The 72,089-nt window shown below is 35.0% G+C and overlaps 5 protein-coding genes across 7 annotated transcripts; 3 read left to right on the top strand and 2 right to left on the bottom strand.

The window, feature by feature from the left end:
• The first annotated feature begins 18,868 nt into the window (after positions 1-18,868).
• Positions 18,869-19,987, top strand: LOC124930143 (myosin heavy chain, clone 203-like). Its single transcript, XM_047470507.1, has one exon. It carries the CDS (start codon positions 18,869-18,871, stop codon positions 19,985-19,987), a length of 1,119 nt encoding a protein of 372 aa, XP_047326463.1.
• A 6,615-nt stretch (positions 19,988-26,602) lies between these two features.
• On the top strand, positions 26,603-31,744 carry LOC124929548 (ATP-dependent Clp protease ATP-binding subunit ClpA homolog CD4B, chloroplastic-like). Its single transcript, XM_047469942.1, has 10 exons — positions 26,603-26,761; positions 26,858-27,427; positions 27,500-27,615; positions 27,690-27,818; positions 27,882-28,067; positions 28,668-28,883; positions 29,020-29,237; positions 29,343-29,418; positions 30,061-30,150; positions 30,353-31,744. Exons 2-10 carry the CDS (start codon positions 26,860-26,862, stop codon positions 31,535-31,537), a joined length of 2,784 nt encoding a protein of 927 aa, XP_047325898.1. The 5' UTR covers positions 26,603-26,761; positions 26,858-26,859; the 3' UTR covers positions 31,538-31,744.
• A 4,179-nt stretch (positions 31,745-35,923) lies between these two features.
• On the bottom strand, positions 35,924-43,928 carry LOC124930011 (coiled-coil domain-containing protein SCD2). 3 transcript variants are annotated; one of them, XM_047470382.1, is made up of 17 exons: positions 43,259-43,925; positions 42,979-43,136; positions 42,119-42,194; positions 41,926-41,967; positions 41,768-41,830; positions 39,466-39,515; positions 39,350-39,377; positions 38,674-38,748; positions 38,469-38,579; positions 38,318-38,378; positions 37,979-38,095; positions 37,764-37,882; positions 37,588-37,654; positions 37,148-37,189; positions 36,732-36,772; positions 36,520-36,646; positions 35,924-36,426 (listed from the first exon to the last, which is right to left on the bottom strand). In XM_047470382.1, exons 1-17 carry the CDS (start codon positions 43,622-43,624, stop codon positions 36,293-36,295), a joined length of 1,677 nt encoding a protein of 558 aa, XP_047326338.1. In that variant the 5' UTR covers positions 43,625-43,925; the 3' UTR covers positions 35,924-36,292. The 3 variants fall into 3 exon arrangements, with proteins under 3 accessions (XP_047326338.1, XP_047326337.1, XP_047326339.1); XM_047470381.1 differs by having other exon boundaries at positions 37,764-38,095; positions 43,259-43,928; XM_047470383.1 differs by having other exon boundaries at positions 37,764-38,095; positions 42,979-43,132; positions 43,259-43,396.
• Positions 43,929-51,305: 7,377 nt separating this feature from the next.
• LOC124930141 lies at positions 51,306-52,210 on the bottom strand. The gene is made up of 2 exons (XM_047470501.1): positions 52,001-52,210; positions 51,306-51,950 (listed from the first exon to the last, which is right to left on the bottom strand). The coding sequence occupies exons 1-2, from the start codon at positions 52,208-52,210 to the stop codon at positions 51,306-51,308; spliced, it is 855 nt and encodes a 284-aa protein (XP_047326457.1).
• An 8,553-nt stretch (positions 52,211-60,763) lies between these two features.
• On the top strand, positions 60,764-61,950 carry LOC124932309 (ankyrin repeat and SAM domain-containing protein 6-like). Its single transcript, XM_047472927.1, has one exon. The coding sequence runs from the start codon at positions 60,932-60,934 to the stop codon at positions 61,799-61,801; it is 870 nt and encodes a 289-aa protein (XP_047328883.1). The 5' UTR covers positions 60,764-60,931; the 3' UTR covers positions 61,802-61,950.
• The last annotated feature ends 10,139 nt before the right edge of the window (positions 61,951-72,089 follow it).

Here is a 72,089-nt window from a genome sequence, read left to right as displayed (position 1 = left end):
TTTTATTTGACTTTATTTGCATTGGTTCATCTAGAATATCACATAAACACGTAAGATGAACATTTTTAAGTTTGATCACCAATATAGTCTCTAATCTCACTAAAATAAAATAAAATTCCCTTCTCTCGAACATAAATAAATGTTTTAAATCTAGAAAACTTTTAGTCTATTTCATTATAAAGTAAGTGAGTGTTAATGTTGGATTTCAGCATTTTAGAGTTGACATTTAATTTTAATTTTAATCATAAACTAAGAAAATGAAGATATTTCAAATAAGTGTTAGGTTATACCTAGAAAAATAAAATGACTTTACTACTAAGTTCGTCTACATGTGTAGTTCGGAGACGATCTCTACTCAATAAATTTATTTGATATAACATGTATAGTTTTGTTTTTTTAATATAATTCACAGGCAATAACTAATTCATATTTTTTTGGATGAGAAATGATAGGGGGCGATTGGAGAGTAAGTCAATTTTCATAAATTTTATTGTAAATGTGAGACTCCCCACGTGAAATGTTTTTTAAAATAAAATAAATTAAATTAACAAAACTAGTGTGCGTCTTTTCCTCTTCCTCTTCCTACCTACGATTTTGATCAAATCCAACAATGTCTCTCATCTCGCATCTTCCCCTTCCCCTTCCCATGTGCGATTTTGATTTAAATTTCTAAAAAGGTTTGATCGTAAGCTCCCGTTTTCATCATCTCAGCAAATCCATCTCCCGAGTTTTCTAGCTCTGTATTCACCATCTCTGTTGAAACGAAAAACACTACCCTTCCTTTAACCTTCAACAACATCGAGTTCCCTCGCTCTAGGGTTTTCGGGATCTAGTGCAGGAAGCAAACACTAAATACGCTAACATGTATGTCGGTATCTAATCATATTTTCTTCAAAAATTTTAAGAAATGTAGACATTTGATTTAGAAATTGACAATCTGTGTATTAAAAATGTTAGATGTCTTTCTAAAAATAATTTGAAAGTGTTTCTAAAAGTTGATAGGTTGCTTAAACTTGAAACGTGCATATCATGTTCTCAAAATAGTGTTATCATGTTAGCAAAACTAGCATGTCATGTTGAGAAAACTACAAACTATTATGATTTTGGAAGAGATTTCAATCATGCAAATATGTGTTAGGTAGGTTCAAGTGTCTTGCATTAAACGTACTGAAGTTATTTTGTAAGTTTTTTAAGTTTTATTAGATTAAGATGCTTATATCATGTTTTCAAAACTGAGTTGTCATGTTAGTATAAAATGTGTTGTCATGTTAGTAAAACTAGGTGTCATGTTGTGAAAACTACAAACTATTTTCATTTAGGAAGAGATTCAATCATGCAAATCCGTGTTAGGTATGTTCAAGCGTCTTGCATTAAACACATTGAATTTATTTTTGTAAGTTTTTAAGCTTCATTTTCTTAATACGCTAATGTCATGTTCTCAAAACTGCATTGTCATGTTAGCAAAACTAGCATGTCATGTTGTAAAAATTAGGATGTCATGTTAATAAAATTGACATGTCAAGCACTTTCATTCTTATTCTTTAGTTTCATAGATGAACTATCCTCATCCCCTCCCGATGTTCAAATCTCCACTATTGGAAAGATGTTTTGCTTCCGAAAATGAGCTTCATGAGTATTATAAGGCTTATGCCCAAACAAAGAGTTTTGACATTTGTAAGTTCGGAACAAGAAATGGACAAAGTACAAGAAAAAGTGGTTCTCCATTGCATTGCAAAAAGTGGTGTATTTACATCAAGGGGGGATTTTACAGCCTAGACCTTCTACCAAGACGAATTGTAAGGCTATGATTAATGTTGTTGTTAGGAATGAATGTGGGGTTAAGATTCCTAATGTCTTCTTTGAGCATAACCATATATTAAGTTCGGAAAATTCGAGACATCTTAGATCTCGCAAGGTTCTACCAAAGTGATCCCAAAACCAATTCATTTTATGGCTCGTCTTCCATGAGAGACTCAATACACGTGATCAAATCAAGAAGTACATGAGCATCTCATATCCTAATTACCTGATTTGCTTGGGAAATGAGGAGTCCATTGAACACCTCCTTGGGAACTGCCATTTCGCCTCTTGATTTGGCGCAAATTCTCTGCATTAATAGGAAACCTCAGCTTTTCAAACGAATGAACCGACATTAAGGACCTTACCATTACCAAGACCAGGGAAACAACTTCAGCTCCAACACATTCAAGTGTTTCTTCGCCAACATTGTTTATTATATTTGGATGGAGAAGAATGCTAGAGCCTTCTCAGGAGTCCGCAACAATGCAGATACAATCTGGAATAATATCATCACCGACGGCAACTCCCTTATCTGAACGTGGAGCTGTATTCCCATAGACGAGAAGAACTATTAATCTGTCAAAACTGGAATATCGCTTACGAAAAAGTCACTCTCACTACTAATTTCATTGCACTTTAATTCTTAATTCTCATTTGTCATTTGTTATCTCCAATTCTTCATTATTATCATTCATTCAGTTTGTTTTTACTCAAATTTCCTATGAACTTATGTAACTCATTTGATCTTTTGTGCCTTTTTATTTAATTGATGTTACGTCATCTTTCACAAAAAAAATTACTAATAGATGTTTCATAATTATTAAATATTATTGCAATGTAGTTTGTAATAATATGATATCATACAATTGCAAAACTCTATGTGAAAAGATTATATAATGGTTAATGCAAAACGGAATGCTAGTATATTACAAATATGTCAAACGATATTTTCAAAACTAATCAATATTAATGCAATGTAGTTTGCAATAATATCATATCATACCATTGTAGAATTAATTATGAAGAGATTATATATAAGACCTAATGCATCACTTAATGCTATTATATTACGAATATTTGGAAAAATATTTACAAAACTATTAAACATAATTGTAATATAGTTTGCAATAATACATTATAATAGAATTATAGTACTATTTGTGAATAGATTATTTATTTGTGTTAATATAATATATATTATAAATTTTATTATCAAAATTAACTCAGTTACTACATAATTTAGTTTGCAATAATCACATCCTTATTTATATAATATTTGTTACAATAGTTAATGGAAATATATTTTAATACAAAAGAATTTAAAAACATTGACGTTAATATATGTTAGTGATATTATCAGCATTATTCTTTGTCTTCTTTATTACTAGATTAACTACACAGAAATATTTATAGAAATTTAGAAAAAAATATATATTTTTCTATTTTTAGTGATATATTTTTGCAATATATATTTTCCAGATTATATTTTTCGTAAAAATATGTTTTGATTGAAAATATAGTTGAAAGATTTATAATATTTCAATTTTTTTATTACAATGTAGATTGCAGTTCTTAAAAACTTGCATTAAAAAAATGTTGCACATATATGTTGTGATTTGACAGTTTTAGTTTTGTTTTGTAATGAAAGGGACTATAGCTCAGTGGAGTGATTAGCACACTTCTTAAGTGTATTTTAAGGGACTAATTACATAAATGTTTGGTTAATTTTATTTTTAAGCTTTGGTAGGCCTAAGGGTTATGCACCTATGTACCATATCTATGACAAATGGAGTGGTGAATGCAATGTGATGAGTGTGTCAAAATATTTTTGTATTATTTGTTTGACAATTTTAATAAAAAAAATTAAGTGGATATGATATGTGATATATAATTCATAATTTGTTAAGAATTAAGTCTAATCAAATTCTAATGACTTAATTACTAATTTGTTATAATCAAGTGTTGTAACGGGATGCTTGAGATGTCGTAATCAATAAAGAACAATACAGATTTTAATGTGGTTCACAAAGACAAAACTTGACTACGTCCACCAGAAAGAAAGAATCTTATTAGGAGATCGGAACATAGATTACATCAGTATAGACTAGGGTTATGACACGAGTTTATATAACACTCAGTCCCCCGAAACCCTAACAGATACAAAACTGGGACTAGAAACGATGTGGCCCAGATGCATTAGTTAATGCTAGAGATGGCCCAAATGCATTAGTCAATGCTAAAGATGCCTCAAATACATAGTCAATGTCAGATGTGACCCAGATGCATTAAACAATGCTAGAGATGGCTCAGATGTATTAGTCAATGCTAGAGATGGCCCAAATACATTAGTCAATGTCAGATGTGTCTCAGATGCATTAGTCAATGCCATAGATGGCCTAGATTCATTGGTCAATGCTAGAGGTAGCCCAGATGCATTAGGCAATTCTAGTGGTGGCCTGGATGATCTATCGTCTCTCTCTTCTAGAATTAGAGTTGTCTTTAAGACAACTTAACAACTCCTTTCTTTACCAAAATATTCAAGTCTACTAAACAAATCTCCACCTTGACTTGAATACTCTCATTGCTGCAAACTATTGTGCAACTTTATAACCGAATAAAGTTTTTTCGTAGGTGAATGGTTCTGACGTATTCACCTCCTCCAGAATGACAATCTCACTGGTTGTTCTACTCCTAACGATAACTTTAGGAAACCCATAAGCCCTGTCGATTTAGTAGAGCCCGCATCTTGACCTTCCATATTATCTTCTCCTCAAGAATGACAATTTCAACAGTTGTTCTACTTCTACCGATAACTTCAGCAAGTCTATAAGCCATGTCGTTGTAGTAGAGCCCGCATCTTGATCTGCCACATTATCTTCTCCTCTAGGATGATAATCTCAACGGTTGTTCTACTTCTATCGATAACTTCAGCAACCCCATAAGTCATGTCCTTTTAGTAGAGCCCGCATTTTGATCTGCCATATTATCTTCTCCTCCAGAATGACAATCTCAACGGTTGTTCTTCTCTTACCAATAACTTCAACATCCACATAAGCCATGTCGTTTTAGTAGAGCCCGCATCTTGATCTGCCAAATTATCTTCTCCGTTAGAATGACAATCTTAACGGTTGTTCTACTCCTACTGATAACTTCAGCGACCCCCATAAACCCTATTGTTTCAGCAGAGCCCGCATCTTTATTTGCCACATTGCCTTCTCCTCATAAACTTGTTGTCTTGATTCTTACTACTACCATCTCAATTAAAAAACAATCGAATAACATGAAGCTCTGATAGCATTTTGTTGTAACGAAGCGCGTTATATGACGTAAGCAATAAAGAACAAACAATCGAATAACCTGAAGCTCTGATACCAGTTTGTTGTAACGGGATGCGTGAAATGACGTAAGCAATAAAGAACGACATAGATTTTAATGTGGTTCACCAAGACAAAACTTCGCTACGTCCACCAGAAAGAGAGAATCTTATTAGGAGATCAGAACATAGATCATCAGTGTAGACTAGGGTTATAACACGAGTTTATATAACACTCAGTTCCCCAAAACCCTAACAGATACAAAATTGGGACTGAAACAATGCTCTCAAGGCAAAGACTTCAACTTTCTGAAGTGTCCGACTACACCTTTAAATAGGCTTCAACTAGGTCAACACAATATTTTGGCAAATAATCTCCAAAACATTATCATAATACTTTCCTAGTTATATTACAATAACAAAAGATCACATTTCCTTTTGTGTTAATTTTATTTCCTTAAATCAAGATTACACACCAAAAATATATATTTTCCTTTTGTTCAATATTCTTTTTCCTCGCATCATCAATTCAAGACATCTTAACAAATCTTCACCTTGACTTGATTTATCTCAAATGCTCCAAATACATTAATCAATACCCAAATATTTTATCTCCTTTCTCTGATCCAGAGTTGTCATAAGACAACTTAACATATACATTTTTCAATGCTAAATGGCCAAGATCCACTCGTCAGTGCCGGATGGCCCTGATGTACTTTCCGGTGTCGGATGGCCCAGGTGTATTTGCCGGTGCCGGATGGTCCAGATGCACTTGCTGATGCTGGATTGCCCAGATGCACTCGTCGGTGCCGAATGGCCCAGATGCATTTGTCGGTGCCGGATGTGGCCCATATGCATTAGTCAATGTCAGATGTGGTCCCAAACGCATTAGTCAATGCTAGAGGTGGCCCAAATTCATTAGTCAATGTCAAGGATGGCCTAGACACATTAGTCAATACTAGAGGTGGCCTAGATGCATTAGTCAATACCAAAAGTTGGCCTAGATGCATTAGTCAATGCCACCCATACGCATTAGTCAATGCTAGAGGTGGCTCATATGCATTGGTCAATGCCAAGAGGTGCCCAGATACATTAGTCAATGACAAGGATGGCCCATATGCATTAGTCAATGCTAGAGGTGGCCAAGATGCATTAGTCAATGCCAAGATGACCTAGATGATATATCGTCTATGTAACACCTCTGACTCCTAAATTACTTAGATCGAGTGAGGGATGTTTTAAAATGTTAACATACATAAACGGAAAACGGTAATATATGCGGAAAAGTTATATATATTCAAGTGGTACTATAAAACTTCGGTCCTTTAAACAAGACACTGTCCTTTAAAACAAGACACAGTCCTTTACTATTAAATTATTTAAGATACGGTCCATTGTTACAAAAACTATGGTCTTTAAGTATCAGACCCTAAAAAGTACTTGATCTTCATTGGTCCCTCCTCCCACACACACACCTCCCCTGAACCTTGCCCACTCTCCAAGTCTCCCTTCATTATGTCCAAAGAAATCTATTGTTGTGTACCTACACTACACAAGCATAGTGAGTCTAAAGACCTAACAAGCATTTTTAAAGATCAAAGCTTTGTTGTGATAAAAGTACATGCATAAAAGGTTACATGAAGGACATTTAAAAACCCCCTTTGGTATCCATATATGATTTTATAAAATATAACATCATTTGTGAAGATAAAGTAACATTTTGAGCACATAATGACCCTTTACTTTTCAGAGCTAATCTTGAAAGTTAGGAATCCGGTTTGAGCACATATTTGGAAGGGCACTTTTCGGAGTCTATCCCTAAAGTCTACAACTTAGTTAGACACTTTTCTGTGTGGGTAGGATCTTTCAAAGCTCAACACATAATTTTGGAATCAGACTACTATAGCTCAACTTGGCTAGCCTTCCTCCTATATTAGTCAAGTCCATATATCATTGTTCACAAAAACATATCATACCTTTGGAAGCAGATTATACATTTGAAAATAGATTATACCTTTAAAAACATATTATACTTTGGAAACAGATTATACTTCGTAAAAACAGATTTATATAAAATCAGTGTGGGTTTTTAAAGATGGGTTGAGAGAAGAGCTTGCTTTAGATGATCTTACTAAAGTTGTATGATCTTGCTAAAGATGTTATGATCTTGCTCCTAAAGTATGCCTTCTATTTTTTTAGTAAAGAGGAAGAGGAAAAGGATAAAATGAATGAATGGGTGTAGTATATATATGAATCCTAAGGTCGGTTGAGGAAAAAAGGCTAATCACTTGCTAGTCATAGCATGGGCTGAATAATATTATAATGAAAAGGGTTGGTCATCAGCTTGTCATAGGCATGGGTTGGATAATATTATAATAAAAAAAGGTTGGTCATAGCATGAGTTAAATAGTATTTATAATAAAAAGGGTTTGTCATCAGCTTGTCATAGCATGGGTTATATAGTTGTTTAATAAAAAGAGTTGGCCATGGCTTTATCATAGGCATGGGCTGGACAAGTTGATAAAGAAAAGGAGTTGTCATAGGCATGGGTTGGATAAGTTGCTAATGAAAGAGTTTGTCATGGCTTTGTCATAGCATGGGTTAAATAATTGTTTATTATAAAGAGCTTGTCATCAACTAGTCATAGTATGGGTTGTATATTTTAATATATAAAGGGCTTGTCATGACATGGGGTGACATAGGCATGAGGTGGCAGAAGTATGGGTGGATGAAGTATGGGTTTGAAGAAGTATGGGTTTGAATAAGAATGACGTGGCATAAGTATGGTTTTGTAGAGTATGGGTTAGCTGAATTATGAGTAAGGCAATATCATCAGTAGGATCACTCGGTCCTGGGTTCCATCATCCATGGTCCTAGATCTCTGTCAGGACCGTAGATTTCTTGGTTTAAAAAAGCTGATTTTTGGATGTGACAAACTACCCAACTTATAAGGAATTTCGACCCCGAAATTCATATCTAATGGGACGTGCTACTAATGTGATTTTGAAAACAGTTTCATGCAAAACCTTATTTAAAATCATTTTGAAAACAGTGTCATGTCATGAAAAATGTTATTTTTAAAACCATTTACAGACCTAAAGGCCTTGGAGGTGCATCTACAAGATCATGTGTGTGAAAGTGTTAAGGTTCGGAACCGTTGCTCTGATACCAAATTGTTACGCCCTAAAATCCTAATTTCCTGCACCTAATTCAACGTAAATTCAGTCATAAATGCGGAAGCGCTAAGATGCCTTTCTAGAGTTAGTGATGAAATGGTTGATCTAAAACTCGGTTATACGGTCTCGGTCCCTCCTTCTACACGCATCTCATGCACCATGCTCAACAAATCTTCCTTCACCGGTCATAAAAATCGTGGCTGGATCCACCTACACCACACAAGAATAGTGAGTCGATAAACCCAGCAAGCATTTAATAGAAGACATTTTACTGCATTGCATCCATGAGGGTTTTTAAGGGTATCTCATTAGTCAATCATGTACAGTTTCTGTTAGATAAAATTAGACCGGTTCACATAAACCTAACTTAAATAAATATTCCATGCAGGAACAAGGAACTGGATCGGTCAAACAAAAGAACCGGCTAAAGAAAACTAGCCGGTCAAGTCATGAAACCGACCAGGAACACTTGGAACATGACCGCACAAAGAAAAATCGGCCAAAGCTTAAAACCGGAAACATCAGACAGCCGACCAGCCACAAGGCAGAGGAATAACCGGAAGAAGTCCGGTTATATCACTCATACTGGAAGCCATTCAGTTAAGTCAAATGACCGACCAGTACAAGAAGACAATTCGGGTATCTGTTGAGAATGATACCAAAGGAACATACTGAACACTTCCATATCCATACAAGTCTGAGGAAAAGTCTGCAGGCTGCAGAAGACAGTCCTACAGGATCTTTCCACTTCGGGATAAGTCAGAAAGGAGATCTTCCAAGTACAGACAACTGTCTAACAAACAGTGTCCACATTGAGTAAAAGACAAACCTAGAAGGTTTGTCTTACACACCGGAAGAACAGACCGCCAGGTCTGAGGTTGACCGTCAGGTCTGAAAAGACGACCGCAGGGTCTGAAACTCTGAATCACTGAATCACTGAACCTCTGCTCAGCCAATCAGATTCAAGGAAGTGAAATATGACCGTTGGCATATTTCATCTATAAAAGGGGGCAGTTGAAGAAGAGTAAATGCGACACACAGTGGGATAACAAGTGAGACAACTAAGAGCATTTAATTTACAAGTGAAAACAGTGTGTTCAATCTCTAGAGAAAGCCTGAGTGCTAAAAGTGCTAGTGTGTGTATTTTACAATTCCGGTGTAAATTGTAAGAGTGTTATCGAGCAGGAAATAAGTCTCGATCGGATTGTACTTGTATTCCTTAGTGAATATCCTTCTCGCGGTTTCGAGAGGAAGGGGTGACGTAGGAGTTTTATCTCCGAACATCCATAAAATCGGTTTTGTTATTTACTTTCTGCCGGTTCCATTATCTAACCGATCCGTACCGCTATAAACGACCTAACTTTACTAAAAACCGAATCACCAAGTTACCGAAACCGACCCATCATTTTCTGTAACCCTCATCATCCGAGACCGGTTCTGCCTATCATACAAGTGTGCTGCTTCAACCTGAAAGCAAATCTCTTCCGCGCTTGAACCTAGTTCAAGGGTTTGTGACAGGTTGTGTAGTATTGAAACCCCGGTGTTAATCTCTAACCGGATCAACCACCACCCTTCGAGTGAGAACCGTTAACCGGTCCAACCCCCGGTCCTCCAGCGACTACCTAGATCCTAACAATTGGTATCAAAGCAGTTAGTTTCAATACTCAAGCAAGCATGTTTCAGGATAGGCCTCCAATGCTAGAAGGTGATGACTTTGCCAACTGGAAGGCACGCATGCACCTACACTTAATCACTTTGGATGATGAGATGGAGTCCATTCTGGCCGAAGGACCGATAATCATTGACAAGGACAGAAAGGAATGGACAGCTGAAGATAGAAGAAGAAACAACCTGGATAATCACGCTAGAAATCGGATCTCCAACAGTGTGGACAGAAACACATACTGCAAGATCAGAGATTGCAAAACCGCAAAGGAGACATGGGACACGGTTATCCAGATCTTTGAGAGAAATGAAAGAACAAAGGAGAACAAGATAATGGTGGCTACACAGAAGTTTGAAAGCATCAAAATGAAACCGGGAGAAACAATGAAGGAGTACAGTGACCGGTTCACTGGTGTGCTAGATGAGCTAGCAACTCTTGGAAAGAGGTATGACAACAAGGAGGTTATCATGAAAGCACTAAGATCTCTTCCAAGTGCGTGGGACATAAAGACAATGGTAATGAGGGAATCAAACTGCCTAAACAAGATGAAGCTGCATGATGTATTCGAAGATCTTAAGGCATATGAGTTTGAAATGAGATCTAGAACTGAAGAAGAGGTTTCGGCCTCAACCTCAACCAGAGCATTGATCACACCCATAGAACCGGTTGCTCCTGCACCAGCACCGATCAGAACCGCCGAACAGTTCACCGAGGATGCCATGGCAATGCTTGCACAGAAGTTTGGGAGGTTAATGAAAAGGAGCCAATCAACAAACTACAACTATGGCGATAAATCCAATGTAAGATGTTATAACTGTAATTGTTTGGGTCATTTTAAGTGGGAATGCAGGAAACCAAGGAGGGATACCCGGAAACCGGATAATCAAGATAACCGAAACAATTATCAACAAACCGGTGAAGGAAGTGAGGTACCGAAAGCACTGATAGCCGATGATGGAGGAAGTCTATGGGCTCACAGTGACAGTGATGATGAACTCACATGCCTCATGGCAAATGAGGAACAGGTATTTGACTCTCCTTGTGATGAATTTACTAAAGATGAACTATACAATGCATTGAATGACATGGTAGAAGAATATAGGAACTTACTAGCCATGCTGCCTAAGCACCTCAACATTAGAATCGATCCTATAATACCCATTCCGACAGAACCAGAGGTACCCATTATAACCGAACCGGAGGTCGTAAAACCTGATGATACCCATATTTTAGAAATCGAGTTAGATCCTAAGACCGAACAATCTAGTGAACCGGCTAGAGAACTAACCGAGGAAGAAAATGCCCGACTCCAATATAAGATGGCTGCATATAAGAGATCTAGTGATATAGTAAAGAAAATGTGTAGTCATTACAGACATCCCCGTTGCAAGTTTGGCCTAGGATACACAGAGGATAGCTCCAAAGACCAAAAACCCGTAGAGAAAGTAAGGCTTACAAGAAGTAACCTCCCTCTTATAAGATTCCTTAAAAGCTCCTGGACCGCTGAAGAAGAGTTGACCGCATACTACAGGGAAGAAAAGCTAAAATACGACTATGTTGGTCCAACCGACTCTGAGAAATGGCTTGACCCTGTGAAAAGAAAAAGCCGAAATCCTCAAATATATGAAAGCCTATCCTGAACCGCATAGGTCAAACCAAAGATCACCAAACCGAAGATCACCACCATTTAAGACCTTTGTAGAAAAACCGAGATACACAAGACCGAGTGTCAAAAGGACGGTTAAAACCCTAGCAAAGAAGACCGTCCGGTTTGTCAAGGTTTGGATACCCAAGGGACTAATCGCATGTGGACCCAAGTAAATGTGGGTACCAAATAGTTGTAAATATGTACATTTTGCAGGATCCAAAGAAACGGCTAGGAAACTCTGAATGGTTCTTGGATAGTGGCTGCTACAGGCATATGACCGGAAACAACAACTTGCTAACCGACATCAGAATAGAAACCGGTGCTCTAATCACCTTTGGTGATAACTCAAAAGGTAGAACTGTGGGCAAGGGTAAGATTGTCCATGGTACCTTAACTATTGATAACGTACTTTTAGTTGAAAACCTACGCTTTAACATACTCAGCATTAGTCAGATGTGTGATGCTGGATATACTATAGAATTTCTTAAACATGCATGCTTAGTTAAGAACTCTCAAGGTATTGTACTGTTAACCGGAAATAGGTTGGGTAATATCTACAAGGTAGACTGGAAAACTAAAGTAGAATATCCTATATGCATGATAGCTAAGACTGATCAAACCTGGTTGTGGCATAAGAGACTAAACCATCTGAACATGAAAACCTTAAACTACATTCGCGGTAAAAAGCTAGTTGAAGGTATTCCTGATATAGTATTTAATCAGGATAAGGTCTGCTCAGCATGTCAAATGGGTAAACAAACTAGGTTAACCTTTAAGAGTAAAGGAAATATCCAATCTAGCCGATGCTTAGATCTTCTTCATATGGATCTATTTAGACCAATTCAGGTTGTTAGCCTAGGAGGTATGCTTTACACCATGGTAGTTATTGATGATTATTCTAGATTTACATGGGTAATATTTCTACCATCTAAATGTGAAACCGCATCAAACCTGATTACACTTCTTAAAATCTACCGTATGAGGTTTATTTTAACAGAGTTCTCAAACTTAAGTACCTCAAGATTTTCGGTTGTAAATGCTATATACATATAAATGGCAAAAACCAACTCTCTGTTTTTGATGCAAAAACCGATACCGGGATCATGCTAGGTTACTCAGCAGTGAGTAAAGCATATAGAGTGTATAATAATAGAACTTCAACCATGGAGGAAACACTTCACGTTGTTTTTGATGAATCGGTTGAAAGTAACACTGCATCATGCTTTGATCTACACAACAGATTGGAAAACAACAATATCCATTCTGATAGTGAAGATGAAATTCCGGTCTTCAGGCGGTTTGTCCATGACCAAATGGGTAACATTGAAACCCAGCCGGATCAAGCTGTTCCACAACAGGAAGCTGACACTTCGGTCCAATCCGAGGAAGTCGGTCGGTCTGACAATCCTGTTCAGCCTACCGACATGTCTAGCCTTGATCAAGTAAACGGTAATTTGGTAGACATCCCTGAACTGAACTTCAGAAGATTAGTGGCACAAGGTTACAAACAGGAAGAAGGCATTGATTTTGAAGAATCATTTGCTCCTGTGGCCAGGATTGAAGCCATTAGGATTTTTCTAGCCTTTGCTGCTTTCAAAAACTTTAAGGTTTTTCAAATGGATGTTAAGAGTGCATTTCTAAATGGTGAATTACGTGAAGAGGTGTATGTTGAACAACCACCCGGTTTCAAAAGCGCTGCATTTCCAAACCATGTATACCGGTTAAATAAAGTTTTATACGGTCTAAAGCAAGCACATAGAGCCTGGTATGATACACTAACCGCATTTCTGTTACAACATGATTTCACCATCGGTTCGGTGGATAAAACGTTGTTTAAATTTGAAAAGAAGGAACATATCCTACTTGTTCAAATATATGTAGACGATATCATCTTCGGTTCCACCGATCCTAAGCTATGTGATAAATTCTCAAAAATGATGACTGACAAGTTTGAAATGAGTATGATGGGAGAATTAAGTTTCTTCCTAGGTCTTCAGGTTAAACAACTCAAGGAAGGAACTTTCATAAGCCAACCTAAGTACACCAAGGAACTTCTAAAAAGTTTGGAATGGACACATGCTCCTCAGCGGCTACTCCAATGAGCTCATCGATTAAATTGGACAGGGATGATGAGGGTCAATCGGTAGACCAGATCGCATACCAGGGCATCATCGGTTCTCTCTTGTACTTGACAGCGAGTAGACCGGACATTCTGTTTGCAGTCGGTGTGTGTGGGAGATTCCAAGTAAATCCAAAACAATCCCACTACACAGCCGCAAAGAGGATACTGAAGTATCTAAAGGGCACACCTGATGTCGGTCTGTGGTATCCAAAGGACTCGTCCTTTAATCTAACGAGCTATTCGGATGCAGACTATGCAGGCTGTAAGATCGACAGAAAAAGCACCAGCGGAACATGTCAGTTCCTAGGTGACCGGCTTGTTTCCTGGCATAGCAAGAAACAAACATCAGTGGCCACATCCACCGCAGAAGCTGAATACCTCGCGGCCGGAAGCTGTTGCTCACAACTCCTTTGGATACAACAACAGCTGAAGGATTTCGGTGTCACAGCAGAAGAGTCCCCGATCTTCTGTGACAATACGAGTGTCATAGCAATCACTTACAATCCGGTTCTTCACTCCAGAACCAAGCATATCGACATAAGGCATCACTTCATCCGGGAACATGTCACGCTGAAGCATATCCGGATGGAATACGTACCAACTGATCAACAAGTAGCCGATATCTTCACGAAGCCTCTACAGGAAGCTAAGTTCTCTCAATTCAGACTTACTCTCGGTTTAACCGACATTAGTCAGATCCTCTCTAAGGATGCTTAAAGGGAAACCGGTTCGGACAGATAAAATCGGTAGTTCCTCCTAAACTGTTGAACTTCAAATTCTCAAGGTACCTATGGAAGAACCGCCCAGTTTATCAGATAGAGTAAACCGACCGACTACTTGGTGCATGCACCAAATAACCGCATCGGTATGAACAACTGATTACTGACCGGTTCGGAAGCAGGCTATCTTAGATTATTTGAAATTCAAACAGAAGTGGAATAATTATCAGCGTTTAAAGATATGCGTTCTGAAAAATTGCCCTTTCAAAGTAAACTGGTCGCACCTAAAAAGACGTGAAGATATGATGATATCTTTCACAGTCCAGGTCTATGACCAACACTCTAGACTGCAAACATGCATATTTCATGCAATACTATCCTGCAGTTAATATATATCATCTCATTTAATACCTGGACAATAGGATACTCCCCAAACTAGTATTTAAGTGAAGCAAACATTCACCAAAACACTCACAAGACAAAAGATCATCCTCTCACTAAGGAAAAAAAAATGTCTCAGTTTCCCAACATTCTTCAAGTTGATTTTCAATCATGCTCTAGCACCGAGCATTACGACATATATAGAATGATCAAATCTTTGGAAGATACTGGTCTTCAGTATTTCCTTGACGATAAACACACCATTTATCCTAAATCAATACTAGAGTTTTTCTATCACGCCAGGGTGTTCAGGGGACCCCCCACTTTGAAACTCACATCCAATCTAAGGTGGGAGGCATCATCTTTGACTTCACGGAGAAAGACTTTGCGCGGTGCTTTAGCCTGCCAAAGCAAGGGTTGACAGATCTCGATGTTCCGGCCAACATAAAGGCCGAGATCTCCCTCACCCTCGCATGGTCTGACGAACCGATTGAGGATCACGGTACAAAATCACACTTGAGAGCTGAATATCAGCTCCTCAATGATGTGATCGGTAGGAGCATCTTCGGGAGAGATGTCACAAATACCTACTGTACCTCGACCTTCAACATGATGGCGGCTATAGTCACCGGTACACCGGTGAACTGGTCTAGGGTGCTGTTTGACGTCCTCATCTGGATGGTTGGTATCCGATCAGTCGGCCTCATCCCCCAACTAAGCTGCCTTCTTGTGGAGCTGGGTGTTCCGACCTGTCCCGGAGAAGGTCTGAACCAAGCCCAAGTGCTGACCAAAGAGATAACCGACTCCTTCTATGAGCGGTTTGAGAGGGCCTGGAGGAGAAGGAACCGCCGTAACAACCCTACCGGTGTCGTCAACTCCCACGCACACTGAGTCACTCCTTCCTGCACCCGGTCATTTTGCTGCACGTACCGGGTGTATCCTTATTCAACATCATTATGATCACTTCGGCTTTTCTTATGTTTTTCCTCGGTTTTATTTATGATTCCCTCAGTCTCTTTTGATCATTCTTCATTATGTAAGTGCATTAATGAAAAAGGAATCTTTAATTAATAAGGTAACTCCCAACTAACACAAGTAATCAATATCCAACTAACTTCGTTACTTCTCAACTAATACCTACCTCGAGAACCGCAAATAGTCAAAAAGCACACTCTTCCCAATGACCTTGGAAATATAAAGATTCTCTTCTCTAAAGAGACAAAACTGTCACTCAATGCAAACATTTTCCCTCCAAAACCGGTTCTATAAAAGGAGAGCTTTCCTAATGAAATCAACACACCTCGAATCATAAACTCCCTCTCTCTCTCTACTATCAAAGTTTAGAAACATGCCGAGCAGAACCCTAGGAAACTTTTTGAGCGTCGATTTCAACTCATGTATGGAAGAATGGGACGGAAATCATGCAAAGAAAATCATGTTTGAATCCCTTATTGATACCGGCCTCCGAACCTTCCTCGAAGAATCCGGTCCCATACTGATTGAGGATGTCAAGGCATTCTTCAGAAGTGCCTGCATCAGGGGCAATTACATTGTCTCTACGGTAAGAGACCACACCTTCTGGCTTGATGAAGCCGAATTTGCCTCCCTTCTCAACCTGCCCACAGAAGGGTTTTCTGACTTTCCAACTCTGGAGGGAAGTACGGAATTTTATTACGCACTACTCCTCTCTAGAACCATTGATCCAGTGGAAAATTACGGGTTGAAAACCCGCCTCGGTCGTCACGCTCAACTCCTTCTTGAGATTGTGACTCGGTCTATTCTCTGTCAGTCTCTAAATCAGCGGTACTCAAAGAACACCTACAACATGATGACACATATCTACAGCAATACGGCCATCAACTGGTCATCGGTCCTTTTTAAAAATCTGAAGAACATGGTGCTGACCAAGAAAGGTCTTGGTTATGCACCTCACATCAGTAAGTTGATTCTAAAATACCGGCCAGAATTTGGACCGGGCACACCGCCCTCCTCCTCAAACATTCTTAACAAGGATGCGGTGGAAGAAAAGATCTCCAAAATGGTTTTTACATAAGTTGTATTTTTCCATCTTTTGTATGTTTTCATACCAATCTATCGTTCACTTTTCTTTCTGCATTGTTTCTTGAATGCAACTTCATTTCAAGTCTAAATGACCGGGTTATCTAACCACTTTTAATATCTATCTAAATAACCGGTTAACATTGTCAAAATAACCGCGCTCCTATCTCAAAAGAAAACCGCTTAAACTCAAAAGATTGCAAAATTCGGCTTACTCAAAATAACCGGTTATCTTTAGAAAACCGCAGCATCATTCGGTCTCAAAAAGAAGATTGCGTCATCAATGACAAAAGCAAATTTGTAAGGGAAATCAACCGCCTAAATCTCCCGCCCACAGATTGGCGCCTATCCGTTTACCGCCGTTGGTTTCCCGCCCATGGTTTGCCGCCCTTTCAGCTTGGAGGGAAAACTCCCGCCCATTGTTGATGGGACGGTTGGGTTTCCAAACCGCATCTATAAAAAGGGGTCTCGGCCATTCCCTTTCATTCTCACGCGAAACAGCTTTCTCTCTCTAAGCTCTCAAATTCTCTCAAAGCGGTTATCTGCTCTCACACTTTTCAAACTCTCTCAACTCTCTAAGATGGGGCGCGACTCGGTCTTGTTTAAACACTTGACTCAAGTGGATTTCGAGGAAATCCGACAGAAAGGCACGCCTGCGGCAAAAGAGGTTATTGACCGGGTAGCCGGAGCCGGTCTGGAATATTTTCTTGGCGGTCCTCATGTTCTATATAAAGATGCGGTTGGGGAATTTTTCAACACCGCAACTATCTCTGACGACAAGATCACCGCAACTATAGGCGGTACTGAAATAGAGCTCACTAAGGAATCGATGGCGGAGAGCCTGCGCCTTCCAACAGCCGGCCAAGATGCAACGACGGACATAGAGCTCAAAACGTTCGAAGCAGCATGCCAAATACTCTCGGCGACTAAAGAGCCGATAAAAGTTTCCGGTAACAAATCAACGTTACGACCGGAGTATATACCGATTTGTGATATCTTCACAAAGGCGGTTCAAGCAAGGGGAGGAAACTACAGCAGCCTAACCAAGGACAAAATCAGGATGCTGGTCGGCCTGATAGAAGGGACAAAGGTTAACTAGGCAAAGGAAGTGTTCAACAATTTGATGGAAATGGTGAAACCGGACTCAAACCGGTCATGGGGATACGTTGTTCCTCTCGGTAAAATATTCCTTCACCATAACCTCAAAATCGGTCCCGGCGTCACCATCCCATCAAGAAGCCTAATCAGAGCCAAACAATTTCTAGAAAGGAAGAAACCGGCCCCCGGTTCCACAGGTGGCCGAAAGAAGACAACCGGCAAGAAATCGGCCTCAGCTAAAGAAAAGGCCAAAAGCAAAAGGAAAGAGAAAATAGTCTTCTCGGAACCGCCACAACCAACGGAGGAGGAAGAGTCGGCCTCCACATCTGAAAGAACCGAATCTGAGAAGACCGATGATGAAGAGCAGTCGGGCCAAAGTCCCGACAACGCCAGTACGGGTGCAAATCCTGAGACCACAGAAGGCGGTAAAGAAGGTGGTGAAGAAGGCGATGAAGAAAGCGGTGAAGAAGAGGAGGAGGAGGAGGAACAGGCAGAGGCCGATAGGATAGCGCTCAAACTCCTAAAGGGCACTGAACAGCGAGCCGTGAAGATTGGCGAGATATACCAGGAATGGCACGAGCACCGGTTCGGCAAACGGTATAGGGACATCCTACCGGGCTACACCGACGAGGAATGTTTCCAAAGGCTGAAGGAAGTGGAGGACGTAGTCATGGACCTCACAAATTCCGAAACCATTCATGAGGTCCTGGGCCGAACCTGCCTCTTAAGACCGCGAGCACAGCTACGGAAGCTAACCATACGGATCCAGAAGATCACGGCAAAGTTCGAAGAGGTAGCATCGGAGGACACCGTAACACCGTTGGTGTTAGAAAGGCTTGAGAAAGCAAGAGGGGCACTCATTTAAAGAAATTGACCGGCTGGAGGCGATGTGCGGACAAAGGGAACTACCGCACTATACAGCTCCCCGGATCGATACGAGTCCAACTCACGGTCCGACACCTCCAAGGGCGAATCCGGCAACAGATGACACCGATGTAAGGATGGACTCTCCTCTCACCGGGCAGTCTCCACATAAACAACCGGAAGTCTCCGAACCGGGCGTCACAAAAGAATGGGTCCAGAGTCTCTTTCAAGAATTTGAAGACTCGACGGTTAACCCACTAGAAGAAAGGATGCAGAGAATCGTTTGCTCGGCACTCAAGTTCGCCAACACTACAAGGCAACTTTTGTCAAGAACAGAAGACCGGTTCTCAGAAATCGAAGATGATCAACAGGAAGAAGCGGTTCTGCGCAGCAAACACCTTAGGCGAACCGTGATTTTGGAAGATACGACCTCCGAGATAAAAGAGAACTTCGAACGGTTTCAAAGAGAGACTGATCAACGATTCACGGAGGTTACTGAGGACCTGGTCGACACAACACTTGGACGGGTCTCCGAACTTGAGAAGAAGAATGAGGGTCTCGAGGCCGAGCTCAAGGCGCTCACCGCACAAGTTGCCGAACTACTCAATGCTAAAATAAATGCGGATGACGCGGTTGTAGAGGCAAATACTCGAGCGGCTCAAGAAGTCCAGGATGCGCTGGACAACGAAGCAAGAAAAGCGAAGGATCCACCGCAACTTACCGAAGAGGAAGAAGTCGAGCGAATTCGAAGAGCAGAGGCTAAGTTCCCGGGATTTGCAAAGACGGTAGCCGCTCAAGCTGCGAAGGATGCTGAGCGATTAGAAAGGGAAAGACGGAGGCTAGAAGGCTTTGCAGCCGATAACAAAAAGAAAAAGGCGGCCTCTTCTGTTTCAGTTCCGACAAAGCGAAAGAGGGAATCTTCAAAGAAAATTCAAATGGCCGACCTGCTGAATGAGGTCACTGATACGGTCATTGAGAGTATACCGCAGCAGGCTACTCAAGTCGAAGAAGAGGATGAAGTGCATCTACAGCGGCGGTCCACAAGACAACGAGTCACTGAATCGGCCAGTCGACCGCAACCGGTGAAGAAAAAGCGGAACAAGAAGTTGATGACTAGCTACGACTTCTCGGACTCGGAATAGGGGCTCTCTTTATTTTACCTATGCCTATCTTAATGTTTCTATATAATATTTTCTATTTTCGGTTATAAATATATAAATTTATTTTTGAAACCGGCCTGCACTTGCATTTCTACATGGTTTTGATAATTTTAAATAAAATAATCAAAAGGGGAGAAATTGATAAGATAAAAGATAAGACTTTTCCAAAAAATTTCTCAAAATTTTTCCAAATTCTTCGAAAAATTCCCCTAAGTCAGTTTCAAAAATCCGGTCAAAGAAAGAACCGGCCTACGTTTGCAAACTTACATGATTTTGATAATTTTAAATAAAATAATCAAAAAGGGAGAAATTGTTAGATAAAATTAGACCGGTTCACATAAACCTAACTTAAATAAATATTCCATGCAGGAACAAGGAACCGGACCGGTTAAACAAAAGAACCGGCTAAAGAAAACTAGTCGGTCAAGTCATGAAACCGACCAGGAACACTTGGAACATGACCGCACAAAGAAAGAATCGGCCAAAGCTTAAAACCGGAAACATCAGACAGCCGACCAGCCACAAGGCAGAGGAATAACCGGAAGAAGTCCGGTTATATCACTCATACCGGAAGCCATCCAGTTAATTCAAATGACCGACTAGTACAAGAAGATAATTCGGGTATCTGTTGAGAATGATACCAAAGGAACAGACTAAACACTTCCATATCCATACAAGTCTGAGGAAAAGTCTGCAGGCTACAGAAGACAGTCCTACAGGATCTTTCCACTTCGGGATAAGTCAGAAAGGAGATCTTCCAAGTACAGACAACTGTCTAACAGACAGTGTCCACATTGAGTAAAAGAAAAACCTAGCAGGTTTGTCTTACACACCGGAAGAACAGACCGCCAGGTCTGAGGTTGACCGTCAGGTCTGAAAAGACGACCGCAGGGTCTGAAACTCTGAATCACTGAATCACTGAACCTCTGCTCAGCCAATCAGATTCAAGGAAGTGAAATATGACCGTTGGCATATTTCATCTATAAAAGGGGGCAGTTGAAGAAGAGTAAATGCGACACACATTGGGATAACAAGTGAGATAACTAAGAGCATTTAATTTACAAGTGAAAACAGTGTGTTCTATCTCTAGAGAAATCCTGAGTGCTAAAAGTGCTAGTGTGTGTATTTTACAATTCCGGTGTAAATTGTAAGAGTGTTATCGAGCAGGAAATAAGTCTCGATCGGATTGTACTTGTATTCCTTAGTGAATATCCTTCTCGCGGTTTCGAGAGGAAGGGGTGACGTAGGAGTTTTATCTCCGAACATCCATAAAATCGGTTTTGTTATTTACTTTCTGTCGGTTCCATTATCTAACCGATCCGTATCGCTATAAACGACCTAACTTTACTAAAAACCGAATCACCAAGTTACCGAAACCGACCCATCATTTTCTGTAACCCTCATCATCCGAGACCGGTTCTGCCTATCATACAAGTGTGCTGCTTCAACCTGAAAGCAAACCTCTTCCGCGCTTGAACCTAGTTCAAGGGTTTGTGACAGGTTGTGTAGTATTGAAACCCCGGTGTTAATCTCTAACCGGATTAACCACCACCCTTCGAGTGAGAACCGTTAACCGGTCCAACCCCCGGTCCTCCAGCGACTACCTAGATCCTAACAGTTTCATACTGAGCCATATTGGGACCCTTAGCCTTGAGAGTTGATCCTCTAGAGAAGGCATCCATTCGTCAATTCCGTCAGCCATATTTTGGGAGCATCGGACCACTAGAGCTCATCCTGGTAGTCATCCTCCCGTATCTGTCAATTCCTTTATGATTATTACTTCGATTCCATAGACTTTAACTTAAGAATATCTTTTTTTAGAAAATCATGGACTTGCAATGAAAACATGCTTTAAAAACCATATGCATCGTTTATATAAAATACATTAATAAATAGCATTATGTGGGTTTATAAAACGTATAGAAAAATACTTGCCTGATAAATCCTTCATTTGTAGGATCATCAGTCGGACCACTCGGTCCTGGGTGCCATCATCCACGGTCCTAGATCTCTGTCATGACCGTAAATTTCTTGGTCTAGAAAAGCTTATTTTTGGATGTGATAGTCTCTCTTCTAGATCTAGAGTTGTCTCCAAAACAGCTTAACAGCTTCTTAGGTAACCCAAATATTCAAGTTTACTCAGCATCAAGTTTCATCAAAATTTTAGAATGACTCATTTGTCTAGTGTCGTGATATAATCCTACCATTTTAAAATTGTTGATTTCTTAATTTTTGTAAATGAGTTTGATGTTTAATAAAAAAAAATGAGTGGAGTGATGGATATTTTTTGGAAAATAGTTTAATTACTAAGAGGAATAATAATAATGAAAAATTGTTGTGGAAAAATGATTACTAAGGAAACAAGGAGTGTCTAAATGCGACGATTTGTGAAGTTTGAAATGCATGAAAGAAATTATTTGACTTATAAGGTATGTCGAGAATATGACAAATAGATGAGAAAGGAAACATAAAAAAAATGCGACTAATGTATGACCTAAATAAAAGTTTTATTATGACTCAAAACCCTAAGTATATGGCTTGAGGCCTATCCCTAATCCTAAATGCAAACAATTTATAGAAGACAATTGTAAAAAATTAAATTACATGGTAAGTAAAAGGTTTGTCTTTATCGCCATAACCTTTGGGACGTCATTAAACATATTACGTTCATCTAAGTCTAAGGGTGTAAGCAGAAAATAGATATTTTAATTGGAGTTTCTCTTTAAGAATCGGGAGTCACCCACTATAACTATACCGATGAGTAAAACTAATTACCCAACAATATGGATCCGACAAAAAACCTCCCGAGAGATCCTAAAAGTTACTTAAACACCTGAGTCCAATGTATTATAAAATGTGATATTAAAAGTGCGAGAATTTAAAATATAAGCACGTAGTGACAATAAATATACAGTTTTGTGTCATAAAAATAAACATTAATAAAGAGTGTTTTAGAAGTAACCAAATCCATCGTAGCTCTCTTACACCAATTATAAATGTATTTTTTTTATTATAAATGTATTTTTTTTTTTAAATAAATGATGCTAATATGACATTCACACTCATTTTAACTTAAAACGTTTTAAATGAGAATATTTGATTTTAGTATTTTAGGAATCACTTTTGTCACTTGAATATATATATATATATATATATTTATGTTTTTTTACACTTTGATACTCTCATGTCGCTTGTTAAAAGCTACCGCCTTTTTCTAAGCTAACTTGACAAATTTACATTTTTTTTTTGTCTATATGTAGAAAAGAGTCAAAGACTCCATATCGAAAAGCCTTGTTTACGTAGTTGTTCTCTCTCGATTTTGACATTTTCCCTACCTTCTTAAATTTTGAGAATGATAAATTTGTTGTAATCTTAATTATTCCATCAAGTTGTGCCGCATTGTTTTGCAGGCAAATTATGGGCTTCAAGTTACTATTACAATCAAATCCCATATACATTTTCAATATTAAAGGATTTGTTAGCTATCTAGTGTGATGCCTTAGTTTAAAGTCTCAATTTATAACCAGCTTATATGGAATTTCAAATTGTATTGAATTAATCTTTCAATAGATGCACTCCATGTTTGAATTTAGATTATGGTAGAAATTAAAATACTATATCTCTCATGTTAATCATTGTGCCATTATATATGCATGTATAAATCACTTTACCATTCCATTAATAATATTGCCTTACCCAAATTGATAATAATTGCTAAATTATTGTTCCTTGGGATATTTTATTGATCTTTTAAGGTTTGGCTAAATTTATACACACGAACTCCTTCCTTACTAACCTATTTGAGGTTAGAAGACAAAATGAGATACGTTACCTCAACTAAAAGTCTAAAACAAACACGTCTATTGACAATGTCAAATATATATGGATAATAGGACAAAGCTGCTGGCCTTAATTAACATTCCCCAAAAAATTGGAAGTCCTCACTATTTACAAGTTTCCCAGGGCCTCAAAAAATTATTCTCTTACTAAATATTTATTAATTTACTGAGATTTTATTTGAAAATTTTATCAGTAACTAAAGTTTGGATTTCTAGGAAAAATGTAAACAAATTTATAAATAAAGGTGTAATTAAGTTATGTTTTAAAATATTATCTTATATAAATCAATATAGAATGATTTATTTAACATATAAAAAAAAGTCTTTTTCAAATAAATTTATTGTTGTTTTCTAATTCAAACTTAATTCCAGCCCAACTCCACAGAGTATTTTTCAAATGAATCCAATTATCTATATATAATATATATATAATGATGCTTAATTTTTAAAGTGTCCGGATTGCCGGGTCGAGAGCTGTGGTTAATTTGGATATATATGAGAGTAAATGGATACTTGGGTCGGATTGTGGGTTGACCCGCCCATAAACTTAAAACGGTTAAAAATAAAATTAAAAATGTTATAGGTATTGTTCGAACTTGCAACCTAACAAAACAAGTACAACCTATTAACCAACTAAGCTAATAACACTTTATATTTTAAATTCAACCCAAATTTTGATAAACGCGCGACATTTTAACAATATAAGTTCAACTTTTTAAGTACTAATCTATATATATATAATGATGCTTAATTTTTAAAGTGTCCAGATTGTCGGGTCTAGAGCTGTGGTTAATTTGGATATATGTGAGAGTAAATGGATATTTGGGTCGGATTGTGGGTTAACCCGCCCATAAAAATTTTACCATAATATTTTTTCACGGTTTTTTATATTATTACTCGTGCAAATGCACGGAATACATGATAGTTCATATAAAAAAAAGGTTATTTCGGGTATCATTTCCTTTTTCCCACTTTTGGTATCTACTAATCTACCTAACACAAAAGCTTACAAGCTTATATTTAATTCTAATTGAAATCATCTAATTAAAATGAGATTTTAATTAGATTAATATCTTCACAGGATTAATTGTAGCAGGATTACCAAAGAAAATATAAAGAATTATATTCAAATGACTTATTGAAGGAGGGATAGATCTAGAAGTTCTTCACTTTCTATTAGTTGATTCAAATGTAAAAGCTAGTTTAATTCAATTTATTCGTATCGTTAATTAATTAGATATATTTAAAAATGTTTAAGACAATTAAAATCATGATCTAACTAATAAAGTCACATGGTTTTAAGATTATAAAGGAGCTTAATGTTTCTTTTTTCTCTTATTTTTTTTTCTCTTATTTTTTTTTCTCTTAGGATATGTTTGATAATTATGAAATCAGAATTAGAGAGTGTAATTTCAATTCTAAGGTTTCGTAAAAGAATTTGGATTATAATATTAATGATATTCAAACAAATATAATTTTATCATTTTTAATTTCAATATTTTTAGTTCGGAATTATAATTCTAATATTTATCTTTTCTATATTTTTTAAACAAAAATATCTTAATATTTTATCATCACACCATGGTTAATATGTTTAATCGATATTTTTTTTAAATTAAAAAGTTATAATGTCGAACCGATATTTTTTTTTAATTTAGTAAAATAACATTTTGAACCGATATATTTTTCTTTTCAATATAGAAAGTTAAATTTCGAATAGATATTTTGTTTTTATTATAATTTAATAAGTCGAATTAATATATATTTTTTAATTTAGTAAACTAAAATGTAAAGATATTTTATTTTTCTTAATAAAACTTGAACCCTAAAAAGATATTCTGAATACTTGTATTTTAATAGATTATGTCAAACAAATATCTTAAAATAATATAGATAATAATCCTATTTAAAAACTCCTAATGTTTGAGTAGAGTTGAACGAAAAAATATTATTATATTTGTTAATATATAAATAATTAAAATATATTCTAAAACATTACTTCATCTAAATTAACACTCCAATAAAATATTATAATATATATATATATATATATATTTAAGTAAATTAAAAAAAAATTGCCCAATGAAATGAACGTTTCCAAACAGGATAAAGTTTTTTTCAAACATAAAAATTGGAATTAAATTATAATCAAAGTTTTTTTAAATATATGAATCGAATTGAAATTGGAATTTCAATATAATTCGAATTCGAATTTCACCAAACTTAACAGATCCTTAAACTAATTAAATTTTATACAAGTTTGATTCCATCTAAAAGGTCTTGAGTTAAATCGGGGTCATCACTGTGGAGTGGAATGTCACTTTGTCATATCAGTTCTTCTTATTTAAAAAAAAAAATATAATTTTAAACTTGTACTGATGTATAAATTATTTTAATTTTAGAATTTTTACAATTCTCCACCATTTTAAATAAACTCTCTCTTGTATACCATTTGTTTGCATCCCTAGTTGAGTGTGTGTGATCATTTAAAATTTTGTTTTTTTATATTTCAAATTGTTGAGTTTATTAAGAATAGCTTAGGCTTATTCATAACAATTATAATAATAATAAGAAAAAAGATATGTGTTGATGAATATTTGAGTATGGATAGAAATAAGAAAAATATCTAGAGCTATAGCTAGGTAGGAGATGATTGATCCAAGGACAATATGATGACACGTATACCGGTGGATGTCATCAGAGACGTCCGTCCGGAGTAGCATGGATGAATGGTTGACGGTGAAACAGCAACGGGGCGAAGTCATTTTAGCATGTCCCAAATTTCTTTAGCGTCTTTTGTCTGCACTCGTTTGATTACACCTTTTTTCCCCATCGTCTGTCTCTGCCATTCAACCTATCTCCTAATCCCTTTCTCCCACCACCGCCCTTGTTAAGATCAATCCAGTTCTTCTCTGAGGTAAATCTTTCAACTTCATCTTCATTCTTGATAAATACCCTTTTCAGATCTAGTTGTTGTTTATTTCTTTATCTGGGTTTCATTTATTGTTTCTAGTTATGGCAAGGGCGCTCGTTCAATCAACCAACTTATCTTCTTTAGTTGTGGGTGAAAGCCATGGACAATTCAAAGGTTATAAGAAAACTAAAGGAATAACTAAAATGACAACTTGTAATCTTCGGTTACCTCCAATTAGGATGAGAAACTTTTCTGGGTTAAGAGGTTCCAATTTATTAGATACTGTTACAAGCTCTGGTCTTGATTTCCATTTTAAAGTGGCATCTAAAGTGTCTGTCCGACGAGGTAGAGCAAGAAGAATTGCGCCACGAGCTATGTTTGAACGATTCACAGAGAAAGCAATCAAGGTTATTATGCTAGCGCAAGAGGAGGCAAGAAGACTTGGTCATAACTTTGTGGGTACTGAACAAATTCTGTTGGGTTTAATTGGTGAGGGTACTGGAATTGCTGCTAAGGTTTTGAAATCTATGGGGATTAACCTGAAAGATGCCCGTGTGGAAGTGGAGAAGATTATTGGAAGGGGTAGTGGATTTGTGGCTGTTGAAATCCCTTTTACTCCTCGAGCTAAGCGTGTATTGGAGCTCTCTTTGGAGGAAGCACGGCAGCTTGGTTAGTTCTTCCCACAACCCTCTCTTTTACAAATTCAATTCTCTCACTATATATATTTTGGCTAAATTGCAGGTCACAACTATATTGGCTCTGAACATTTATTGCTTGGATTGCTCCGTGAAGGCGAAGGTGTTGCAGCTCGTGTTCTTGAGAATTTAGGAGCTGACACAACCAATATACGCACACAGGTATCGTTTTTGTTTTCTCAATTGATTCTGTATTTGATCCCTAATCATAAACTGAAGTGTCAAATTTGACTCAGGTCATACGAATGGTGGGTGAAAATTCATCTGATCCTGCTGTTGCTGCTGGTGTTGGAGGTGGATCAAGTGGAACCAAAATGCCAACACTAGAAGAGTATGGAACGAACTTGACGAAACTAGCTGAGGAGGTACAAGCTTCTCTTTATCTATCTATGACTTGCAAAAGATCTGATTGAATTTCATGGATATAGGGCAAACTGGATCCAGTTGTTGGAAGGCAGGATCAAATTCAACGTGTCGTTCAAATCTTGGGTCGGCGTACTAAGAACAATCCGTGTTTGATTGGAGAACCTGGTGTTGGAAAGACCGCCATTGCTGAAGGACTTGCACAAAGAATTGCAAGTGGTGATGTCCCTGAAACAATTGAAGGGAAGAAGGTCAGTTGAACAGATTTTGTTATTGAACTAGAAAAACACTTTCTTCTTCTTCCATGATGAAGGTAAAATACAATAAAAGCTGCTTTTGCTTCTGGTTAAAAAAAGTACAAATTCTTTTCTTTTTCAATTACCCTTCAACTTCATTATAGGGTTTTAGGATGGAGAGGGGTAAAAAATAGAGAAAAATTAAAGGTTATGCTGGTTGTGCATTTCTTTCATCTGGATCATGATCTGAAAAATCTACATTTCTTATATTTTCCAAAATCACACTTATGTAGAAAATAATTTGAACCATGATGTAGAAAAAAACCTCTATACCGAATGAAGTAAAAAATCACACTATAATTTGGATCATGATTCAGGAAATAATCTTAAACCAAGTAAAACCAAGAAAATACACTATAATATGGATTACGATCCAGAAAATCATATATCACACGAAAAATAAGTCGCTTTCAGTTTTAATTTTTGACAATTTTTCATTGGGATTGTGACAAAATAGTAGTTTCCAAATAGTCTTTGTTTACATTCGAAGCATTGTAAATTTATCTTCTTCCAAACAAGATAAACATTTCTGTATGTTGGGTTATTGATATTCAGGTTATAACCCTTGACATGGGTCTCCTAGTTGCTGGCACGAAATACCGTGGGGAGTTTGAAGAAAGACTTAAGAAGTTAATGGAGGAGATTAAGCAAAGTGACGAGATTATATTGTTTATTGATGAGGTTCACACTTTAATAGGAGCAGGAGCAGCAGAGGGTGCCATTGATGCTGCAAACATATTGAAACCAGCTCTTGCCAGAGGTGAATTGCAGGTAATAGTTACAACATTTGTTCTAATTTTGTTATTAATGTTCAACCCAATTCAGACTGCAACAATCACTTCACTTTGTAATCTATGGCATCATTTTTCATGTAAATGGGCTTATTTTTCAACTAAAATTTTGATAGTGTATTGGAGCCACCACACTTGATGAATATAGAAAGCACATTGAGAAAGATCCTGCCTTGGAAAGACGGTTCCAGCCAGTTAAGGTCCCAGAACCTACTGTGGATGAAACCATACAAATCCTGAAAGGACTTAGAGAAAGATACGAGATTCACCACAAGCTTCGCTATACCGATGAATCTTTGGTTGCCGCGGCTCAATTGTCGTATCAGTATATTAGGTAAATATACTCTCTTCAATTTTTATGTCCAATTTCTATATTTTGGTTCTTTTGCATCTGCTTTTCTTTTGATGTGCAATAGTAAGAATACTGTTCCTTTTTCAGTGACCGATTTTTGCCTGATAAAGCTATTGACTTAATTGATGAAGCTGGTTCTAGGGTGCGGCTTCGTAATGCACAGGTATGATGGGGTTTTTGGTGTTCTTCAGTTCTGATATAATATAGGAAAAACATGAGTTCGATTTTCCCACTTAACCTGCCCAAAATGCTAGTTTTACCTTTTATTGGCTCAATTAATCACCGATGTCATAAAAATGGTTCCAAATCCCCAACTCAGTTAACCTTCTGGTGAAGATTGAAAATACCAACCCTACTTTTTCGATTGGGAATTTTTCGTCAATATCTACTACGTTTACCCTTGTTCCTATCCATCCATCCATCCATCCGTTTTCCCTGAAAATCAGACAACCAAATCACTACTTGTTATCCGAACTGTATGCTGGTAAACCTGTATTTTTTTAACCCAGTTAGCCAAAAAGTTAACTGAGTTGGAGATTTGAGTCATTTTTACAGGTTCAATGGGTAAAACGAGCCATTAACAAAATTGAGTTTTTATTTTTTCTATAAAATATCTGTTTTTTTCTTTTGCAATGAAAGAGGCAACTTCTGTTGGTCGAAAGTGTTACAAAAAAACTTTAGATGAAATGAACAGAAACCAACACACTTTCGAAATAAAAACTACCATGAAGATGAGTTTTATTTTATTTTTCTCCTATAATATATCTTATGTGCCGTGCCCATTCTTTGTCTTTTTATGATAAAGATGCCTGAAGAAGCAAAAGAACTTGAGAAAGAGCTGAAGCAGATCACTAAAGAGAAGAATGAAGCTGTTAGAGGCCAAGATTTTGAAAAGGTACAAAAACAATTGGCTTATTATTGTGACCTCTTTCTAAGATTGTGGCTTGATGGATTTAGTTTTTCTTTTCTTTTTCTGCTTCGAAATAATCCATTTTTTCATCAAACAAGATTTTGAAAATAATCCAAGATCAAGATTTTGAAAATAATCCAAGATCTCAATATTAGGTCAATGATTTGAATGATTTATTTTTTACCAGGCAGGAGAGTTACGAGACAGAGAAATGGACATCAAGGCCCAAATCTCTGTCATAGTGGAAAAAGGCAAAGAATTAACCAAAGCCGAAACCGAATCCAACGACAATGAAGGGCCAACAGTAACTGAAGCCGACATTCAACACATCGTCTCATCCTGGACTGGAATCCCAGTCGAAAAAGTCTCCACCGACGAATCAGACCGCCTCCTAAAAATGGAATCCACACTCCACACCCGAGTCGTCGGCCAAGATGAAGCAGTCAAAGCCATAAGCCGAGCCATTCGTCGAGCCCGAGTTGGTCTCAAAAACCCAAACCGACCCATAGCCAGCTTCATCTTCTCCGGTCCTACTGGAGTAGGCAAATCCGAACTAGCCAAAGCTCTCGCAGCCTACTACTTCGGCTCCGAAGAAGCCATGATAAGACTCGACATGAGTGAGTTCATGGAACGCCACACCGTCTCCAAACTTATTGGTTCCCCGCCTGGTTACGTCGGTTACACTGAAGGAGGTCAGCTGACCGAAGCGGTCAGGCGCCGCCCCTACACAGTCGTGCTATTCGACGAGATCGAAAAGGCCCATCCCGACGTTTTCAACATGATGCTTCAGATTCTGGAGGATGGTCGGCTAACTGATAGTAAAGGGAGAACCGTCGATTTCAAGAACACACTTTTGATAATGACTTCGAATGTGGGCAGCAGTGTGATTGAGAAGGGTGGCCGCAGGATCGGGTTCGATCTCGATTACGACGAGAAGGATGGGAGTTACAACAGGATTAAGAGCTTGGTGACCGAGGAGCTCAAGCAGTATTTTAGGCCGGAGTTTTTGAATAGGTTAGACGAGATGATTGTGTTTAGACAACTCACGAAGCTTGAAGTGAAGGAGATTGCGGATATAATGCTTAAGGAAGTGTTTGAGAGGTTGAAGAAGAAGGAGATTGAACTTCAGGTTACAGAGAGGTTCCGGGATCGGGTTGTGGATGAAGGGTATAATCCGAGCTATGGTGCCCGGCCTTTGAGGAGAGCGATAATGAGATTGTTGGAGGATAGTATGGCTGAGAAGATGCTTGGAGGGGAGATAAAGGAAGGTGATTCAGTCATTGTAGATGTGGACTCCGACGGGAATGTTACTGTTCTCAATGGGACCACCGGAGGAGCACCGGAATCCTTGCCGGAGCCACTCCCTGTGTAAGTAGTTGAAGAAGATAATGAAGGTGGTGGGGTTTGAAATTGAAATTGTTTTTCTGCAATACATTATGGAATTATAAATAGTAATAATAGTAATAATAATAGTAATCAAATACTAGTTCTGTAGATATATATGGAAGGGAGCTGGTAGAATTAAAATGTGACTATGACAAGGAAGTCAGATTATGGCAAAGTTTCTCCCTTTGTTTTATCCTTCAGTATTATGATTCATATTGGGTATTACATTTTTGTTTTAAACAAAGTTAGCAATTATAAAAAGAGTCAAAAGAGCCTAGTTTCAATTTTCACCATAATTCAAAAATTATGTTTAGCATGTGAACTTTAATTAATCTTTCATTCGAATTTAAAAATGGAAACTACTCATATTTTAAGTTGAAAGAATGATTATAGAATAAGGATATTTTTTTTGGGTCAAAGTTTAACAAAGATAGTTCTTTTAATAAGTAACAAGTTCAATTGGAATATATATTATATAACGTTTACCAATACATTACTAAGACTGTGGACGACGCAAGTCTTGAGTCATCTCTGATTTCATTGCACAGTCGTTGATGGATGAATTCTTTTTGGCGAGTCATCTTTGATTTCATTTGACATTGTTTATCTTGTGTACTATTTCGTGGACTGATATTTGTGTTCAAGTTTAGATTTATTTGCTCGCTTTGTTTTATTATTTCCTTAGTTCTTTGGATCGTATGAAAGTCTTGAAATAGTAGAAGTTTAAACACATTAAGATTTTGTTCAGTTCACTCTTCGATCAGAGTTTTCTCTTTGTGTCTTTTTGCGATCTAATATATCACTTGTTCTATGAATCCATTTAATTTTTAATTATAGGATAAAGAATTGGCCCTATCGATATTTGAGCTTGAACTTTGAATTGACTAAGACACATGTAGTTTGAATTATCACAACTTTAGTCATTTTAAACTTTTTTTAAATAGATAAAATCTAATGTATTACTTTTGTTTTTTTATTTAATTTGTTACTTAAAGCTAAAAAAGAGTGGAAACTACTAGAAAGAACGGAAGATTTGTCCGACGCCTATATAAGAGTAATTAATCTTCTTTTCCAGTTCTTGCAAAGATTGGTGCTGCTGCCTATGATTTTGAGCTTCCTCTTGACTCCCAAATTCACCTAGTCTTTCAGGTGTCCTTCTTGGAGAAGAAGATTGGTCCTCATTTTGCTTTATTTAGGCTACTCTAACTGAATCAACAATCATATCCTGTAAACCATAGCTAACGTAAAGCAAGGGAGTCTATTGTCTCTCTAAATGTAGGGGTGAACAAACGGGTAAACCCAACCCGTATTACCTAACCCATATTCAACCCAAATTGAATTTACCTAATCCATAATTCAACCCAAATTATTTTATTTTTATTTTTTTATTTAACATGTATTTGATTCATTTAACACATTTTTATTCGTTTAACACGTTTTTCACATTTTAACACATTTTCCACATTTTTCACGTTTTGAAATGTTTAACACATTTTCACGTTTTTGACATGTTAGATACGTTTTTCACACGTTTAACACGTTTAACACATTTTTAGCACGTTTAACACATTTTTAGCACGTTTAACACGTTTTTCATGTTTTTGGCATTTTAACATGTTTGACACGTTTTTAACACATTTAACACGTTTTTAACACATTTGACACGTTTTTCACGATTATGACACGTTTTCCACGTTTTTGGCATGTTTAACACGTTTTGACACGTTTAACGTTTTTTTAAATTTTTAACACATTTTCACGTTTTTGGCACGTTTAACACTTTTTGATACGTTTTGACGCGTTTAATACGTTTTTGACACGTTTTCACGTTTTCGATATATTTAATACGTTTTTAACACGTTTAATACGTTTTTGACACGTTTAATATGTTTTTGGCACGTTTAACACATTTTGACACACTACACACTATTTTCATGTTTTGACATGTTTAACACGTTTCACACGTTTTTGATACGTTTGACACGTTTTTCACGATTATGACACATTTTGACACGTTTTTGGCACGTTTAACACGTTTTGACACGTTTAACATGTTTTTCACGTTTTCACATTTTTAACACGTTTTTGGCACGTTTGACACGTTTTGAAACGTTTTCCACATTTTCCACGTTTTTGGCACATTTTGACACGTTTTGACACGTTTAACATGTTTCTTACATTTTTTACACATTTAATACATTTTTCTCACGTTTGACGTGCCAAAACGTGTTAAACGTGCCAAAAACGTGTTAAACGTGCCAAAACGTGTTAAACGTGTCAAAAACGTGTTAAACGTGCCAAAACGTGTTAGAAATGCAAAACATGTTAAACGTGACAAAAACGTGTTAAAACTTATCAAAACGTGTTAATGTGCAAAAAAAACATGTTAAACATGTCAAAAATATGTTAAATGTGTAAAAACGTGTTAAATGTGTTAAAATGTCAAAAATGTGTTAAACGTGCTAAAAATGTGAAAACGTGCCAAAAACGTGAAAAACGTGTTAAACATACCAAAACGTGTTAAATGTGCTAAAAATGTGTTAAATTAGCCAAAAAACGTGTTCAACGTGTTAAATGTGCTAAAAATGTGTTAAATGTGTTAAATGAGCCAAAAAACGTGTTCAACGTGTTCAACGTGTTATAATGTCAAAAACGTGTTAAACGTGCCAAAAACGTGTTAAACGTGCCAAAAATATGAAAAATGTGTTAACGTGTGAAAAACGTGTCAAATATGTCAAAAACGTGTTAAACATTCCAAAAACGTGAAAAACATATTAAACGTGTGAAATTTGTGTTAAACGTGTTAAAAACGTGTTAAACATATCAAAAATGTGTTAAACGTGTTAAAATGTCAAAAATGTGTTAAACATGCCAAAAACGTGAAAACTGTGTTGAACTTATAAAAAGCGTGTTAAATATGTTAAAAATGTGTTAAACGTGCCAAAAACATGTTAAACTTGTCAAAAACACGTTAAACGTATTAAACATGTCAAAATGGGTTAAACGTGACAAAACGTAAAAAATGTGTTATTAGTGTGAAAACGTGTTAAACATGTTAAAAACGTGCCAAAAACGTGTAAACGTGTTAAACGTGACAAAAATGTGAAAACGTGTTAAATGTGTTATAAGTGTGAAAACGTGTTTAAAATATTAAAAACGTGTGAAAACATGTTTAAAATATTGAAAACGTGTGAAAACGTGTTAAATATGTCAAAAACGTGTTCGACTTAAAATTGAAAGATGATTAATTTATATTGGATTAATAATAGAGAATTAAATTAAATTTATATAATTTGGGTAATTTGGGTAACCCTAACCCAACCCAAATGAAACCAACTCATATTCAACCCAAACCATACTCAACTCAACCCATATTAACCAACCCAAATTAATATTTTGGGTTTGAGTTAAGGTTGGGTTTGGGTAAACCCAAATTATGCTCACCCCTATCTAAATGGTCGTTTTCTATTTCTTTCAGCTTGGCACTAGTGTTACTTTTGCCTTTTGCTCATTTCTCTTTGGTCGACTCAATTACGTCGCATAGCAAGAGATATAGCGTTGGCTTCCGGCTTAGTGAGAGAGCCTCTTCTAGACGAGCAGCTGTGTGACAACACGGAAGATAAAGCGGCGCTTTCGTGTAACAAACTATGGTCTCAACGCCCTTACGAGGTAATGACCCATTTTTACATAGAATAGTCCGAACATTTAATGCAAAAAAGTTGTAGAACTAAAATGGCTTCCTCCCGCTAAGTCGAGGGTCACCCTTTTGTGGGCTAACAATTCCTAAAGGCTACTTTGTAATTGAAATAATATATATAAAATTTTAATATTTTGTCGAGAGTGGTTTAGGTGACTAAAAAAAAGTGCAATTTTATAAAGATTTAAGAAAATTTGAAAAAATATATTTTGTATTTATTTTTTACAAAATTTCGAAACGACATAATTTTACAAACGGCCAATTGGGCGTATTTATATTCTAATTGTTTTTTTTTAAGAAATACGCGTTTCAAATTATCAAATACGATTTAAATGTCTTAAAAAATATTTAATGTGTTAGAATAGTTAAAAAAAATTCTAAGAGAAATAATTGCTAAATATTTTTTTTAAATATGTTTAATTAATTAAGAAAAAAAAATTAAAAGTAAAAAAAAAATAAAAACCCTTATAAAGAGTAAGTCTCAAATAATGATAGATGAAGTACCATTTGACATAATTTTAAATTCCAAACTCAATTCTCATTTTAGGTTTGATTGAATTCGAAACTCATTCTCATTTTGGGTTTGATTAATGTTCTTACTGGTCCGTGCTTTATGATACTGTCAAAGCCAGCAGTTTCTAACAGGAGGCAAAATGGAATCAACTCCATCAAAAGTTCAATGAATAGGATTGATTTTATTCCAAGAGGTATTGTCTTCTTAGTAGCTTTACAAAAGTGCTCACAAAACAGTTTCTATAACAAACAAATAGAAAATACTTCTCCTTCTTCTCTAAAGTCTGTCTAGTCTTCTTCCTGAACAGATATAATACACATCTCCTTTTCTGATTTATCTGTTCAAAAAACATTCAATACCAAAAGAAAAAAAAAAACACCAAATTATAGGGAACTATGGATGGATGAACACTTCTCTTGCTTTTTTTTTTTCTTTTTCTTTATCAAATCCAAATCCTTGATTCCTAGGTTGTTTGAACAACTCAAACCATACATACATCTCACTCACAAACACATAGATTGATCGATCCATCAAGAAGAATTCGTCTCTGAATCATCTCCAGAAGGCTTGACAGAAGTAGCCGACTGCCCAATTCCTTTGCGTGATGCCTCCCACAGTTGCTGCTCTATCCCCAATTTTCTCAATTCAGTCAAACCTCGCTCAACTGCAATTATAACCCAAAATAAATAAATAAATTGCAATCCAACTTTACAAAAAATATATATATAGCAAGAAGAAGACGGGAAAAGGAGATGACCATCTACAGCATCATGGGATGTTGGTGGCTGACCAATTCGGCTGATCCAATACTGAACCCTGTCATCAGCTATGTCTTCTTCTACACCATGGACTTTAGCTCTTCTCCAGAAATATGTTAGCCAAGACTGAAACACCAAATGGACCACAAAATTGTCACTAGCCTAAAAATTACCATATTATCCCTCCGGGGAAGAAAATTCACCAACTTACCTGCTTAAATAGAACATCTTCCGACTCCTCTGGACTTGGCTCTGTGAGCAAACATGATATTAGTTCTTACTTTACAACAAATTATTGTACTTCTTATTTCACATCAGAAGTCATTATTACACATGCACACATCAGAAACAACCAATATATACATTGATACAGTTTCACCTATAATGTGCTCTAAATAAACTACCTTAAGAATATTTATGTAGATCAGCAATTCCCCTATGAATTGGCCTTTGTTGTTTTTAACTACATAGTACAAATCATATTTTCATAATGGAACATACAAGACTCATTTTCTCCCTTGGTCATATTTTAGAGACAGGAAAGCAATAATGATCTTTAGTGAGCAAGCCAAAATATTCTACCATTGAAGGACAGAAGCAAAAGACCAGAGAAGAAATTGTCATTACCGAAAGATTCCATAAATTTGGTATCACCAGATGATTTGAGATCTGCACCAATTACCGGGACAATTAATTAGTCATCCATGAAAGGAAGTGTATAATATTGAGAGAAATCAATTATCTATAGCCTGCATTCCTTATAGGAAGGAGACTTGATAGAAACAAGATTACATTATTGCAAATGAACAGAAAATGCGACCCGTTGTTGATGAACAGGCCATTTTGCAACCCATTACAAGTATATATCTCTCAATACCGTAACTGAATTCCCAACATAAGGTACTATACTATCTCTCATTACAAAGAGATGATACTTTTGAGGAAAAGAAGAGAACAGAAGGATGTGTTCAATCTTTTTCCAAGAAGAGAAGGTAATAAACCAGTAAATACCAAATAAATAATAAGCAAAATTATACAGAACCATCAAATAGCTAAGGGATGATAACCTGAAGATTGTCGAACAAAATTTGGACGTCGAAATTGGGCTAATGCAAACACAACAGCATCCTCAACCTTCAAGTAGTGGTGGAGATGACCAGCTTAATTATATTATTTATTGGCATTACGAGAGAAAAAAAGAAGCAAAATCAAATGTGAAAAATACGATGGTATATGAGCAAACCTTCAAGGAAGCTAGTTCCCTTAACCCCATTTCAACTGAAAGCATAGTCTCAATATTTCCTTCACCATTTATGTCATTTAAGTCACGAACAGCTCTACTTCTATCTGAATCGTCAGTCCCTGTCCCAATTTTTGAAGGATTAAGAAATGTGGGTAATAGACACATTTTGGATTCTGAAAATAAAAGGTTCCATAATGAATAATGCAGCACCTTACCGTTGTCTAAAGGCTCCTCCTTTGCTTTCTGTCCTGCAGAAATGACCAGTTCAAGAGGAAGAGGTGCCAAAGATGACCAGTGTTCATGCTTGGATATGGCAATATCTGCACAGATGCCTGACACAATGAAAATAGAATAATCAGGCAAATAAAATACTACTTTGCTAATTCCTAAAACAAATGCAGGTAAAGTAGGATAGTAAATCACAGGAAAATGAGCTTCATTAGAAAGAAAAAAAAGGAGAATTATTGGCTACTGTAGAACAGATCTTAAAGGCAATTTTCAAGAGCATTATCTATGAATGAATCAGGTGAGAACACGTTTCAGCAAGTATATACCAAATTGCACTGCCAATGACCAGTAGCGGGCGAGCCAACATCTTTTCAAAACAACCTCTTCCTGAAAATCACAATCATTTAGGCAGACCCATATTAACAAATATCCCACAGAGAGGCAGTCTTAAATATGAATTTGGCTTTGGGGGACAACCATTTCTTCATGAGTAAGAATCATTCTTTGTGTCATTGTACGAAGAGACTTTTCTTCCGATTCTGCATCCCTGAGTTGTTCCGTTGCAATTGCAGCATCCTCTCTGAGGTTCTGGCTCAAAAGAGTCAAATAGGGCAATCAAAGATCAGAAATTCAATATCATGCAAGATGACACAACTTAAACGTGTTTCCTTGCTGATAGTACCTCAATTTCTACACGAAGTGCTGCAATTTCATCATCCCTCCCATCCTTAGTTTGTTTTGCAGCTCTCAGTGCAGCCTATACATAGAGAGCATGTGCAACTTAAGTGGAAAATTCAAAATGCCAGAATTTGGCAGAGAAAAAAGGGAAAGAAACAAAGATAACATAACATTTGCAATTCCTTGAAATCAATTTTCAAGTGAGGTTTTAGCACCTCTAAAAAACATGTTGTCTTTATATCATTGTTGATTCCATCAATTAACGTATTACGTTTTTAAATGAGTTGATAACTTAACTAAATATCTGAGCTCTAACTCTCAAGTCAAATCCTACCACTTTAAAATATCTTATGCTAGTACATTACTCTATCACTCTCCTGAGTTTTATATCATTTGTTCTGTTTTTTTTCTTTTGAGAAAAGACAGTGCCTTTTATTGAAAAGAAAAACAGCCAAACAGCACTTACATCATTTCTTTGCTAGAACTCCACAAATTGAGTTTCTAGCAATTTAAATCAAATCAAAAGATTTCGAATTTCTTCTAACAACTTGAGATTTTTATTTAGTTGATAACCTAGCCAAATGTAACAAATGAATAAAAAAGTTTTTAAGTGAATTAAATCAACATAATTTACAATGTATGAATAACAGCTAAGCTTTTACTATAGAGTTGGTGCTCACCTCTCTTTGACTCAATGCAGCTTCTTTCCTGCAACCAATTCCATGATATGTAAAACTCCAAGTATATCATTAGGTGGATAAATGACACAATTTAGATTAAGTGTCTTTATATTTACCTGATCACTAATTTAGCTTCCAAAGAGACACCTTCTCCCAGAGCTGCAACCTATCAACTCACGAATAAACACACAAGTAAGGACACTTCATGACAAAAGAAAAAATATGCAGAATACTCAATTAGTTATTCACTTACTCTGATGCAATCAGATTTCACTATATATATACATCTCTGTGTGATAATATGGATGTTATTCAATGGAAACAATTATAGAATGAACTGAAACATTGGAGAACAAGTAAAAACGATAGGATGCAAACAAAACTCTAATTAATTGGATAAATGAACATAGATTTAATCTTATTGACATTTATGTTTTATGTTCTTCTCTTCCCTTTATCCCTTGTTCCTTTTTGCTTGTAATCTGACCTTTAACGAAAAGATGTATATATAGGGTACAACTACTCATTTCACAAATCAGACACAAGTATGCATACTGCTAGGATACTTTGTACGTTATTTTGATAACTTAACTCAACACTTAATCTGAATAGATTCTATACTTTTTCAATTAAGGTGGTTTGATAATTGAATTAAGTTAAACACCTTAATTGATTAGGTAAAGCTAAAATAAGTACTAGATTTGAAGTCAAGTACTTCACTTGATGTCAAACACTTATTTGTTGAATTATACTTCAACTTTTCAAATTTATACTAATCCACTTAATATTTATTTTTCAATATTATCATACAGTCCCTCAACGGTAATTCTGAACTTAATATTTAATGTCATGCATGGTGCCAAGTTTCAACAAATATAATGAATTTTCTCTTTCCATCATGCAAGGGTTTTCTAAGATTAAAAGGGAACTAACAAATCAAGATTTACAGTTCTTAGATATATTCAAATGAGGACCTAAAATTTTAAGTTGTGTGGTTAACTATCTTAAACTTTACTATGATATTCGTATTGAGAGCTATTTTTTATACAATCTAATTAAATTAAACTTAACAACGAACACTAACAAATTCAAAACACCTGACAAAAGTGGCTTGATGCAATTTATTTGGCTACCAAATTTTCATTTTAAAACCTACTTTTGAGATTTCTTTGAATCTAGGGCAAAATATGGTACCAAAAAGGGATACTTGAGTATTTTCTACTCATCACCACATGATGTCATATAGGTAAGCAGCTTAATCACATTTAAGTTTAACTAATATTGAATGTGAGATCAATGAGGAGACATGACTGTGGGGGTCATGGCAGCTTCTTAAATTAAAAAAATAAATAAAAATATTGAATATGAGATCATTGGTATTTTGCCCCCCTTCCCCCTCCCATATGAAATTTCTTCCAATTTTTATTTTGCATCACAAATCAAACCTCTTTGGATTTTCTCCTCGATCTTTTGAAATCTTTATATTTTACCCCTAACTACAACATGCAAACGGACTCAATCTTTTCGAGATTCGGAAGTCGGTTTGCCACGTTTGCGGATTTTGTTAGTTAGGAGTAAAAGCAAATTATTTCAAAAGTTCAAGGGTCAAATCCAACTTGAGGCACAAAATCAAAATAGAAACAAAGAATAGGAGCAAAAAATAAGAATGAGCTCTTTGGTTATTTAGTAAAAAAAGTTGAAGTCTCAACTTTTACCTCCTATTAAACCTTAAGGTCTAGATTTCAATATCTTACTATGTTTGAAGTCTAGATTTTAGCCTTTTGTTTTTGGAATAGATGATGGAGTTAATATTTCTAGGATTACAATTGGAGTGTAGATTTTTAGCCTTCTACTTTTGGAATATTTGGCAAAGTTAATATTCTAGGAAAAATTATGATTTGAATAATTATGTTATTTGATCCTCATTTTGAATACAAATTGACTCTAGGTTTCAATTCAAATATCTCATTATATTATTGTTTGCTTTGAATTTAGATAATAATCTTAAGTAATTTATTACTAAAATTATAAATATTGCAAATTACAAAATTTACAAGTTATGGGTACTTTTGGACTATTAGTTTTATAATAAATCAAATTATATATTAAACATTATGCAATAAAGAACTTATTTCTGGTTTATTTCTTCTACAATTTCTCTTGGATTCTCATCTTCTTCTTGGAACCCTAGCAACCCTAGTATTTGCTACAACATCATGTTTGAGTGACCACCCTTGAAATGCATATGATACTCAGATGTGTAATACAAAACTGAAACATGTATTTTCCCAATAAACTAAGTAATTTCAGGCATACATACAAATGTAAAATTGTAAAGCCTTTGGTTTGACATATAAATAGTAATACCACTACAAAGTATACCAAAAATAAAAGTTTAAAGAATTAAGGATGGTTCACCTGTTTCTCAAGCTCCCTGGATCTGGCTTCTGCTGCTTCGCGTTTTTCTTGTGCATGCCGAAGCTGTAAAAGGGCAGGTAATAGATAATAAGCAAAATATTTTGTATTTTGTGTATTTTTACATTAAATGTTCAAAGTTGTACAGCTGGAGCCCTCACCTTGTCAAGGATCATGTCATTCTCTTCTTGTACCATGTCAAGCTGCAGAATAGGCACATTTTAATTTCAATACATGTTTCATTACTCTCCTTATTCTTAATTAAGCATTAAAGGCTTGATTAAGGCTGCGTTATTGCATAAACTAACATGCAGAAAAAGAATTAGAGACTTTATGGTGGGGGGACTCTCGTACCTCATCTCTAAGAGCGGAAGCTTCACGATCATCTCCTTTGTCTTTCACATCACTACGTCCCACATCATTTGGGAACCTACATCATTTGCCAATATCAAATCATCATGGTTGAGATAACATATGTTGTTCCGATCCACACTCTAAAACCCACATATATATGCACATAACCAAATAATTATGCCTCTAGTTAGTTTCTGTAACAATGAATTATTTTCACTTTTCAAGCATCAGCATCAAATGCCAATTTTCACCAATCCCTCAAGTTACATGAAAAAACATCAATAACAAAGAAAGCAGTTTTATAAATGTAACATAAATCAACTTGGAAATTTGTCTATGTGTTCTATAACACCCAACATGAAATGCATTTAGCTTGGTTGCTTACTAAGTTTTCATTAGATGAAAGAACCCAAAAAGCAAAACAATAAAATAAGGAAAACGGTAAGTTTTCAAATACCAGCTACATCAGCCTCGTGCTAACTCACCAAAAGGAAAGCCCTCAGATATGGCATAGATTGTAGCCAAAACAGAAAATAAAAACAGCCAGAACAATGCTAGCCACTGACCGTTTGCATCAGTAACAATACAATGGATATTTGAGTCATTGAACCCAAATATCCCCCAAATAATTCATTTTACAATTTCTAAGTTGCTATCTGATACAGATAGAGATGTTTGACAACTACATGTATGGATGGAGTGATGATGATGACTTAAAAACGAATTTGAGTTAAGACAGAATTAGTAGATAGATCTTGAAACAATAGAAGAACATAACCAACATAAAAAAGAGGGATTCAGGTTCCAGAATCTTTTTGCTTGTCCCGGTATTCAGAAACCATTATCACCACTACTATTACCTTTTTCTTAAATTTGGAGGTTCTATTGGTGGTATGGAAACTGGAGTCCTCAGTGTACTTTTGGTGTGAGTTACTACTGGTGCTGTACGGACTGATGAAGGTCTTCCAGCTGATGTTGAACGAATTTGAGGAGTATGTTCCATAAAATTACGACCTAACTAAAAATGAGAAAACCCTATTAGTTCTTTCAAATGATAGATTCAAGGCAAAATACACTTGGGTCTTCAGTTAGTCAATCCAAATTGAACACAAAGATCAATAACAGAGTTGACTCAATTACCGCGGGGGACGGAGATCTGTTATTCCTAGCAAATGAACCCGCGGACGCGAAATTGCTTCTGTTATTAGAATTGCTGGAGAAGGACGGAGCAGGAGGTCCAGCAAATCGGAACCCTAGATCAATATCTCCATCCTCGTCGTAGTCGTCATCGACAGTCTTCGAAGCCATGACCTCCTTAAGGCGTTGTGCAGCTAGCATCGCGGCCGCATGTTGAGTCCTCTTAATAGTTGAGTACCCAGTCGCTGGTGGCGGAAGTCTGGAGTTTGTCCGTGCCGGAGACATCACCGGAGACGAAGATCCAGTGCTGCTAGATCCACCGCTCCACTGTCTTGAGTAAACAGGACTCGAGTTTCTTCGCCGATCCATATATATATATATATATATATACACACAGACAATATGCCAGCAAATCTAGAGAAACACGCTTAAGTCTTCTAGAGAGTAGTGGACGAATTATGACGAAGAGACAGAATTGAAAGAGGTGAAGGCTATATTTCCGGCAGGGAGGCAATGGAGAGAAAACGGCGGGACCGGGTCGTTAATGGAGATTGGAGGAGACGACTAAGCTAAGTTGACATGAAGATCTCGATTGCTTACGTTGATTAGGAAATGCGCTGTATAGACTGTATCTTGTATCTGTATGTAGCTTGAAGAAACGTTGAACCGACGACGAAATTATTATTCTAACTTTTCTAAATGCCTTTATTTAGGCCCGACCAAATTTTACCTCCAATCTTACTAATTTAGGTCTTTAATTTTAACCCAAAAAAAAAACTAACACATTGTTTTTTTTATTACTATAATTTGTGAGAGGAAATGGGATGAAATTGCACTAGCATGTATCCCGTGCATTTGCACGTGTAATAATAATATAAAAAACCGTGAAAAAAAATATTACGGTAAAATTTTTATGGGAGGGTCAACCCACAATCCGACCCAATTATCCATTTACTCTCACATATATCCAAATTAACCACAACTCTCGACCCGACAATCCGGACACTTTAAAAATTAAGCATCATTATATATATATATATATAGATTAGTTAGTTAAAAAGTTGAACTTATATTATTAAAATGTCACGCGTTTATCAAATTTTTGGTTAAATTTAAAATATAAAGTGTTATTAGCCTAGTTGGTTTAAAGGTTGTACTTGTTTTGTTAGGTTGCAAGTTCGAACCATACCTATAACATTTTTAATTTTATTTTTAACAATTTACTCTCACATATATCCAAATTAACCACTCGACCCGATCCGGACATTTTAAAAATTAAGTATCATTATATATATATATTAGTTAGTTAAAAAGTTGAACTTATATTGTTAAAATGTCACGCGTTTATCAAATTTTGGGTTGAATTTAAAATACAAAGTGTTATTAGCCTAGTTGGTTAAAAAGTTTACTTGTTTTGTTAGGTTGCAAATTCGAACCATACCTATATCATTTTTAATTTTATTTTTAACCGTTTTAAGTTTATGGGCGGGTCAACCCACAATCTGACCCAAGTATCTATTTACTCTCACATATATCCAAATTAACCACAGCTCTCGACCCGGCAATCCGGACACTTTAAAAATTAAGCATCATTATATATATATATAGATTTGTGAGAGGAAATGGGATGAAATGACACTAATAATTGATTATGATTATGATTGACTGAATTGGGAAATGACCCGCACCTAATAAAAATTAGGTAAACGATCTTTCCATATTTTTCGAACGAAAATACCCTCGTTGCGTCACACGACGCTATATCGCGTGACGCGACAGAACCCTAATTTTTTATATACATTCTCAATTTTTTTTCATTTATTTATTTTTCGTTCTCTCTTCTCCGCGTTCTCTCTAAACCTTAAGTGACGACCAACCCTATCAACGAACGATTGCATCACTTCTAACGAATGACGAACGACTATCGGTGAACGACGAACACAACGACGGACAAAACTTGTTCTAATATCATGTGATTTATTTTCTTATTTCCATTATAGCTGAATTGAATGGTTTAGGGTTTAATTTTTAATAGATTCGAGATTCATGTGATTCGAGATGTTGTTGGTTATTGCTGCACTTTGTAAGTAGTTTGTTGAATGTATATGATGATATTGCTGCACTTTTCAAGTTCACAGCACACAATCTCCATTTGCATTTCCCATCCACACATTTCACATACCAATGATATTTTCTTGACTTCTCTACTTTGAATTTAAAATGATTAGTTATCACATATTTATATAACCTCAATTGAAGTTCTTTTTTATTATGAAATAACATACCGACTTTCAATACAATTTCACTACTTAATGTCATCCCAAATGATGGGCCTGTCTGTATTGATGATGGGTCTGTAGTAGGTATTGATCGGTCTGTCGATGGAAATGATGCTCTTGCAGTAGATGGTGTAGGTATTGATGATCGGTCTGTCGATGGAAATGAAGCTCTTGCAGTAGATGGTGTAGGTATTAATGATCGATGAGGCATGGGGGCAATTGCTGGTGCGGCACTAGTTGTAGTAACAAGTCCTCATAATGACGCAAAAAGTTTTCTTCTCTTGCTTCAGTTTGACTTTCATAGACATACTGTTGAAACATATCAAGAACAACTCCTAGTATACTTTTTTGAGTAAGTGGTAATATACTTTCTTGAGTTGGTATTAAGTAGTGGTATATTTTCTTGAGTAAGTGGTTCATTCTCTACTAAAGAGACACACGGTGGTAACACAGTTCGACCCAAAATCAACCGTGATAAATATGTGTCTACATCCTTATCTTGATCAATAAGAATAGGGAGAGGATTTCGCATACCCGAAACATCATACTTGACTTGAAACACTAAATGATATGTAAATTTTTGCACATTAAGTGTATCATAGATGATATCAACTAATTTGACAAATGTAATATTTTGGGGTAAATCCAAAATTTTGCATTAATTTTCCTCGTAAGACCTTGTACCATCAGAATTTTCCACTCTCCATTATGCAAAACGAATACTTCAGCTGCAATTAAAAACAATGAATGAATAAATAATACTATTAGAATGAGGAGTCGTCGACCATACGATTGAAGTCATGCAATTATTCATTATTAATGGTATGATCGCGAGATGAGTGTGTCGTCGCGACCATACCATTACAGTCATGCAATTATTCATTAAAAATGGTATCGTCGCGAGACGATCGCACCGTCGCGAGACAATCGTGTCGTCGCAAGACGCGACCATACCATTGTGAATTGTTCATTATAAATGGTATGGTCACGTCTCGCGACGGAACGATCGTCTCGCGACCATACCATTTTTAACGAACTATACAAACAACAAACAATGGTCGAGGAAGAAGAGTACCGATTGCCACCATTGTGCTCGTGCTCATGGTTGTGTCGTCGCCGTTTGCTGTGGTTGTCCGTCGTCGTTCCTCGTTTAAAGTTTGAGTTTAGAGAGAATGAGGAGAAGACGGGAATAAAGAAATAGAAAAAAAAAAGAAAAATATATTAAATAGTAAGGGTACTCTGAACTTTTCACAGGACATCACGTGACGCGACGGGAATATTTTCGTCTAAAATATATGAAGTGGTCATTTGCGCAATTTTTATTAGGCGCTAGTCATTTCCCCAATTAAAGTAATTATTATGGTCATTTTATCAAATTTCTCATTGTTAGAGTGCGAATTTTTTTTACTATAAAATTTCAAAGAATCAATAATTAAAATATTAAATTCGTTGAAATTTGATAGTTAAATTATTAATTTATTTATTAATTTATTTATAAATATCACGTAAATAATAAGTTAACAAATTGTTAAGACAAAATCTCATTTTCTATAATTTTAAGAATAAAAAAATCTCGATTTAAAATAATTTTAATAAAATCTATTACACTACAAAAAAAAAATGTTTGTGGTGAGAAACAAATATAAAAGACTATATTTTTATTTGAATTACTCATAATTATATATGTTTTTATTTAAGAAATGACCGTTAATTAAAAGGGTAACAAATTGATTAATTCAATATATTTATAATTATATTAAACTCATTTTAATTTGAACATTTTAAAACGATTTAATTACTGTTTGTGATTTGAATGAATGAATATGGGCCGTGTGGTTATAAGGTGAAATCTTTTCATTCTGTCGGCTTTACAATTTTATTCGACCTAATTGTTAATTTTTGTAAATTTACAAACAATGACTTACCATACTTTTAATAAACTGTAATTATAAGTGTAGAATTGATTAATTCGTTCTATTTATAATTACTTCTAACTTTTCATTTTTTTTCAATCATTATCTTAAACAGAATGAAATACAAATCATATTAAGAATGAAATATAAATCATATTATTTTTATAATTGATTTTAATATAGAAAGTTAAAAAAAGATAGAATAAATGATAAATAGAAATAAGTTGATTGAGAGAGAAAGAAATAATATGAATAATGATAGAAGGGAAATTACATTTTCTATGTATATATTTGATATTACATCAACACTATTTATATAAATTAAATTCGTTAAAAGATTAAAAGAATATTGACAACACTAATGATATACAAGATTCAATGCGTTGGGAAACAACATCATTTATTAATTGGCAGACCCTTGGTAGGTGTTGATGTTTCCTTGGGAATGAACGAGACTTTATGTTTTCTAGTCTCCTTAGAATGTAAAAGGGCATCCTTATCTTTAATAACTTTTGTATCTTTAATACCCTCCCGCAAGCGAAACGGGGAGGCACACACCGTGAGCTTGTTACGGAGAAAAATGAACCGAGGTGATGACAATCCTTTTGTAAATATGTTAGCAATTTGATCATGAGTCGGGACATACTGAATAAGTACAGATTTTTGAGCCACTTTCTCCCTAACAAAGTGGAAATCAATCTCAATATGCTTTGTACGAGCGTGAAACACTGGATTTGTAAAGAGAAATGTTGCGCCAATATTATCACACCACAAAGTCGGTGGATGGATTGATGAAATTCGTAATTCACTCAAAAGAGATTGAAGCCAACAAAGTTTGGTAGTGGCATGAGCTAAGGCTCGAAATTCAGATTCAGTATTTGATCGAGCAACAACATGCTGCTTTTTGGAGTTCCACGAGATGAGGTTATTACCAAGAAAGATACAATATCTTGTAGTGGATCGACGATCATCAGGACAACCTGCCCAATCAACATCAGAATAGGCCTCAAGGGTGAGGGATGCCGATGGACGAAAGACAAGTCCATGGTGGGGAGTATGACAAAGATATCGTAATATACGTTTGACCGCAACCCAATGGGTGGATGTTGGAGCGTGCATGAATTGACAAGCACGATTGACCGCAAATGCTAATTCAGGACGAGTGAGAGTTAAATATTATAGAGCTCCCACAATACTTCTATATAAGAAGGGATCAGAAAGGGGATCACCATCATATCTAGAAAGTGAAGAACCAGTAGAAACGGGAGAATTAAGTGGTTTGGAATATTGCATGTCAGCCCTAATAAGAAGGTCCTGAATATATTGTGACTGACTCAAAAAGAGCCCATCAGATGAGCGAGAAGCTTCAACACCGAGAAAATAATGGAGTTGTCCAAGGTCTTTAAGTGGGAAGCTGTCTTATAGGCGAGAAATGATTGTAGACAGATGTGAGGCTGAGTTTCCCGTAAAGATAATGTTATCTACATACACAAGGATATATGTAGTAATTGTAGATGTATAATAGAGGAATAAGGATGAGTCAGACTTAGTTTCAAAGAATCCAAGCGACAAGATTGAGGATCGTAACGTAAAGTACCATTCACGAGGTGCTTGTTTTAGACCATATAGAGCTTTATGGAGCTGACACACGTGATTAGGGAATTTAGGATGAATAAAACCAGGAGGTTGAGTCATATATACCTCGTTGTGTAATTTTCCATGAAGAAAGGCGTTGTTAACATCAAGTTGGTGAATAGGCCAATTTCGGGACACAAGAAGTGAAAGAATGGTCCTTATGGTTGTTGGCTTAATAACTGGACTAAAAGTCTCAACATAGTCAACACCAAGTTGTTGATGAAAGCCTTTCTCCACAAGACGAGTTTTATGACGCTCAATTGAACCATCCGCTTTCCATTTGAGTTTGTAAACCCATTTGCAACCCACAATATTTTGTCTAGAGTTAGGAGGAACTAGAGACCATGTCTGATTCTGAATAAGAGCATTATATTCGGAGATCATGGCTGAACGCCAACAGGGATCTTTATTGGCAGAGGAGAAGCATGTCGACTCAGGGGTGATGGCTGTGAAAAGGGCGGAAGAAAAAGGGAGACGGGACTTGGCACAGGTGCGCATAGGATGATTGGAGCAAACAGGGGCTTTGAGAGTTGGAGTATGACGTTGATTGATGATGGGTGAGGGGGTAGTATGTGGTGAAGAATATGGAGTGGGTGATGAAACATTTGAAGTAGAGGGTGAACTGTTTGGGTTAGGTGAAGGTGGAGGTGATGAAGAGGGTGAGCCGCTTGGGTTAGGTGAAGGTGGAGGTGATGAAGAGGGTGATGTGGTTTTAGGTGGACTAGGGATAGTAGATGTGGTAGGTAATAAAGAATGAGGATTTGTTGTTAGTGATGTATATATAGGTTGTGGGTTTTGTGGGGGAGAGGATGAGTTGTAGGGAAATGTTGTTTCATCAAAAATGACATGGCGTGAAATAAACATGTGTCCCGTGGGGATGTGAAAACATCGAAAGCCTTTATGTGAAGGACTATAGCCCAAAAATAAGCACTTTTGGGATCGAAAGTCAAGTTTGTGCTTGTTTTAAACTCGAATAAGAGGATAGCAATGGCATCCAAAAGTGCGCAAAAAGTTGTAATTGGGAGTTTGATTGAACAATACTTCATAGGGAGATCGATTACCCAAGATAGGAGTAGGTAATCGATTGATAAGATAGGTACCTGTGGAGAAGGCTTCATCCCAAAAATACAGGGGCATAGATGCATGAGCAAGTAGAGTATGAGATGTTTTAGTAAGATGACGAATTTTTCGTTCGGCTACCCCATTTTGCTCGCTTGTATGAGGGCATGAGAGTCTATGATGTATACTATTAAGAGAGGTAATATGTTCAAAGGTACGATATTCGCCTCCCCCATAAGATTGTAGAGTTTTTTATCTCTTTACTGAACTAGTTTTCAACTAATGCTTTAAATTGAATAAATACTATCAACACATCAGATTTGCGTTTAAGCGGATAGAGCCAAGTAAATTGACTATAATCATCAATAAAAATAACAAAGTACCGAAAACCATTAGAGGAAAAAAAATGGAGCAGGTCCCCAAACATCTGAGTAAATAAGCTCTAAAGGTGTAGAAGACCACGTTTTGGATGATACAAAAGGAAGTTTATGAGCTTTCCCAAATTAACAAGCATCACAAAATTCAGTATGCATATTACCCAACAAAGGTAACTTAAAATGAGACATAACATAAGTAGAAGTTGCAGGAGACGGGTGACCCAATCGAGAGTGCCAAACTGATGTAGTTGATCGAGGACTAATAAATGCTTGTTTGGGTGCACTCTTTGGACTGAGTAGTCGATATAATCCATTATGCAAGGTTCCGCGAAGAATTTCCTTCTTCGTGACCTGATCTTTCACAACACAAAAGGTTGGATAAAATTCAAAGAATACATTATTGTCGGCTGTAAATCGAGACACACTAAGCAAGTTCTTCATAATCATGGGAACATGCAAAATATTTTTAAGATGCATAGATCTGTGCGTACCAGTAAATGACGAATGTCCAATATTAGAAATATTTAGCCCATTTCCATTCCCAACTCGAATTTGTTACTCACCATTGTAAAGAGAATGAATGGAGAGACTGACCAAGTTAGCGGTCAAATGATCAGTTGCTCCAGAATCAGGGTACTAAGCTGAGTTAGATACAATAGATGGAGTTGTCATCATAGCTGCTGATGAGGAAGATGAACAAAAATTCTGGTCAAATCTACGTCGACAAGTTCCTACATAATGTCTTGGAATATTACAAAGTTGACAGATTAAACCAGAACGACACATATTAGAGATGTCCAAAACGACCACATGTTTGACATTTAGGCCGATTTTGATTTTGAGGACCACGATAAGGACGATGAGGGCGAGATGGGCCAGTCCTTGAATTAAAGAAATTTGATGGCTGGCCTAAAATAGAAGATGTAGTAGAGGCACTCTGTTGTGAGTGAAAAGAAGCACCTGGTGTCGATGGACGAGTAGCAGATCCAAAAGAGGGAGAAAATACACCTTTATCCGTATGATTCATAGTCGCTGAAGTTCCGCGACGACTATATACAACATTAGCAGTTGGCGAGTTGGCATAGAGAGACTCAAGTCTAATTTCATGTGTGAGAAGTAATCCAGAAAAATCGTCGACATTAATAGAATCTGGACGTGTAGTGACTACAACTAGAAGGGATTCATACTCGGGTCCAAGGCCGCCAAGAACGTAGAGAATAAGATCTTCGTCTGCAACTTGCTGCCCGGCAGCCGCAAGGTTATCAGTTATGACCTTGATAGCTTGGAGATAAGACTCCATGAATGATTCTTCTTTTTTGATAGTTTGAAGTTGAAGGCGGAGCTGCATTAGTCTAGCTTTGGATTGAGTAGCGAAACGTCGCTCAAGTGTTTCCCAGAGGTATTGAGATGAAATACAGTTTTCACCTGCGACCTGTGCAAACACTGATTCAGATAGTGTTCCGAGGAGTCAACTTAACAAACGTTGATCTTATTGTTCCCAAGCCTGAAGCTCAGTGGAAGTCGATGCTTTTTCGATTTTAATAGGAGCTGGGAGATCTCTCCATTGACAAATCCAAAGAATCCATACCCTTTGAGAGCAGGTACAACTTGAGAACGCCAGAGAACAAAGCTCTTTTGGTCGAGTTTGATAATAGATATATGTTGAAGAGAGTAGGCATTATTTTGAGCCATTTGAGAAGGGGATCGATGTAAGAGGGGTTTCTATGTTGATTGCTCTGATACCAAGTTAAAGAAGATAGAATAACTGATAAGTAGAGATGACTTGAATGAGAGAGAAAGAGATAATATGAATAATGATAGAAGGAAAATTATATTTGATATTATATCAACATTATTTATATAAATTACATTCGTTGAAAGATTAAAAGAATAAATAACAACACTAATGATATACAAGATTCAATGTGTTTGGGAAACAACATCATTTATTAATTGGCAGACTCTTGGTAGGTGTTGACGTTTCCTTAGGAATGAATGAGACTTTATGTTTTCTAGTCTCTCCTTGGAATGTAAAAGGGCATCCTTATTTTTAATAGCCTTTGTATCTTTAATATAAAAAGTATTGAATATAATGTTTTATATAAATAAACATAAAGAATTTGAAAGTTCTAAGATATATAATATATCTTTATGTCTTTCTTTTATTTTATAAGAAAAAGTATATCATACAAATTAGGAAAATTAGAACATAGTGAAGACTCGTATCTAAATAATAGAGAACAGAAACTCATGTCGTTATAAGTTCGATTATTAACAATTGTACCATTAAATAATTTGAGACATTGTGAAAAACATTCAAAAGTTGATACAAACAAAATCATTGTTTGTTATAAGTTATACAAAATAAAAAAAAATTAATTAGAACAAAAATTAAGGTGAATGTCTTTCTTTTTTTAACTCCCTTTCACCCATGATAGTGACTTATTGTGAATTATATACATCTCATACTCAAGCTTAGAAACCATATTTTGTTTCTTCATTCTTTTTAGTTGTTTTTCATAGAGATTGAGTTCATCCCAGTTTGTAACCTGCGCCTCACTTCATGATTTCATTCTTCACGCAGTTCACTAGCTCATTATCCTATTCTTTTGTTGAGTGGTCCATAATAAATTAACATAATTAAAACCTCCACACAACTAATTAACTATGTTAATTTCCTTAGTAATGAACATGTTCAATCCCCGTGGTCTGATGAACAACGTAATCAAGCTAAACATCACAAACTAGACTACACGTTCGTGTCCGATAAATGCAAAGTAGGATGTCAAGTTGTGGAATATGTTTCTCCATACACGGTTGTTTAACATTGTGGGTGATAGAAATCACCCAAACGACAACCTTCTTTGCATCCACAACCACTTTGTTATCGTGAAAATGTCACAATTAGGGATAACAATCCGGATGGCCACATTAGTCTCTTAACGTAGCTTATCTAGACTTCAGTGTACGTGTCTCCTTAGGCTCTAACAAAGATTGAAAGCGCATCATCCATAACATGAGGATCCACTAAAGAAATCACTTCCACCATCACTTGTGAATTAGGGATGGTATTCATTGGGTGTACGTCTCCAGATGTCCATCGTTCCTAGGGTTTAGGTGTTTTCCTCATGGAGTGACCAACCAAAGAAGGGGGTTTAGAGTCATCACTTACAATGCTAGAGACAGATATATGCTAGGTGACTCAAGTACGTCATCACTTACATAGCTAGAGACATATCTATGTTAGGTTTGTGATGGCTTAAGGCCACCCCGTTAAAAGTAAATAAAATGGAGAATTTAGAGAATACGATGACAAACTCTAAAGAGTTATATTATTATTGAATGAATATTAACATTTACATGTATTAATATTTATAGTAAATGAAAGGTGGTTAGTTCGATGCTACCAGTACAGACATTACATGTTTCCACTAAGGCAGAATCACCTGTACAAAAAGAAAAAAATCAAAAAAATGAGGAGGGTAATGCTTAACTTTTGTGTATATCCGTCACTTTACAAATGAGATCCTATGCTCCCCACTTAACCCATGTTCCCTCTCACATAGATGTGTAAAATTAGAATTTCTTTTTTTTGTAAAAAGACTATTTTTCCCCTCCCTATGAGAGAGAATAGGGGAACAGACACTAGTAGAAAATAGGTCTTCTGTAACGACTTCTAGTAACGGCGCTCGAACGCCCTTACTAATATTTTTTATCTGTAACGGTTATAATAAACCGTTACTATTATCAGTTCATCAGTAACAGCTATATAAGCCGCTACAAATAAGGCATCAGTAAAGCTTTTAGTGAGGGATATCAGTAACGATTTTATAAGAAAACCGTTACTAATATAGTATCTGTAACGGTTATAGAGAAAACTGTTACAGAAAGTGAGCCGTCTTTTCAACTTTTCTACTAGCGTCAGTAACAGTTATAGAGAAAATCGTTACTGATAAGGCTTCAGTTAAAGCTTTTATTGAAAGATATCAATAATGGTTTTGGAAAGAAACCGTTACTAAAATAGTATCTGTAACGGTTATAGAGAAAACCGTTACAGAAAGTGAGTCGTCTTTTTAACTTTTCTACTAGCATCACTAACGGTTATAGAGAAAACCGTTACTGATAAGGCTTCAGTTAAAGCTTTTATTGAGGGATATCAGTAACGGTTTTCTCTATAACCATTACAGAAAGTGATCTGTCTTTTTAACTTCTCTACTAGTATCTGTAACGGTTTATGTAATAACCGTTACATATACCCATTAATAACACGCGCCCGTTTCTTTCTTTCTTTCTTTTTTCCTTCTTCCTTTCTTTCTTTCTTTTCTTTTTCTTCCGCGCTCGTTTCTTTTCCGTCTGAAGTCGCCGCCGATAATCAAACGATCTTCTTCTTCCGCCGATCATCCGCACGCAATCAGGTAAGTTCTTCTCTTCTTCTTCCCTCTTCTCTATTTCGTCTGTTCCTCTTCTTCTGCCCGCAAACATTCCGATCACCGCCGCCGCTGCCTTCTGATCAATCAGGTAAGTTATTCTTTTTTCCTCATTTCGGATTCATATCCTCATTAATCAAAACATAGTATTCTTTTGTCCTAATATACTATTTGTTTACAGGCGATCAATCTGGTTTTCTCTATTTTGTCGGCGGTGCTGCTCCTCCAACCGTAGCTGCTGCTGCAAGAGTATGATCAAGAAGACCAATTTTTTTAGGGTAAAAATTACTATCCTTCTGTTATTAACTTATTATTATTCATATTGTCACCAATGGTGCATTTGACTGTATTCTGATTCATAATTATATGAATGAACCCAAGAATGGTAAATCATTCAAAGGAAGTGTTGAAAGTTGAAATCCAATTGGTAAGATAAAGTTGAAATCATTATTGGTTATGACAGTATAAGCTATTGGAAATGCATTTAGATTTCATAAGGAATTAAAGTTTGAAAACATAACAAAAACTGTCTCCCATTCCCATCATATACAAACAAAGAAATAAGAAGAGGTTTTTGCACGGTTGGCCCCAAACATATTTCTATTTACTGTTTGTTTGTTTGCCTGTTTGTGAAAATTTGCAGTTTCTTTCTTTTGGGTGTTCTTGATTATTATATCTTATTTGGAAGTAGGTATTAATTATGTTGTTGGTGGAAGTCTTTGATTACTATATCTTATAGTTGGGAGTAGGTATTAATTATGTTGGGTGTAAAGTGGTTTGGGTATTGGGATGCTGCTTCTTCAATAACACTATTGTTGTGTACTATTGCTTGATTTGTGGCTGTTTAAAATAATATATCAAGTTTTGTTACCTTTAATTTTAATATATATTAATTATTTTATTAATATGGACCACCGGATTGGGATGCGTCTAGAAAATATTTATACTCTTCTTTCATTCTATTTTGTAGAAAATTCAATTTTCACCGTCTGAATTTGCCCTTGTATTTCCTGTCGCGGATTAAAGTTTGCCCTTTCAAATCCAGGTTAGCGTTCTTATTTACAATCAATGTTTGATTGTTAGATTAATATATTATTGGATTATAGCATTGTTAGATTAGTATTTTATTGATGTTAAGTTAGTGGATAATTTGTATGTTAGGTTAGATAATATTGAATGCTAAGTTAGATTATTTGTATGTTAGATTATTGGATTGGTAGATTAAGTTAGATTATTTGTATGTTAGATTATTGATGGATTGTTGGTTTATTAGATTATTGCATGTTTGGATTATTACATTAATAAATGATTTGTATGTTTGATTATTGATGTTAGGTTAGATAATATTGAATGCTAAGTTGGATTATTTGTAAGTTTGATTATTTGTATGTTAGATTAATAAATGATTTGTATGTTTGATTATTGATTAGGTTGTTGGATTATTAATTTGTATGTTAGGTTAGATGGAAATCCCAGACAAAACATGGATGACTATATTTCGTACCGATCCTAAATATAGTGAGGGGGTTGACGAATTCCTAGAATTTGCTGAAAGGTCTACGGGTAAATCATCGATTGCATGTCCTTGTGTAAGGTGTGCAAATCGAGTATATGAGAATAAGAGTGTGGTTAGATCCCATCTGATTGTATTCGGAATAAGACAAAATTATGGTTTTTAGTATTTTCACGGTGAAAGGAGAATTGGACGTCAAAATGTAAATGTTGTTACTGAGAATGTGGAGGAAGATGAATCAGAAGATGAAATTGAAGACGAACCGATCAATGTACCAACAAATAACGATACTAATATCATGGATGACGAACCTGTTGAAGTTTGTGAGGATCATTTAATGGAAGATATTATTGACGAGGATCATCTAATGGAAGATATTATTGTTGATTTGTATCTTAATGTCAACAATCATAATGAACATCCAAGTGAAAATGAGCATCTCGTTGATGATGCTAAGACGTTTTACAAATTGTTGGACGATTCGAAACTACCTTTTTATGAAGGTTCTCGCATTTCCAAAGTCTCAACTCTTCTTAAACTTCTTCACATAAAGAATGTAGGTCAGTGGACAAACACGTCATTTGATTTATTGTTGAGTTTATTGAAGGAGGAAATACTGCCAATTCATAATCAACTACCGAATTCGTATTATGAGTGCAAGAAATTCATTAAAGACATGAGCCTATCGTACGAAACAATTGACGCGTGTAAGAATGATTGCATGCTTTTTTGTAAAAAGGATAAGGATTTGCAGCAATGTAAAGTTTGTGTGCTTTCTAGGTGGAATGTCAATAAATCTAATGGTGCAATTCGAACGAAGGTGAATGGTAAATATATACCCAATAAATCGTTGCGCTATTTTCCATTAAAACCGATGTTGCAAAGATTATACATGTGTTCCAAAACTGCTCCACGCATGACTTGACATAAAGATAACAATCCCGAAGATGATGTGTTGAGGCATCCTGCTAATTCAATGACATGGAAGATCTTTGATAACTTGTACCCAAATTTCTCAACAGAACCTCGAAATGTGCGACTTGGTTTGGCAAGTGATGGTTTTCAACCTTTTGCTAGCGGATCCCATCTAGTCACTTTATGAGTGAAATACTAAAATGTTGTAATTAATTAACATTTAATGACGACTTTTCGGGTTTACATGCAGATGAAACCAAGAGTCTCATGAAAAAAAACTCAAATGACTTTTGAGAGATGGGTAATTAGTCTTGACTAAGGGTGAATAAACGGGTAAAACCAATTCGTTTTATCTGATCTGTATTAAATCCAAACTAAATTTATTTAGTCCGTAATTCAAACTATTTTACTAATTAATACGGATCGAATATGAATTAGATTGAACATGGTTTGGAAAATCCAAACTAAAAAATATTTATATATTTGTAAATGTCAATTTAAATTATTTAATAATTTTAAATTAGTTGTATTATTCAAATTCAATCCGAATTAAACTCAATTCGAATATAATCATGTTAGAAGAATGAGAAAAGATTGTATTGAATGTTATATTGAATTATATAGGTTATGTCTATTATATAGACATTATATATATATTCTTCTACTCATTAAAAGATTTTGATAAGATCCTAGGTGTTAACCCTTATAAATGCTCTCATGCCATGTTAAAGTGAATGAAATGAAGAAGGTAGAGAATACTGATAATAAGAAAGATGATAAATACTAAAAAGTTATATTATTTTGTTTAATGAATATTAATATTTATATGTACTAGTATTTATAATAAAAATATAGTAAATGAATGATTATAAGTAATTAACATTTAATTTAATGAATGTTCGCGATTAAAGCATGAGATAAAATAAAAACAAATAGTCTCTTGAGAAAAACCTAAAAGTGTTTTGAGAGATGAATAATTAGTTTTAACTTTTTTTTTTATTTGATGATATTTTAATTTTTAATACATCCAAAAGCATATTTGTTTTTTTTTATATTAAATTAAGATCAAATTATTTCATAATTTCTTAATTTTATAAATCTAAATAACTATTCAATTGAAATATTTATTTAATTTTTCTCATTTATTTTCGAGCCCATCCCAAATATTTTTGGGACCATAGTAACTCCAAATTCTGAATCGGTCGCCCGTCAATAGTTATAGGTTATTTATCATTTTCTTTTTTCTTTAGTCATCGGTTACTTATCATTTTCTTTTTTCTTTCTTTTAACATGTTATAAAATTTGAAGTGTGAATAATGATTTGAAATTGCATCATTCACTTTACAAGTAGCTAGTGTAAAAGACTCAAATGAACTTGTATAATTTCAACACCATATAACTCTATTTAATTTCATATAATTAATTTGCCTAAACCACATTGCTTAACCTACTTAATACTCAAAGCTAACATATGTAATGTATAAATTAATCATCTTTTGTCTAGTGTGGTTGGCATAGTGATCATTACGTACACTAATTACTTTATTGGAGTTCTATTAGCTGTTGCTTATATGATGATTAGGCTTTAATTTGTGCAATTTACTTATTTATTTATTGTTTGGCATTAAAAGAGAAAATAAAATAAATAAAGAAAGAAAAGTAAGGAAGTTTTTACTTCTCCTTACCATGGTAATATCTAAGTTATTGTCGTAAAAACGATACAATTTAGTTATTAAAGTTAGAATGCCACATATAAGTTATATGAAATCATATCGTGTTTGGTTTAGGTTCAAGTTATCCTAGAGCATCGTATACAACTCGTTGACAACATATATAATTGAAGTGAACATTTGTTGCGTTTTGAATACTTGCACCATTCAAGTTAAGCTATCTCATGAGATTAAATAAATGACATAAAGTTCATCAACAAGAATTGTGCATTGTGCCTCACATTTCTACTCAATGCCTAATTTAACATAAATTAGGTTATGCCTAATTATGCCATTTCTCTTCATTCAACAAGGCCACATATCACGATTTGACCTATATTTCTCATTCACGAAGTCTTTATTATTCTTTACCATGTTCAATGTCGAGTCGCGCATAATTCTGAGTCCAAAATGTTGGGATGAACATCAACAACAAAATATTTAATGCAATCTCATACCATATTAATAAAATTATTTCTGTATTAATAAGACCTCAATATACATAAAAACACTATCATAAAAAAAAGTACATAAAATTAAATTATATACTATTATATTTTCTTAATTGAATATAGTAATTACATACTTAATCCAAAAATTTATATTTTGATTTCCTAAATATCACATTGTTTTAAGTGAGAACACTGACATTCAATCAATTATAAATTTGTCACTTTAAATAATTCAATAAAGATTTAAATATATCTACTAAAAAAGAAAAAGGTAGTCTATTAATTAACATAGTTAATTTTTATTTTTTAATTTATATATTTATTAATTAAATATTAATATATTGACTTTCTTTTTTATTAATTAAATCATTTAAATTTATTTTCTTTCTAAATATTTTATTATTTTTATATAAATTTCTCTTTATTTTATTTCAACTTTTTTTTTTATTTGTTTTTATTTCTCTTAGTCCTCAAATTCTCATTTTTGAAGATATTTTAACAATTTATTTCTGAATTTTGTTATACTGTAATATTTATATTTTTGTGAAATTTTTTTTCTTATTTAATTTAATATGAACAAAAATAAAATTAATAATATTTTATTTAATTTTTTATTCATAACTTATAGTATTAGTAAGAAATATTATTTTGTCTAATATTTGATTATTAGACTTTTATTATTTGATGAATGAGTCGTTATTATTATTCAATTCTTGATTATTAATTAATTTATTTTTGTGTTAAAATTTTTTTTGTTGTAGAATGGATAAATCACTGATATTGAGACCAAATAATTTTAAAATAATTAATAATTAATATTAATACAAGAAAAAAAACATAAAAAAAAGAAATATAAAATTAATATATATATATTTATTAATTAAATATTATTATATTTTTTCTTTCTTTTTTTTTATTAATTAAATTATTTAATTTTATCTTATTCTTAAATAAAATAATGCTTTAATTTAAATGGGTCATGATTGAAATAAATTCATGTAAAAAATAAAATAAAAATGGTATTATTTTATTCTTTTCACTTTTCTCAACAATTATTTTTATTTAAAAAGTAATATAATTGTTTTGAATTATAATAGTTTTGTATTAAAGTATTACTTAAATTAAGTATAATAATTATATAGTTTGACTATATATCATATAAATCTGACTTTAAGATAAAATCTAAGTTTAAAAAAATGTAATTTTTTCCTTTTTCTTTTTCTTTCTCTCTCGTCTTTACTCTTTCAGTTTCAGCCATACCCAGAAGGGAAATTGGAAAGGTTCATCTGTTCAGTCACATTCAGTCAAAAGTACACCATTTTTACTCACAGAACTTCCTCTTCTTCTTCCTCCTCCTCCATTTTTACTGCATCAAAGATACTGCTTTTACCTCCAAAATGGAGGACCAACAGCCGCCGGAGATTCATCTTAACGGAGTGGTACCTCCGTCCATCACTTCCACAGAGAACCCATCAACAAAGCGGCAGCGTCGACCCAGTGTCAGATTGGGAGATATCGGAGACCAGGCTTATGATAATCGAAGGTTGAAGCAATGTAAGCCACCGATAAAGGACTCCGGAAAGGGTTTGAGAGCTCGTCCTGTCGTCAATTTGAGTGGCGGTAGCGGCGCCGTTGCAGGGGTAGAGTATCATGAAACCCTAGAAGGAGTTGATAAAGAAGGGAATTTGGAGAGCGTCGCTATTGGGAGCTGGAAAGTGCGGGATTCGAAGTCTAGACGCGGCGGTGGATCTGCGAAACGAATCCGGTCGAATTGGTTGTTGAAGACTGAAGAGGCCGGAGGTGGGGATGAGAAGATTAGTGGTGGAGATGAAGATATGGAAGATGAGAGATTTAGGGATTTCAATGCTGAAGATTCTGATAGTCGATTGAAAGAACCCAGTCCGATTAACTCTCTTGACAATAATAATAATAATAATAATATCGCCATTGATGCAGCAGACAGAGGTAGAAGAAGGGTTGTTGTTGTTCGAGGCTCCCATGAAGAAGGTGTGGACATGGATGGAGGACCATCTGATAACGATGGCAGAAATTGGAATCAGGAGGTGGAGGAGAGAAATGGGGTGAAAGTGTGGCTGAACCAATTAGGGTTAGGTCGATATGCACCAGTATTCGAGATACATGAGGTAGATGATGAAGTTTTGCCATTGTTGACATTAGAAGATCTTAAAGATATGGGGATAAATGCTGTTGGTTCTAGACGTAAAATGTTCTGTGCTATTCAGAAGCTAAACAGAGGATTCTCATGAGTAACAAAAAACTAAACTCTTCTCTTTCTAATACATCTCTGAACACCATATGTTTTGCTGAATCAACTGTCTTTCTGACTTGCAATATTTTTGGGTTTGGATCATAATTCCCATATATATGAGAATTCAAGCTTATTTGATCTTATTTCTTTCTGGGGTTCTTTCAAAATACAGCATTTCATTGAAGTTCAATCAAGATGACTCATTTACTGCTGATTTAGTATAACCTGTAGATGGGAATGATCTAAATCTGGCCAGTTTGTGATTGTGTTTCAACTTTGCTGTGATTTAATCAAACTCACTGAAACCGGATGCAATGATTGATCCATATTTAACAAATCAATACATGTCTTCTAACACAATTTACTTCACTTCATTTATACAAAAGATTGTTTTGAATATAGTTAATGCACCCCAAAGTTATGACGTTATATCAGCTAAGTTAGAAAAAAAGAGATATAGATGGAACCAAAACGAAATATTCAGCATCATGACTAACTTTCCTGATTAATCAGTGAATCTAGAAACCTTTTGGAAATCAAATTATGGTTCACATTAACCCTTTTGATGCAATCCTTGAGCCTATTTAACATCACATTTTCCTCGTTGTTTTTTCTAGATACATTATCCTCGAGAATCAACATACCTTTCTTATTGTCATGTTGAAGGTTTGGTGCTTCCAAGTCCAACAACCTCGAAAAATCTTTAGTGAGGTTATTATCTCTAAACTGACTGACTCTCGCCCACAAGAATTTTCAAGTTTTTTCTAAGATGTCTTCGATTATTGGTAATCCCTTTCTAGAGACCAATTTCGCAAGTCCCATTTACCGTTTCTAAACAATCCTGACCAATCTTAACTATATTTATTTTGAATAATCTTTGACTCAGATTTTCATTTTATCTCCAACACCAGTGATGTCCCTAATAGCCAATAGCCCTAAATGAAACTATTTTTGACCTAGCTACACTTAACGATATGGGCAATATTACAGTAGTTTAAACCCCATAAAAAATTCCTCATTAATTTGTCTAACCAGTTTGTTTCATTGAATAGCCTATGGCAGTTCCCAGTTTTAGTGAGCCTGTCACGGGAAAGTTGCAGTAAATATAGTCTTTCGGTCAGATAAAGGTTTAATAGAGAAATTTTAAGTCTTATTTAGTAAATAAGACATAAATTCGATTCTCAAATAATAATTGGGTCATTTTAAATAAAAATTAATTTCAAAATATTTGATATTTTTCTTACTTTATTTTTCTTTGTCTTTGACTCTAAATTTATAAATCACCATTCATAATAAACACCTTGATCATAATTGTAACAATCTATTAGTAAAATAGGATTTTTAACCATCAACATTTCTGACGGCGAAATATTTATTAGTGTCGACGACTGTTCTGCTGTGATTAATAAAATTTATTAGTGTTGGCGAAGTGACGCCGCCGTGGTTAATAAAATTTATCAACCACGACTTTCCTTATCGGCGTCGTCGCTAATGGTTTGGATTTCCCGCCCCTCTCCCGCCTTTATTATCAGTCACGATTTTTTGTCATGAACGCCGTGGTTAAAAATCATTTTTAAAAAGATTATTAGCCACAACGATAATATAATGTCGTGGCTAATAATCTATAATACCAGCCACGACATTATGTTATCTTCATGGCTGATATTCTAAAATTAATAGGGACGACGATAGCATAATGTTGTGGCTAATATTATAGAATATTCGCCACAACATTATGTTATCGCCGTCCTTAATAATCGTATCAACAACCCACCGACAAATGTCGTCGCTGATATTCTTTGCCAAATAAATTTTATGACCTTTAAATAACACGCTCCTCGTTTCTCCTTAATGATTTGAGATTCTCCTAAATGTGAAACTAATGATTTTCTTCCAATTAATATCCAATCGAAATCTTCTCAATCTCTTCTAAAATATCTCCATCTTCAATTGGTTAAAAAAAATTGATGATAAAGATTTCTCAGAAGATCCCGATTGTCTATTGGTTATAAAAAATCTATTAGTTAGAAACACATTGGTTGAATTTTCTCAATGATCATCAATCTCTTCTCGGCAATCTCCATCATCTTCCATTAGTTAGAATGAATTAATTGAAGATGGATATTTCCATGGAGAGCCTGATTGTCTATTGGTTAGAAGCACTTCTCCTTAATTTTTCTCAATAATCATCAATCTTATCCGCGAAATCTCCATCTTCAATTGGTTATAATGAAATTGAAGATGGAAATTTCTTGGGAGAGCTTGATTGTCTATTGTGGTTTATTTAATTACTTGACTGTATAAACATATAAATTCCTTTATGGGAATATTAAAAAAAAAGTATATTAAAACATTATTAACGTTGACACAATGACATCGCAACGTTGATTCGTCTCCGTCGCTCTATTAGGGACGACGTTAACATAATGTCGTGGCTAATAAAAATATTATTATCCACGATATTATGCTATCGTCGTTCCTAATAATCAATATTTAGACTATCAATGACCTACCGACAAATGTTGTTGCTGACATTTTTTACCAAATAAGTTTTAAGGCCTATAAATAATACATTCCTCTTTCTCTTCTTCTTAAGGAATTTGAGATTCTCCTAAACTAATGATTTTCTTCCAACCAACAGCCAATCGATATCTTCTCAATCTCTTCTGAGATTTCTCCATCTTCAACCATCTTTAATTGGTTAAAAAGAAATTGAAGATTTCTCAGAAGATCCCATTGTCTATTGGTTGAAAAAAATCTATTGATTTGAAGCATTTCTCCTTAAATAATTTTCTCAATGATCATCAATCTCTTCTTTAGGAATTTGAGATTGCCAAATAAGTGAAACTACTGATTTCCTTCTAACCAATATCCAATCGGGATCCTCTCAATCTCTTCTGAGATATCTCTATCTTCAATTTGTTAAAAGGATATTGAAGATTTTTTAGAAGACCTCGATTGTTTATTGGTTATAAGTACATTGGTAGAAGATCACAAGGATAAACTAATTTCTACGGTTACTTAGCACGCTCCTCTCTCGCTTCTCCTTAAGGAATTTTGTCAATGATCATCAATCTCATTTGAGATATATCAATCTTCAATTGTTTAAAAGAAATTGAAGATAGAAGATATCTCAGATAAGCCTGATTGTCTATTCAAATCATCCATCAATGTGGTTTAATTATTTAATTACTTGATTATATATTATCGACATGTAAAGTTCTTCATTCACTACATAGATCACCACCGTTTCTTTTGACCATTCTTCTTCACTAAATAATATGATCTGATAAATGATTCACTGATTCTTTTGTTGATTCATAAGATATGATCTGGTGTAGGATTGTGTAACCATTTTTTACAGCTCTATTAGGGACGGCGTTCGTCTAATGTCGTTGCTAATAAAAAGATTATTAGCCACGGTATTATGCTATCACCGTCCCTAATAATTAATCTTAGACTATCAACGACCTACCAAAAATTCTATTGCTGACATTCTTTACCAAATAAGTTTCATGAACTATAAATAGAACGCTCATTTCTCACTTCTCCTTAAAGAATTTGAGATTCTCTTAAAAATGAAACTAATGATTTTCTTCCAACCATTATCTATTATGGCTCTTCTCAATCTCTTATGAAATATCTTCATCTTCAATTGGTTAAAAAGAAATTTAAAATGAAGATTTATGAGAACAGGCCGAACGGATATTGGTTAAAAGCACATTGGTTGAATTTTCTCAATGATCATCAATCTCTTATGGGAAATCTCCATCTTAAATTGGTTAGAATAAAATTGAAGATGGATATTTCCCATGAGAGTCTAATTGTCTATTGGTTAAAAGCACTTATCCTTAATGAATTTTCTCAATGATCATGAATCTCATCTAAGATATCTCCATCTTCAAATATTTTAAAAAATTGAAGATGAAGATATCTCAGATGAGCCTGATTGTCTACTGTCTATTCAAGTCGTCTATCAATATGGTTTATTTAATTAATTGATTATATATTATCGACATATAAGTTCTTCCTTCACTTAAATCACCACTGTTTTTTGGTAAATTATATTAATCCCAACTGAAGATGAGGTAATTATTATTGAAATTTCATTGGTTATTGTTCCAATTTATCTTTGGTTATTGTTTAAATTTATCTTTGGTTATTTTATATGTTCCATTTTCTTTAGTTATTGTTTTAATTTTCTTTTAGATTTAATCCCAACTCAAGATTTTATGATTACATAAGATTGAATTATTTAATCTAACATTAGCGTCAGCGTTATCCTAAAGCCGACGTTAATAATCATTTATTAATGTTGGATTCAGGATAATGCCGACACTAATACATGTGAGTTACTGCCGAAAATGAAGTGTTTTTTAGAAAAAATATTAACGTCGGCCTTATTCTAAAGCCGACGTTAATACATGTGAGTTATTGTCAAAAACGAAGCATTTTTTGGAAAAGAATATTAACGTCGACCTTATCCTAAAGTCGATGTTAATCATATAATTTATTAACGTCGACTTTAGGATAAAACCGACGTTAATATTCATTAAATTAAGATTAACGTCGGTACACAACAACACCGACATTGATACTCTATCTACATAAAACCCTGAAACTTCTTCTTTTTCCCTTCTTCCTTCTCCGAATCCGCCGCCTTTGTCTCACGATTCTCCCTCTCGCTGCACTTCCTCTTCTTTCCAATGCTGAATCCGAAAACCGTTTAAGGTTCCTTCCGTCGTTCGTCCGGATCATCTTGCCAGCTACCGCCTTCCGCCTCCTGCGTGCCAAAAGCCGTCGTTTACCCGCCTCTCTTCACCTGTCGGTCGTCCACTAGGTAAGAATATTTTAATGTTTAGATTTTAGTTTTAAATTAGTGATTTATGTTTGATAAGTTTGATTTATTGATAGATTTAAGTTGTTTGATTTAGGTTGTTTGATAGTTATATATTATTGATAGATTTAAGTTGATATTATTGATTTAGGTTTGAATGTTTGATATATATGATTAGTTGTTTGATGGTTGCTTTATGTTGTTTGATTTAAGCTGTTTGATAGGTATTATTGATAGATTTATGTTTATATTATTGATTTAGGTTTGAATGTATGATATATTTGATTAGTTGTTTGATTTTGATTGATTTATGTTGTTTGATAGGTATTATTGATAGATTTAAGTTTATATTATTGATTTAGGTTTGAAGGTTTGATATATTTGATTAGTTGTTTGATTTTGGTTGATTTATGTTGTTTGATTTAGGTTATTTGATTTAGGTTGTTTGATAGGTATTATTGATAGATTTAGGTTTATATTATTGATTTAGGTTTGAATGTTTGATATATTTGATTAGTTGTTTGATTTATTTTATTTGATTTTGGTTGATTTATGTTGTTTGATTTAAATTATTTGATTTAGGTTGTTTAATAAATTATTGATAGATTTAGGTTTATATTATTGATTTATGCTGTTTGATTTTGTTTGATTTAGGTTATTTAATTTAGGTTGTTTGATAGGTATTATTGATAGATTGATAAACTGATAGATTTATGTTTTATTTGATCTATTTCCAAATAATGTTTGCTGATAGATTGTCGTTGTTCTTTATTTTTAGTTTTACCGGTTGAATCAAATAAGTATTCGAGATTTACTCTTTATCGGCATTCTTCATTTCGTAAGTTATAAAATTTTCCTATGTTTTATATTATTAGGGTTGCATGTTTAGAGAAATGACTTACTTGGATTATTAGGTTGAATAATTAGAGAAATAACTTATTTGGATTATTAGGGTTGCATGTTTAAAGAAATGACTTATTTGTATTTGTATTCATGTTGATTAATTGATTATATGTAAAAGTTAATTTCATTATTGGATGTTAATTCTAGTTAAAAAAGAAGTCCCCGATAAACGTTTGATGACTCTATGCCAATATGATCCAAATTATATTCAAGCGGTTGAAATGTTCATAGACTTTGCGATTAGGTCTACTAAAAAAAATTCAATTGCTTGTCCGTGTGTAAAATTTGCAAAATCGAACTTATGAGAATATAACAGTGGTGAGAGATCATCTAATTGTGTTTGAAATCCTTCAAAATTATAATTTTTGGTAATATCATGGAGAAACGAGATCTTCAAATGTAAGGGACAATGATAATGAGAATGATGAAGATGATGAATTAGATGACCTTAGGGATAAAATCAGGGTGAAGTATGAGATAATGCCGTTAATGTTGAAATGAATAAAGAAACCTTAATATGTCGCCGCTTGAGGTATATGAGGTTGCTTTGGGATGACAGGGATACGAGAGGGTGACCGAGATGGGCTCGGCAATACATCCAACGCACTTTACACCCGATCGACAGGGAAGTTTTCCCTCGAGTGTCAACAGCTCACACGTGTCACAACGCTGATCAAGGAGAACAGGATCCTGCGAGAGGAGATGGAGCAGATTTGCGCACGACAGGATGCTGATGCGTAGAGGATAATAGAGTAGAACACATGGCAAAACGCTCTACACTCGCAAATGCGCGCATAACAAGAGGCTATAGAGGTGCTTATGTCTAGGATGCCCCTCCTCCCCCCGATTAGTACTAGTACTAGATTGACATACGATTTGAGATTTTTGTTGAATTTAGAATTGATTTTTTTTATGAATGATTTTTTTTTTGCTAATAGTAGTACATCAACATATGAAACAGGTTTAATGAAATTCAAAAAAATGCCAAAACTCGAGAGTAAGCATTATCAACATCAGCGTTAGGAAAGTGTCGACGTTGATAAAGGACAATATTAACGTCGGCGTTGGGGAATACCAACGTTAATAAGAGAACCACAAAGGTTCAAACAACCCGAGAGCAACGGTTATTAACGTCGGCGTTATGGGAGAGCCGCCGTTAATATCAATCTTTATTAATGTCGACATTAAGGTAAAGCCGACATTAATAAAGATCGATATTAACTTCGACTCTCCCTTAATGTCGATGTTAATAAAGATCGATATTAACGTAGGTTCTCTCATAACGCCGACGTTAATAAAGATTGATATTAACGTCGACTCTCCTCCCCTAACACCAACGTTAATATCGATCCACATCAACGCCGACTCTCCTCCCTTAACGCCGACGTTAATAATCGAATCAGAAAGGATTATCAACATCGTCTTTAGAGGAAGATCGCCGTGGTTAAAAGTCATAATCTTTTAACGACCAAATCTTTAGCGTCGAAGGTCGGCGGTTTTGTTCATCGACGCTAATGATTATTAACGTCGACATTTGGGCCTTTAACGACGTTTGTGCCATCTCTAATAGTATATTTTCCACTAGTGATCTTAATCCCAATCATTTACATGATGTGGATCTCCACTTCTTTCTAAACACTACATTAGTTAGGAAATCACTTTTATCTATTTCACTAGCCACCTTCCTAACTTTCACCAACTTTTTCTGTACTAAGTTTCCAACATTACTCCAAGCTTATAAATCACCCTTCCTAATAAAACACCTTGATCATAATTGTAACAATCTCTTCTTTCATATAGCTTAATCTTAATCCCAATCATTTACATGTTGTGGATCTTCACTTCTAAACACTACATTAGTTAGGAAATCACTTGTATCGATCTCACTAGCCACCTTCCTAACTTTCACCAAGTTTTCTTTACTAATTCTCCAACAAAATGAAATTTATTGTCAACATACTTAATGACAACATATTTGGTTCTCTCATGGAAATATTTGTTCAAAGTGGATGACACTTTATTTGAAAATAAAACCTCTTTCTCCACCTCAAAATCAACAAGCTTTCCAAGCCATTTTACTTATTTTAGTGCTTCTCTAAAAGTCATATCCTCCCTCCGTCTGAGTTGTAAACAAAACAACAATGTACAACAATAAAATTCAAATTTGATTTCCAAACTTATTTAACAATCTACAACCATAAATATGCACCTAATAAATAATGGTTTAAATAATGGTTTAATGATTTGTAGGATTAAATGGTTCATATATGTCTTTGAGCATGCCTAGATAAATATACGGTTTCACCTCAACTTTTGAAATTTCTGTTTTTTCAATCTTCTTTTGTATAATTTATTACTTATTAAAGTTTAACCAATAGATGCTGCCTCACTTTGAGCGTGTTGTCGGACCCAATCGTCGCCCTTGTTGACCTGATCATGATGCACCGGAAGCAAAAGCTCCATTGTGTTGTTAGTTTTAGATTATGAATATTACACTAAATAATTTAAATTAATATAACGTTATAAATTAAGATATATAAACAAATGTTATGCAAAAATGAAGTAATTCACAATATCACAATTTATGAATTATGAATAGTAGGGAGAACAAGCTTTTAGTGAATGAATTTGTAATACAAATTTCAATCAAACTTGTACATATTAAAAAGAGAAAAAAGATTGTGAAAGAGTTTACAGTAAGTTTTTTATTTTATTTTTTTATTTTTTAAGTTTTGATCAATAAACAAGTGGATTATTTGAGCTTGGCTTAATATAAATTATTAATTTTTTTACTTTTAAATTTAAATAATAATATTTTGAAATTTTAGTTAATAAATTAAACAATTTGATGATTAAAATGATAATAATTGATTAAGAAAAAAAATAAAAAAGTTTAAAGTATTTAAGAGGGGAAATTTGATGAAATGGTCTCCATAATATCCTTAATTCCAAAAAAGGCCCGCGGTGGATAAAGTTTACAAAAGGGCCTTTTTTGCCCTGTGAAATGACTCCCATGCCCCCGATAACGGATTTATCGCTGATGTGCGATCATTACAAGTGCGAGAATCATGTAATGCTCGCACATCATAAGTGGAGCATTACAATTCTCGCACTTGTAATGCTCGCACATCATAAGTGGAGAATTACAATTCTCGCACATAGTCTGATCTAATTCTCGCACATCATAGTATAAATTATATTTCCCCCCAATTTTTACCCTCATTTTAAAACGTTCAAAATTATCTCGATTTCTCCACTCTCCACTCCACGACTCCACCCACACCACTTCAACCCCGGGAATCGTCCGTCTGTCTCGTTTCATCATCGTCCGACCATTCGTCCGTCCTTCCGTCCGTGTCGTCGTTCCTTTACAAGTCAGTTTAGGGTTTTGGTTTGAGTTTAGTATAACGTTTCATCAAACGTCTAATATTCGTATTCATGGATAACATATGCTTATATATTGATGGATAATCCTTAGTCTTTATGGCATTTGTAGCTTTTAGGGTTTAGGGTTTGGTTGAAGTCAGTTTCCCATTCGAATAAAGGCACACGTTTGATAGACATCGGCCTATAATAGGTAAAATTCGAATAAAGGCACACGTTTGATAGACAATGGCCTATCCATTGTCGAATAACCTGATTTTCTATCCAAAAACGAGAAAATCTAGAAGTTATTGCACCTAAAATTTGTTTGTTGTGAACATCTGTAATTTGTTGTTCCCTTTTTCTGTCTAATTAATGATTCTTCAAGACCAATGTAGAATGTATGTATGATAACTTGTACATGAACATACAAATTGGATAGATGATTAAGTATTTTACATTTTGAGCTTGAACATGTTCTGAAACATTGATGATTTTCTGATTGTTTTAAGTATTGTTGATTCAACTAAGTCAATTTCTTAGCCATATAACCCTTCTTCTGGAAATTAGCAGATATTGATTGATGTTCTTCTTTTCTTGTATTCATCTAATGATAAGTTTTGCATTCATGGGTTTCTGTTAGGGAAGTTAGATATCATTCATTGTGCTTAACCCTTTCCCTTCCTATACTTGTGTGGATTTAATTCTTAACCATTTTCTATTGTTTGATTAACTCTTATTGTCTTCACTCCATGTGTGTCATTCTTTAGTTTATGGTAACAAAAGTTCCCTATTATAAAGGTACTTGTAATGTATTTTAAATCTTACTGTCTGTTGATGTCTAACTTTAATGAATGACTCTTTGTTCTATGTATCTTGTTACATGGTAGGATCTCTTTCTTTATCTTTGGGGAAATTTATTTAACTTTTGGATGTGGCCCTGTTTTAGTTGTCATTTCTTTAACTTTGATGATTAATATGATTGAATATTGTATATTCTAATTGTTTGTCCAATGTTGTTTGTTTTTTACTTACTTGTTGTTCCTTTTTTTGTAGATGACGTCAATCATAATTCCTGAGTTTAATGGTAGGGTATCATGGAAATCCAATCTGTCCAACATTGTCACCAAGTTTGCTCAAATGGATCTCATGGAAAGGTTAGAGCAAACCTAATTCCGATATA

Source organism: Impatiens glandulifera, chromosome 3 (assembly GCF_907164915.1).
Source record: "Impatiens glandulifera chromosome 3, dImpGla2.1, whole genome shotgun sequence".
Taxonomy (NCBI): Eukaryota; Viridiplantae; Streptophyta; class Magnoliopsida; order Ericales; family Balsaminaceae; genus Impatiens; species Impatiens glandulifera.
The sequence above is the reverse complement of the archived record's forward strand: the minus strand, read 5'-3'. Positions and strand labels throughout refer to the sequence as shown.

Coding starts and splice junctions, on each gene's coding strand:
- LOC124930011 (XM_047470381.1), bottom strand. CDS start 43,624: ATGGATCGGCGAAGAAACTCGAGTCCTGTTTACTCAAGACAGTGGAGC. Junction 39,378..39,465: donor GAAGCTAAATTAGTGATCAG/GTAAATATAAAG, acceptor AATTGGTTGCAG/GAAAGAAGCTGCATTGAGTC. Junction 38,749..39,349: donor CTGCATTGAGTCAAAGAGAG/GTGAGCACCAAC, acceptor CTCTATGTATAG/GCTGCACTGAGAGCTGCAAA.
- LOC124930143 (XM_047470507.1), top strand. CDS start 18,869: ATGTGCGGACAAAGGGAACTACCGCACTATACAGCTCCCCGGATCGAT.
- LOC124930141 (XM_047470501.1), bottom strand. CDS start 52,210: ATGGCTCAAAATAATGCCTACTCTCTTCAACATATATCTATTATCAAA. Junction 51,951..52,000: donor TTGGGAACAATAAGATCAAC/GTTTGTTAAGTT, acceptor GTGTTTGCACAG/GTCGCAGGTGAAAACTGTAT.
- LOC124932309 (XM_047472927.1), top strand. CDS start 60,932: ATGGAGGACCAACAGCCGCCGGAGATTCATCTTAACGGAGTGGTACCT.
- LOC124929548 (XM_047469942.1), top strand. CDS start 26,860: ATGGCAAGGGCGCTCGTTCAATCAACCAACTTATCTTCTTTAGTTGTG. Junction 29,238..29,342: donor TTGTCGTATCAGTATATTAG/GTAAATATACTC, acceptor TTCCTTTTTCAG/TGACCGATTTTTGCCTGATA. Junction 29,419..30,060: donor TGCGGCTTCGTAATGCACAG/GTATGATGGGGT, acceptor TTTATGATAAAG/ATGCCTGAAGAAGCAAAAGA.